At 47.1% G+C, this 65,363-nt stretch overlaps 1 protein-coding gene across 3 annotated transcripts; it reads right to left on the bottom strand.

The window, feature by feature from the left end:
* Window positions 1-13,215: 13,215 nt before the first annotated feature.
* Window positions 13,216-37,982, bottom strand: LOC149334028 (BPTI/Kunitz domain-containing protein-like). Of its 3 annotated transcripts, XM_089554997.1 has the most exons (5): window positions 37,867-37,982; window positions 33,363-33,551; window positions 23,104-23,193; window positions 20,502-20,553; window positions 13,216-13,928 (listed from the first exon to the last, which is right to left on the bottom strand). In XM_089554997.1, the coding sequence occupies exons 1-5, from the start codon at window positions 37,907-37,909 to the stop codon at window positions 13,649-13,651; spliced, it is 654 nt and encodes a 217-aa protein (XP_089411123.1). In that variant the 5' UTR covers window positions 37,910-37,982; the 3' UTR covers window positions 13,216-13,648. The 3 variants fall into 3 exon arrangements, with proteins under 3 accessions (XP_089411123.1, XP_089411124.1, XP_089411125.1); XM_089554998.1 differs by lacking the exon at window positions 20,502-20,553; XM_089554999.1 differs by lacking the exons at window positions 20,502-20,553; window positions 23,104-23,193.
* Window positions 37,983-65,363: the final 27,381 nt, after the last annotated feature.

The following is a 65,363-nucleotide window of genomic DNA, read 5'->3' as shown; positions in this document are numbered from 1 at the left end:
GCGTGCGACCCGCTCGAACGTCTCCAGCCAGTCCTCAGCGTCTTCGAACACGTCACCGTGAAAAGATGGCGGTGTTCGCGGTGGGTGGCAAAGGATCGGCGCCAGGGGCCTGGTGTCAGCGGCCATGGCAGTTGGACTCGACGGTAGAGGCTGGATCGGCGGCTGGGTCCTGGTGTCAGTGGCCATGTCAGTTGGACTCGGCGGTCGAGGCTGCGTCGTCCTTGTTGGCGGGGGAAGGGGCCCAAATTCAGGCGACTCTCCGCGGAGACGGCGGCTGGGTCGCTGGTGAACCGGTGTGAGGTCCGTAGTGACGCTGTACGGAGTTTGCAGGTCGGGAAGCGTACCCAGCACCTCCACCAAACTGTAGCGTGCAACGCCAAAAAGAACACCCGCGCAGAGACGAAAAACCTGCGGCAGTCCCCCAGTGGTTCGAGCGCGCGCGAGAGAGCCAACTAACTTCTTCCTCTTCTAGCGCATGCACTACTTCCGTCTCTTCTTCGAATGCATGTATCAATATGCACTGACATCGCTCAGTACACGGGTCTCTTGAATTTCGCCTCCATCGCAATTAGACCGCCGCGGCCGGGATCGCACCCGCCTCTTTCGGGCCAGTTGCCGGGAGCCGTGACCACTCAGCTACCGCAGCGGCTCTTACACTAACCTGGAACGAGGGTAGTAGTTCTTTAACGATGCAGTCGTGTTGCATGCTGCTGCCAAATGGCTGATTATCTGGTACAGGCGCTTGTACAGCGCCAAATGTCTAATGACGGAACTGGCGACGGTGGTCTCAGGGTAGACATAGTTCATGGCAGCAGGAATCTTTCACGGAAGCATACAGGTTTATGGCTGCACAGGTGGCTTTGTTTGGCCCCAGTCGCAGGTGCATTCAAGAATCTGCAACATGGCAATAGCTCTTTAGCGACGGAGTTGTGTTGCTGCAGCTGCTGCCAATCTCCTGTAACATGGTTTCCGCACTGGTTTGAATGCGAAACCATTTCATGTTTCATAGCACAAAATTCGGCCTCCATCGCCGTCCATGGCTCACAATTCACCAGTGGCGTCACCATCCTCTCGGATGACGTCCGTTAGTGACGTCTACAGCAAAGAAACAAAACTAAAATTTCTTCTGAAGGCGCGCGGAGTAGAACCAGGGACCTTCATATTGCGAGACAAGCGCGCAACCAATAGGAAATAAAATCTTTTGGTTCTTTATTCTCATACTTCGACAAAGGACTACAGAAGCTAGAGAGACTGTCAACAAATCTTGACACCAGCAAACTGCCATGTCTTCCAGGAAGACCTTGGCAAGTTTACAATTCTGGGTAGCCAGTCGGGTGCACATGACCGTGATTTCAGCTCTTCGAAAAATCTGTGTACATTCTCCTGAAAATACATGCTGCGCGACGCACATCATGGTTTCAGTAACAGCCCGCTACTCTGGAGCGCCATATAGTTTCGAGGCCCCAGATCATTATCTGGCCAAACGGGCCAGCATTCTCTCACCCATAGGAAACAAAATCAACTTACCTCTGGGCTAATAAAGTTAAACGAACTGTATGGGTTTCCTACCACTGCATGCTAATGAATAGGGGTGTCATTGGAGAGGAAGGAATCTTTAAAGAACTCGCCGCAGCGATCACGATGAGACAGTGGTTTCTCATTCAAAGCATGTAAGCAGTCTTAAGTGCCCTCCGTATCTTGTTCGTGTGTTACGCAGTTCGCCTATTTTGTATATGACCTGGCTGGTGCCCCAGAAAACGGATTAGCTACTGATTGCTTGCATTTGGATTTCAGAAAAGATTTGACTTCGTTCTTCCTTTACAGTGTGTTTACTTTGCACACGCTTAATACAATTTCGGAGCTACACGCCTTCTTGCCAGGATTTACCTACTATCTTACTAAACATGTCGATTGCCAAAATCATTTGCGTAATCATCGTACCGAATCCTATTCAAAAACCATGTTGATGAGGACTTATATCCCTCTAACACGGGTACCGAATAGGCCTTAGAGTCAGGTCCTTTGCAGGGCTTTTGCCGCTAAGGGTCTTGGAGGAGAAGGCAACCGTCGGAGATTTTTGGAACACAAAAGCCTTCGATAACCTGCGATCGCAATCCCGTCCAACGTGGAAAAGTAAAAGCAAGAAAAAATATATGGAGCTAACAATGTTCGAAAAACTATTTTAAAAATACGAAAAGTTTGTCTGGTTTTGCTTTCTTTTTTCTTTGGGGGGGGGGGGGCGTTTATATTTGATGCCCATATTTTAAAACAGTAAAATTGTTGCAGAAAACCGAGTGCCCCTGGTGGCCTAGGTTATGCACAAAACCTGTTGCTACTGACGAGAGCAGCTCTTAAAGTTGTTTTAAGGAAGCAGCAAGAATAACAAATTGTCTGAGCTAAAATAATTAACAGAATAGCCCACTTTGACTTTAAAACGCTCTCTTCCGCCACCTCAGGCACAGCGGTGGTTGCTAAGCCTCCACAACTGTTCCACCTTTAGGCTGCCCTGTGTAGCTGCCTCGCAGCTCCTTCGAGTTTTCGCTCCTCTGGTGAAAAGAGGCCCCTTTACTGGAAAGCCCTTCGAGGAATGCCCTATGACAGGGTATTAGAGAACTATTGAGGTTTAAGATTTGAAATGTAGAGTTAGCTAAGTGTTCGAGAATTTTACAACAGGAACTAGTGATGAAGATGGAAACGTAATTGCTTATGCTCGAACGGTAATCCTTTTAATGAACATAAGTCATCTTGGCGGTGAACCAGTCACAAGGGAAACATGCAAAAGCCAAAGATTGTCGAAACTTTTTGGCAAAATATGAACAAGACTCACCGTGCTGGGTTAAAAAAGCATTTCATATGCCATCAAGGTGTTTTCATTTTGAAACCAATCTCAAAAACATTTCCACTACAACCTCACAAGATACTGAATCAGCAATGCGAGAACTTTCAATTGTGAAGCCTGGGCTGTCATCTTGGGTAAATTCCGAGTGAAAATAGGAATTAAAATGCATAAAAATGCCTTTTGGAGAGGTGATCATTTTTTACCGACGAAGATGAGGTTTTACGCGCAATTCGATAGTGCTTCGAGAATTTTTTAGAATGAATTTGCATGCAATGAGCAAAGCTCTCATTAAAGCAGTGCTCCCTGCCTCACCTAACAGATGCGGTCAATTTAGTTGTTAGGGAATTTAGGCAACTGTGACCTCGTCAGGTCGAACCGCCTTTTGCCATGGGTCCTTCTGTCATGTGTGAACGAGAAACAACCTGAAACTCGAATTCAATGCAGTCAAAATATTGTTATCGACAATCTGTACCGTCTCTTTGAATGTATTATGTCGTCATCATCATCATCATCATCATCAGCCTCTCTACGCCCACTGCAGGGCAAATGCCTCTCCCATGTCTCACCAATTAACCCTCTCTTTCGCCATTTGCGGCCACCGTATTCCCGCAAATTTCTTAATCTCATCCGCCCATCTAACTTTCTGCCACCCCCTGCTACGCTTGCCTTCTCTTGGAATTCACTCCGTTACCCTTAAGGACCAGCGCTTATCTTGCCTTTGCACTACATGCCCTGCCCAAGCCCACTTCTTCCTTTTGATTTCAACTAGGATATCATTAACCCGCGTTTGTTCCCTCACCCACTCCGCCCTCTTCCGATCTCTTAACGTTACACCTATCATTTTTCTTTCCATAGCTCACTGCGTTGTCCTTAACTTAAGCTGAACTCGCTTTGTTAGCCTCCACGCTTATGCCCCATATTTGAGTACCGGTAAGATAGAGCCATTGTATACTTTTTTTTTAGGGATACTGGTAAACTGACATTCATGATCTGAGAGAACCTGCCATATGCGCTCCACCCCGCTCTTATTCTTCAAGTTGTTTCCCTCTCATGATCCGGATCAGCTGTCACTACTTGCCCAAAATAGACATATTCTCTTACTACTTCCAGCACCGCGCCATCAGTTGCGAACTGCTGCTCTCTTGCTTCACATATCTTCAGTCAAGGTTATCCTCATGTAAGCGTTTCGTCTGGTAGGGAATACGACTCGCGTCATATTGTCACGTGGTTGCGACGGCTGTCCAGCAGCAAGGAAAGCGCTGGAGCCTTTAGGGAAACTGTTTCTTGGGTGAACCTGCGCCCTGAAATGAATTGGTCTTGGAGCCGGTGTTTGCAGCAAGTGCGCTCGGTGGCCGTTGAAAAAAAGAAACATTCCGTCGCTCTCTGCCACGCTTAATTTAAAAGGTGACAACGAACATTTTGTATAAGGCGTGCTCAAAACCTACGGTAATCTCGAACACCATGGAAACAGTCGCACCATGTAACAATCATTTCACCATAGTCTGGTTTCCACTAGCGAGACAAAGAAAATTATAAGGCGCATATGTCTATTAGCACGGGTAATATGGTTTCAACCGCCCAATAAGCACCCCTAACGGACGCTGTCAGCGTCGCCAGGATGCTGTCACTCTGTCAGGAACAATTTCTTAGACAAGTTCGCCAGTCCACGACCGCCCATGCAGGCGGAAAAAAGGCGGCACAAACGTTTTGTAGCAGGGATGCATTTAAAGGCTACATTTTCAGCTTTCCTTCTTAAGAAATTTTTGACCGGTCGCTCGTTCATCCCTACACGCGACGAGAAAATGAATATTTCCAGCTACAGTGCAACACAATGTTCCAACGGTGCAACGCAATGGTGTACGGTGGAACGGAGTGCAGAGAGAAGAGACATCAAAGAAACCGATATGAAAGAAAACATTCTAATCACATGGGCGTCGCATCAACGACGTCCACCGAAGGGATTGCTGCTTCAAGAGGTGCACCCTATACCCCCTCCATTTCAACCTGTATGCAGGTCATAGCAGCGTATGCACAGGTTATTTGGTCATGTGATAGCTAGCTTATATTTAAGGTGACTAGAAATAGGTTGATAAATACTTGCTCTAATTTCATAACGAAGCAGCGAAGGACAAAAATGAAACCAAGGATTTATATGAAAAACATCATACGAGAGAAAACTTTAACCCCTTCCTAAGGCATAAATTAGCGACCATGGAGAGATTGCCTAAGAACGTTGCAGCTTTTCATCCTTGTGTAATTTACAGTGTGGTCCTTTGCGATCTGTTCTTCGCGTTCGAGCTGAAGTTCGTAGCCTCCCTACCACGTGGACTCCTCCGCGCTCGCATCTGCAGGAAGTGCCCGCCTTTCTCTCTTCGGATATGTGAATTTTTTATATCTGGCTGGCTCGTCGCGTGCACCAAGTAAAGCGGTATGAAAACAATTTATTGTAGCCGATAACAAGCTATGATTCTAAGCAGGCATTTCGTATCTTCTACCTAATCTATGGTCCTTAACAGTGAGGTAACCAGACAAGTGCGTCAGGGTTTCTTGAGCGACCAACTTCCTTATGCTGCTTCTTGTGTATTCGTGTCCTCAAAGCATTCAATAGCACGCATGCATTCCTGCAGCAGGGTAGTTTAGGCGTATTACTTGTTAGACCGCGAATTCTTCAATGCAGGAATGACTTTAACGGCTACATGTTTACCTCTCTTTGACCGAAAATTCTTGTCCGCGCATTCGGCGGCCCACACTACGATGAAAAATTAATCCACGCACAAAGGTACAGGCGGGAGTTTGATTTGAACCTACGGCTTTTAGTTACCAATGCAGACAGTAGCAACACTCCACATGAGGCTGTTTGTGAGGCTCTTTGCAGCGACACGAGCAGACGGCACGGCTGCGGCTTTCAGATGGCACACAGACGCCAGAAGCGTGTGCAAAGGGTACTTCCTTATCTAACAGCTCGCAATTCACTCGACGGAATTGCTAAAGTGTGACGCTCATTTGGTACGCAGCAGAACACAGGAAGGAGAACAAATATTTGCACAAAAAACAACGTACAATTCAGATTTCATCCGCTTACGAATGCACCATATCCTCACAAGATGGCGAGAGTGCACGTCCTCTTGTGCACGTTTGCCCCTGCTTGCGGTGTCGGCATTTGTTCTCTTCGTATGTGATGTTTTTATTTCTGGCTGGCGTGCGTAAGATGACTATAATTATGCCTGCACCAGCGCTAGCGCCACCGTTCCTTGCATCCGCCCTTACATCGAACACGTGGCACCGGTGGAAAGTAAATTTAGTCTACGCTTACGCCCAGACGCCAATAACAGGTGAATGTTGTCAGTAGACATGTTGTACACGCTACCTAATCAGTGCTGGCACCTAGGCGCGCACAAGTGACGTAACGAAAAGCGTCCAAAAAGGTTTCTTCTCTGACTGACTTTATGTTTTTATTCCTTGAGTATGCATGACAAACACCATGCATGCATTCCTACAGCGCTGTAATATAGGTGCAGCCTGAATTAGGCTGAAATTTTATACGCAAGATGGCGGCGGCGAAGCATTTCCCGCAGCCAGGCGCTGATCCCCGGTTTATGATCTGTTTCGCGTCGAGAAAATCACATCGTTGGGCATCAGTGCGTTACTGATCACTACTACGAACCGACCATGCTTGTTTTACGTGCTGAATGTGAATTAGGCCTCGGAATCTTTAAGTTCTCCCCACAGGGAAAGCTGCCGCCACCGTCTATGCGAGTTTCATCATCATCATCATGCCTGGGTGGTGGGGCATTACATAAGCAGGGGGGGGGGGGGGTTACATAACAAAAATACACCAGGTCCCGATCAGTGCCATATACATGTACTGGCAGGATATAAAGAAAAAAATGTACATGAACCCATCACAGAGAGTGGCCAAACATATATGAAACGGTAGTTAAACACAAAGAGAAGAATAATCAACATCAAGAGAATCAACATCAAGAATCAAAATCAAGAAACAACATCAGGTTTTTAAGTGCGACAGCAGCAATTGGCGGAACTTACATGGATCTCGTTCGATGACAATGCACTCTGGTAATGAATTCCATTCTTCGATGGCAACAAGGAGAAAAGACTTGCTAAATGTGTTAGTGGAGCCGTGAACGCGTAGAATGCTCATGGAGTTAAAGAGACGGCGCGAAGTTCTGAGGGGCGGAAGCAAAATGGAGTCCCGAAGTTATGGAAAACAATGGTAAAGCTTGTGGAACAATGACAAACGGGCAATTTTCCGCCTGTGCACCACAGGCGGAAAATCAACGGTCTATGTTGAGAGACAATTTCATATTTGTAACGCTAAAGTGGGTGTGATAGTCGGATGAAATAAAGCGGGCTGCACGGTTTTCAATAGCTTCTAGGGTGTCGGTTAAGTAAGCTTGGTGTGGGTTCCAAATAGGAGAGCCATATTCCAGTTTAGTGCGGACGAAAATATTGTAGCCTAGTATTCGGATAGAAGGTGGAGAAGAACCAATTGGCCGTCTGATAAACCCGCGTGATTTCGAAGCATCAGCTGCCAGTTTCGTAATGTGCTCGGACCACGTGAGGTTGTTGGTGATATGAATTCCTAGATACCGGTATGAGATGACTTTGGAAAGGGTGGTTGAGTTCAATGAATATGCGTAGTTGACATTAGTGCGCTTACGTGTTACCTGCATGTACTTACACTTGGAAACGTTGAGCTGCATTAGTCATGTGGAACACCAATCTTCAATTCTGCTTAAGACATTTTGAAGGATTCGCTGGTCTTTTTTAGTGGTTATGCGACGGTACAATACGCAGTCGTCTGCGAAAAGACGAATGGACGATGAGATGCCTGCAGGAAGGTCATTTATGAAAATTAAAAATAGAAGTGGGCCGAGCGCCGAGCCCTGGGGGACACGGGACAAAACCTCAGTTGCAGGCGACTGATCATCATCGATAATGGTGTATTGACAACGAGCAGTTAGAAAACAACGCAGCCATGTTAAAATCAGAGGATCGAGGCATAAGCATGAAAGTTTGGCTAGAAGGCGCTGATGGGGTACACGATCAAAAGCTTTCGAGAAGTCCAGGTATATAACATCAGTCTGAAATGACGAATCTAAATTTAGGCTGAGATCGGTAGTGAAAAGAAAAAGTTGGGTTTCGCATGAATAACCGCATCTAAAACCATGCTGATGGGGGGAAAAGAAGCAGTTTTAATATAGATGATTGGTTGGTTTATGAGGTTTAACGTCCCAAACGACTAAGGCTATGAGAGACGCCGTAGTGGAGGGCTCCAGAAATTTCGACCACCTGGGGTTCTTTAACGTGCACTGACATCGCACAGTACACGGGCCTCTAGAATTTCTCCTCCAAAGAAATTCCAGCCGCCACGGCCGGGATCGAACCCACGTCTTTTGGGTCAGCAGCCGAGCACCATAGCCACTGAGCCACCGCGGCGGCTTTAATATAGATGAGAGGCCACGTGCGAATATATAACGTGCTCTAGTAGCTTGCAGGCAATGCATGTTAGAGAAATCGGACGGTAGTTAGAAGGATCGGACCGCTTACCTGCTTTAAAAACCGGAACTACTCGATTCATCTTCCAGTCATCTGGAATTGAACCTGTAGCAATCGATTGCTCGAATATTATTTGTAAAAACTGGCTTGAGATATCCTTAGTGCATTTCAGTATCTTTGAAGGTATTGACAAAGCGCCTCAGGTCCTGGGGCGCTTGAAACTTTAAGCTTATCTATGAGATTTGCAATACCGTTGGCAGTGACAGTAACAGGCGGCATCTGAGAAAATGGAATCTTTTGTAAGGAGGGGATATTTAATGAAGGTTCATTGGTAAAAACAGAAGAAAAGTATGAGTTCATAACCGCCCTGCGTTGGTCTGCTGGAACCTCAGATCCATCATTATCAACTAATGAGATATTGCGTGATGACCTGTCACCTGGAGTTAAAAGTTTCCAGAATTTTTGGGGGCTGGAGTGAATGATGCTTACCAGATCCCGATGATAAAATTTCTTTTTTGATTGTCGCCTCATCTACCATGGGAATGCTGGCAAGACGAGCTATTTTACTTGGCTTGCCTAGCGTTAGCCCTGTAATATTACTGCGATTGGTGAAATACAAATGTTCTCAAAAAAGTGTTGCAACGAAACAGTATTTGCAGTCAAACTGTCCTGTAATAATGTCTGGTGGCTGTACATTCAATAAATGAGCAGAAAACCAGATAGGAGTGAACGAGCGCTGAATTCTCCCATCGGAAGAGAGGGCTTTCTCTTCATACAGCTAAGTGCAATGAGCTGTCGAAAACATTTTTTTCCGGTTATGAAACCCGCGCTCGAATCTAACCGCGGCTGCCGCGTCTAGATGGAGGCGAAGCGCATAAGGTGCCCATGTGCTGCGCATCGTCAGCGGAAGATAAAAACCTCCAGGTGGTCGAACTTTTTCCGGAGACCTCCACTACTGCACCTCTTCCTTTCTTACTTCTCTCACTCCCTCCTACGGTGCGGTTCGGGTGCACTCCGAAATATACAAGACAGTTACTGCGTCATTTCCTTTCCCCACAAGCCAATTTTCACACTTTAAGACGCATACCTTTCACAGCAAATGTCATTTTAAGAATGTTCCCCTTATAACGGCGCACTTTAAAAGCTTCCATCTTCGCAATATAAAAAATAGAAACGCTTCATTGCTGTCGCCTGCTATTGCGGGTTCGTGCCCCATGTTCATACATAGCCTATAGTTCAAGCGATGAGAAACTTGCTCGAACCTTCACCCTTCTACTAGAAATTTTTTTGTGTGCGTGCAAAGTGCCGGCTCTCACCATATCCTAACGCTTCGCTTGAAAACTTAATTAGGAAGCGAAAACCTCTCTACCTCAAGTAAGCAACGGCCATTTTTATGCTCACTCATGCGTTGTTGTTAGCCAGTTGGTAATCCATGTTGAAACAAGTAATTAGGCGCAGCAAAGAGGAACGAGATGCTGGAAGAAAGGGCGCTCTGTGATGTTTTTTTGTTCTTTCATCTCGCCCCTGTTTGGCGCGCCCAAGCCTTTTTTCAGCCTTTTCTTATCCAGGCTGATATTAGCTGCACCGACAGCAGTTGACAAATAAACTGCGTACTTGTGCTTATCATCCAAAGCAGCTCATAAATCACCTTTTCAGTAAACGAGCATCCGCAGGACGAAGAAGAGGATTGGAGAACAACTGAATTGTTTTCTAAACTGACACTTCCAGAAGTCTCTCCAGCAGCCATCATTATTTTCGGCGTTTATGGCGTAAGCAGTCTGAAGAATGGGCCCCGTCACTAGCCTCTCACCGAAGCGCGTACGAAAGGGAAGAAATAGTTTACATCCGTTTATCAACGGTAAAGCCAGAAACATACGCGACTTCACGTGAAACACTCGAAGCTCTTGACAACAAAAGCAGATTATTACTTCTTGAAATTTCAGCTTTTATACCTGCGGATTCTTTACGGTGACCACATTCGTTGTACAGTGGAGATATGTAGTCTTCGGATACTTTGGATGTCAAATGAACGGCGTGTAAAGCTGGGTAACCACACCACCACAGAGCGCACAAAACATCCATGAAAACCAAATCAACCACCAAGAAATGTAAACCAGAGGGTAGTAAACAAATCTCCATATGTCAGTCAGAAGCCTCCTCGCCCCGGCATGTTTCGGGCGTCTTTGGTGGATGGTGTTTAGGGCCACCGGCTCTCTCTGTAGTTAATGATAAGAAACTCTTAAGTTGGCACCCGGAAGCATTGCATCGAGCGTGGTCGCGGCCTCATTGGCAGATGCGAGTGATAAATGAGTTGGCTGGGTTGCTTTCGAGGCTGGCGAGCTATCGGCCGAGACCCAGTGGGGTGGCAAAGATTTATTTTGTTGATTTTTTTTTGTTCAGTTTTATGGCACATGGCAACTAAGGCCACCATGCGCCAAGCTCAAGTGGCGTAGCATCTAACGTCTTGTGTGCGGCGCTAATATACGGTCATGGCCCAAAGATTAGGGGACAACTGGAGTAGAAACTTAAGCCGCGCCTAAAGTTTATTACACGACAGCGTCAATTTATTAATATCCATTACATGCAGAACCCGTCATTCTCTACTTGACATTCACAGATCCGTGGGAGTCCTCATACTATTCGTGGCGCAGTGCTCAAGCGCCACTGCCCTGCGATGAGAGGCGCTGCCACCGGTAGGGCTTGTGCGACCCAGGTGGCTCTTCACGAGCAGCCTCTTGCGTCCAGTCATTAATTTAACTTTCACCTGTCAAGGTGCACAGTTTCCCGCAAATCCAGTGGGTAGGCTGTGATGACCCCACAAGGATGTGACCTATTTGGCCCACCTACCTCCTAGATTGCTTCTCGGGAATTATTTTTCACTCATGGTCAACGACGGCAGCAGCCCCACTGCGGTCTAGCAAAAGATAGGCTTCCGAGGATTTCCAGCAGCCGCGCTCCGGCCACGCTATGGTAAACCGTCTTAGGATATCGACCAGTACTTGACTGCGAGAGTACAACATGAGCCCTTACTTCGATGCCATGCCTGGTCACCGTCAGCAGCACTGTTCTCTGCTCCCAGTTGCCAGCTATACTTCAGGAAATCATCCATTCTGCGTCAAGAAACTGAGGTTTGCGAGCTCCGATAGTAGGACCATTGTCGCTCAACACCCTAAACATCCTACACTTTCCATTCGCCGTCTCGGTTGAATGACCATGCCTGAGACCCCCCGCTCCAACCAACTTTCGAACACCACAGCAGCGTCTACATGACGCCCCAATACGACGAACCAAACAACTGCTCAGGCTACCTCCCGCCATGATGCACTCCAAGCAAAGTAAACTAGTTTATGTCGAAATCAAGCTCCTCACTTACATCCACCACGCTTCTGTCCTCCCGGTAATGCCTGGTCATTTACGTTTTGCATCTTTTTGCAAGCGCTGCGAGAACCGCGCCGCTTTTTTTTCGAGCGCAGTTCTCAGGCGCAGGGTTCTGCATTCCGCGTCTTAGTAGTCGGTGTTGGCCGCATAACCGATTGTCCAAGTATGTGACCCAAACGCTACATAGCCACCCTGTCCTGAATATCCGCCTGCGCGAGCACCGCACTTCTTTAAAAGGCACCCTGTCCTCGAACTTTACCTTTCATTGCAAAGAATACCGTCGTACTCTCCTTATACCCCCCCCCCCTTCCCATCTAGAACTCCGCAACGAAGCTAAAGTCCTCTACAAACTTAACGACCAATTAACAACAGAAATTACTGAAGCCATTCGCATTCGCAAGAACCGGGACACGTGCGCGTTCACCTGTGCTTGATTTGTTTTAACACAAGATCTATTTGACGTGAAAAGATTCATTTTTTGGTTTTTCCAGAAATTCCCTCAGCTGTTTGCTCGCTCCGGTCCTGCATTCGTTGTCCCTGCGCTGTATTTTTTTTTTTTGATAAAGAATAATAGCCCGTTCGGCGAAATCATGTGTTGACAATGCCATCCGTCGGCGCTCTCCGTTCCCCCACTCCTTGCCTTCTTGGTCTACCTCTGCCCATGCCGCACCCGACGGCGGACATGTGCTCGAAAGTGCGTCGCGCACCTTCGCACACCTTGGTTGGCGTGTAGCTTGGACGTGCACTGACTGTTAATAAAAAATACCCGCGCAGTTAGCAGTAACTAGAGACGAAGTGTGGGTATCCTACACGTCAGCCCTACACCTTTGCTTATTCAGTGGGAGGTTGGAGTGTCTGACCTAAAGTCCAACATCCCCGTGAAGGAATAGAGATGTAGGGCTGGCGTGTAGGATAGGACTGGTTACGGCTAACAACGGTGTTTTTATTAACAGTCAGTGAAACTTCTGTTGGAGTGACATTGAATTTCTCTTTCGCAAATCACCGTGGTACTGAGCCTCGTACCATTGCGATGCACTATTTTCTGTGAACACGTTAACCGACTCGATATGTGACGCCCAATAAACGTAAGTTCCTGCATGCTCTCTGCTTTAAAAACTCCGAAGATTAAGCTGGACCGCCACCAGCTGCCGGCAACTGGAATCAATTAAAGCAGCAATTTTTCTCTTTTAGAATCATAGAGTGACTTCTTAATCTTAACGAAAAAAAATCCTTTGCTCACACAACAAACTCGCCTTCAAAAGCCTATCGCACACACTTATCGAACGTACTTCTCACAGACTCCCGCTCATGGGCTACATCGCAAATTGTTATTCTACATGAAGCGATGTGGTCCAGAGGAACCGGGGCACTGAGTACGATCTAGCTATTGATGTCACCTATTTCCTCCGGTGAAGAGGAAAAGTGTGGGAGGTTCTACTTGCAGTAAGAAATGTTCATGAAAAATTACCGTATGTCGGTTTTAGTGTAAGACCTCAACGGTTTATTCAATATAGCTAGTTCTCTCGAACGGCACTGGAAAGGGCTGTCTTTATTGCTGCAACATATTAAATATCGCCGGGCAAAGTATGCATACTGGTAATCTGGTGTTCGCATTACGAAATACATTCCTACTGCAGGCTGAAGGTCTCCTCAAGCCACAAATAACCTTCTGAGAGAACTTCTGTATTCTCACGTGTTTTTATGTTTGTCTACCCCTTTCTTTTTAGTGTGGCATTATTGTTAACAAAATGACAGAGCGACAGACCTTCAGTGACGTCAGCGAAAGGTGCCCGCAAAAGATTACCGAGAGGTCGCGTTGTGGAGCACTGAATGTTTTTCTAAGGGACACTCCAATGCATGCGACACTGCTTGATATGCAGTGCCGAAATATGCGGGCGCCTCTACACAGGTTCAACACTTTCGCTGGTAGATTAGTTCAAAAAAAAGTATTGCGCTTGTGGAATGCGCCCTAGAAGCGACCACTTGGATCAGGAGCGAGGCGTGATGTTCTGCCTCGGACTGCACGCTTGATAGCACTCGCCGAGGCTGACGAAGTTGTTGGCGTTTCCGCCACAGCCACCGTAGGCAAATCCTTGGCACATTCTTCTGCCGAAGTCGTAATAAAACCGCTGAATGTGGCCAGAACACATCCCACGGACCGGGGGCAGTAGGCAGGCCGGATTGGTCAGCACTGTCATGAAAGAGAAAAAGTAGGAAGTTATCAGAAAAGAGCAGCTTTTTTTCTTCCGAGAAGACAAGCTGACCACTGGTAACTACAGCTAAGTGTCGCACGAGTGAGGTTTCTCAGTTTTGCTGAAATTCAATGAGATGCCGCCGCAATTGATGGCATCACATCGGTCTTAGTTGGTATTAATCCTGTCAAACTCTCGCCAAGTACCACGAGAAGCCGTGCGTTTTTATGTGTGGTGTTTATTCGAAGCGAGAATTTCACCACTTGATACGAAGATGGGCAGACAAGTTTTGCACAGTGATATCAATTTTTATTTGAGGATGCAGACAGGGTTCGCATATCAAAGCTAAATGCAATTCAGCTGAAACCGGAGAGAATGCAATTCTCTCCGGTTTCAGCTCTAACCGCATATCAACGCTGATTGCATATCAAAGCTGAAGCCGGAGAGAATGCCATTTGCATTGCTTGCGAAGACGACTTGGTAAATAATCGGTAGCGTTAGATTTTTTATGCGCGCTGATCTTCTGTGGGAAAAAAGTAATAACCTATCATGACCTATTTTGATATTGATTCTCTCAATAAGTACATGCTGAATTCTGGAAAGTCTCTCAACAATTCTCTCAGTTTCTTTCATTTAAACGCACGAATCCTGCAAAACAAAATAGATGAAATGGTTGTGTTGCTGTCAACTCTGAGGTTAAAGTTGGATGTATTAGTATTTTCTGAAACCTGGTTTAGCAATGATAATGATGCTCCTAAAATTGATAATGATAAATGCGTATCTTTGGCGCGACAACAGAAAAGAGGAGGGGGCTTATCAATATATTTAAGAAATTAAATCGGCTATCACTGTTTACCTGAATGCTGTGAAATTAATGAAGATGTAGAAGCTTTGTCTTTGTGCTGCGGAAAAATTGTTGTCGTAGGTATACACGGACCGCCTTCAGGTTCGGTATCTGCGTTTTGTAACTGTGTTGAAAAAACTTTAGAATATGTCTCTCTCAATAATTATGAAGTGGTTTTTCTTGGTCATATAAATGTTGATATTCTGGGTCAAACCTCCGTTACAAGAAATTTGCTAGATTTGTACAACAGCTATGGATTTGTGAACTTAATTTCCTCACCAACAAGAGTTACTGACAACTCTGAAACACTTATTGATGTGTGTTTTACAAATATTTGCACTAGTGATGTCCCGGCTGGCGTTTTAACATTAAGCATTAGTGCCCATATGCCTATATTCTGTATAGTTCCGAGTCAACCAAAATAACACAGGAGTAAACTGGAAACTTCTACATTTAGAATAAATGATGAAAACAGCATATCAGAGTTTCGACGGCTTTGTGCTAGCACAGACTGAAGCAATATTTTAAGACAGGAGGATGTATGCCGATCGTACACAAATTTTATGTCTACTATTCAAGAACACTATAATACTGCATTTCCGCAAGCTACGTACAGAACTCATAGAAAATCAAGAAAGCCGTGGATTTCAAAACAACTATATGACCGCATACAGGAAAAGAACAGACTTTTTTCTCGTTTCGTGTGAACAAAAGACACAGGCATTCTCCGTCAATTCAAAACGTTTCGCAATAAGTTAGGCGCTGACATTAAAAAGCAAGAAGTGATTATTACGTGAGAAAGTTCTCCACGTCTTATGGCTCGAAGGGAACATGGAACACACTTAACGATCTTCTAGATAAAAGCAGAACCAACACACCAGTCTCACTCCACATTCATGGTGCGAACTATGATAGCGCTGACCTAGCGAATGAATTTAATAGGCATTTCTGATCTGTCTTTCCGCCAAAATCAACTGATGGCCCACATCAAGATGCCTCAGTGTATATAACCAGTAAACAAAGTAATTTCATGTTTTTGTTACCATGCACTGACTCAGAAATAACTACCATTATTCACTCCTTACGCAGTAGTAGTGCTCCAGGTGTCGATAGCATAGCTCCAGTCCCGATCAAGAAAGTAGCAGATGTCATTGCGATACCATTAGCACATATAGTCAACCTAATGTTCACGACAGGCACATTTCCACATGAGTTGAAAATAGCTCGTGTCACTGCCATTCATAAAGGGACTGCATTAATGATTTAAATAATTATCGGCCGATCTCCATTCTCCATTCCAACTTGCAATCAACACACGTCTTTCTCAATATCTCGACAAAAACCATGTCATCTCCAAGCAACAGTACGGATTTCAAAAAAACAAAACAACTGAGGCAGCCTTACCGGAAATCAAAGAAAAGCTAATAGAAAACAAAGAAAATAAACTGTCAACAGTTGGCATATTCCTTGATATGAGGAAAGCGTTTGACTCGGTCAACCATAAGATATTGCTTGAAAAGATGCAGTGTTATGGAATATGCGGCGTTCCTTTAACCTTATTTGCTAGCTACCTTGGCAAACGATCTCAAACAACTATCATTAACGGTATTTCATCTGGGATCGGTCAGATTGTGTCTGGTGTGCCACAGGGCTCCGTTCTAGGACCAACGTTGTTCTTATTATATATTAATGATATCGTCAACCTTCGTCCAGCAGACAACATCATAATCTATGCAGACGATACTAACCTATTTTTTTTCAGGGCAAGATAGTAATATTTTGCAAGCAGCCTCCAATAGTTGGTTATCCCAATTGTCTGTTTGGTTAAAATCAAATAGGTTAGAACTCAATGTCAGGAAAACAAAGTACATACTGTTCGGAGCCAAAAATAAGGAAGTTCCGAACAACTTCCAAATTCACTTCAAACTAGCTCCGATAACTCGTGTCAGCTCTACAATGTTCCTTGGAGTCATTTTTGAAGAACATTTACTCTGGACAGAACATGTAAACTACGTCTGCACTAAAATGACTCGCTCTGTTGGTATCTTAAATAAATTCCGCCCAATACTGCTTCGAAAATTCAAAGTACATATTTATTTCTCTCTAGTGTTTTCGCATGTACAATATTGTTTGTTGATCTGGGGAACGACTACCTCAACCAATCTTGTGAAAGTACTGACTTTACAGAAAAGAGCTGTACGAGCGATTGATAATTTACATTACAGTGAGAACACGGGTCCTTTCTTTCTCAACCATAGACTGCTTACCATCACGGCTGCTTACTACAAGAAGCTTACTGTTCATGTCAGAAACCTTATGAAAGGAAACTGGCAGACTTTTGAGAGCACATATTTAATTGCCCAAACAGCATACAGTCTTAGGCACCCTCAATACCATGCATCCAAATCCCGTACAAACTATGGGTTCCACAAACTAACTCACATAATTCCTTATACATTAAACACCTATCCATACTTAACAGAATTGTCACTACAAAAAATGCCCGAGCTCAGATTTAGGAAAACTGTTCATGAATATTTTTGTTACAGCTAGTTGTGGTGTGTTTTTACCTAATCAGTTTTGTCTTTGTTATGTTTTGCTCTTAGTTTTGTTGTGCTTAGCACTATGCATGAGTGATCTTTGTGCCGTTGTCAATATATCCGCTGCTTTTCTAGTTTCTGTTACTTATGGATATTTTGTACCATTGCCAAGTGCCACTTTTTCTTTTTTTTTTTTTTGGGGGGGGGGGGGCAGGCCTCTATCAGGCGCTACTAGGCCCCTTTAGCTTGCTCTCCCTTGTTTGCAGTCTTTGTACTGGCCAAACGAAACCAATAAATGAAATGAAATGAAATGAATTCAATGACGTTCATTAAGCCTATGCGAATGCTTTGCAAATTGCTAGTTTTTAGCTGAGGAAACTAAAGTGGCAGCGGCGTATGTACTTCAAGCATAAGCTGGAGAAAAAGTCTTCACCGTCTTCAGGAAGGAGCCCTCAAAACACTTCAGGTGAAATGGCAGATGACCCACCAAAACATTTATCAAAAAATTTTTTTACATGACCGGGGCTCCAATCCTCTACTGCCGTTCAAATCATCCGTTCCGGAATATCTTTATGAACTGTTTTTTAATTGCTTCAACTTCTTTTTATGACTGCTTATAATGATCAGTGTGTGCATGCGTGAAACACTGCCCACCACTGCAGCCATAGAAAGAGAATTGTTTGGGCAGAAAAAAATAAATAAAAATAAAGTGCCCTGCCCGAACCATAGGCAAAAACAGCCCATAGAGAGAAGCGGCCTTCAAGTGATGCACGCCGTTTGGTTAGAATGCCTTAAAGAAAGGTCAGATAATTTTCCTGGCTGCGTGGGTGCGGAGACTGTTCCAGCAGTCGTGCTTATCCGTTATAACAACATCAGGAGCAATTATCCTGTACCGAATAACCATGCAGTCACATGTACAGAAAAAACGGTTCTACTAAATTTTTCGTCCTATAATTGATTGTCATTACGCTAAAATTTCTAGAATTTGACTTGGAATTATTTTCTAAAGCGTTCAATTCTTTACAGTTGCCCTTATTTCCTTGTGTTCGAAAAGTTGACACTTTTCGTTGGCGTGAACGCCTTCTTGTCAGTATTAGCAATATCGCATTATTGCAGAATATTTCCCTTCTTTCACAGTGTCTCTCTGTGAAAGGAGATGAAAACTTAGCCTCTCATTAGACTTGTATCGTCGTCATTTTGGACTGTGAGTTACCAGAAAAAGGTGTTTAACTTGCATTTTGTTGCGAAAGCAGCACTACGCGAGTCGCCGAGCCATTTCGCGGAGCTGACGAGAGGCCACACTGCGCATGCGCGAGGAGCAGTGACGTCCCACTTCGCACAACTGGCGCGCCGCCGCCGTCGCTGCGCGGGTGACTCAGAGGTGCCGCCGCCGCGCTCGCCAGTTGCGCATGCGCAGTAGCGGCGCATAGCTAGCATGCCAGGGCCGCCGCCGCCGCTGCAGCGTGCTCTCCATCGCCTCTCTCTTTCTCTCCTCGTTGCTTTCGCAATCAGCCAAGTTTAACCGCAGCTGAACCACTGCAACTTTTTTACTCTCCTTCTCAATTAACCTTCAGACCCAAAGTTCCTCAAGCAGGTTTTTGTTTTATTGCTATCAGGTTTGGTAATAAAAATCATTTGTTCTATATATTGTACATGCTACCTTGCCACCGCCGCATATGTGCTTCCTTTTTCAGAATTTGTATGTGGTATGCGCTAAAACACCCGTCAGCCAATTTCAAGCGTTATATGCACGTCACAAAAAGGCCCAGCGATTCGTTACTACAAGCGTCGTTTTCACAGAAACAGCAACTAAGGCTGGGTTATGCCTCAGTACACGATAGTCGGGGCAATTACCTCAGCCTCACACCGCCTCGTCGTCGAAGCGCTGGCCCACTCAGCAGTCAAAGCGTCTCTCTTTTCCCCTTTCAGATAGTTCACTCCCCCCTCCTTCAAGCATGCATCAGAACGAAGAAGTTTCTTTACCGTTATAGGTGCCGCTGAAAAAGAAGAAAAAATTATGGTCGATTTGAGCAGGTAGGTAAACTGCGAACTAGGTGTGCTAGCAGTTCGGTTCTCACTTCGGTCGCGTTGTTGGGATCCAGTATTCACTGATGCCAGTTGTTCGGACAGCAATAATGAGTTACTGTCCGTATATGCGGAGTTGGTCATTTTCTACAATCATAGGTTCCTGGGTGTCTTCCTACCACTCCTGGTACAGTGATACGGTGGTCAAATGATGCGCCACTGCCCTCATATGGCAGGCGCTTCACTTCAGACAAACACACAACGGCTAAATTCGGGTAATGGCCACTATAGGTGCTGGCGCACTAAATAGAGAAGTGCGACATAGATGAGAAGAGAGAATTTACAGAACGCAGCACTGAAACTATATAAGCGACCAAGATCAGGTTAAAAAAAGGACATTAGCTGTGAATCTACGGAGTCAAGATAGTGTGGGCAGAACAGGCTGGAATAAAAAGCACAGCGCACAAAAACACACCTCTATATGGAGATGTGCTCGAGTTGCCTTCTTAATGGCAGATTGTAATATGCGCAGCCCTCCGAATGGCCAATTCTCCACTAGATAGACAGAGAAATTTCAAGTTGGGCACACAAATGAAGATTTTTTCCTCCAACCGAGTGCCTCACCAAGTTCTTCCCCATTTAACCCACCTTTTTCAAAGTATTAGGACGAAACCGATTAGTATAGGAGACCATGCGCTTTTATGCTGTCAAACACATTGCAGGCCTGCATATATCTACATAAATGCGATATGTCGGCTAAAACGCTAGCTCAGAGACTACTGCTCAAACACTAACTTAAACAAAGGCCTTTTTTCGCGACTCGAATTCCGCAAACCAATGTTAGCGAAACATTTGTAAGCACCTGTGGGTATCCTTACCAAGCTTCATGGTTGAGTGGCCAGAAAAAAAATTTTGCGCAGAGATCGTTATGTGTCTGGCGCCAGTAGATACTGTTCCTGCATTTGGAGCGCCTACCTAACATTTAGAACAATATAGGTCACATTCGCACAAAGACTAGTGCAATCCGCTCAAATGGCGGAAAGCTCACAGATCTCATATTTATGTCTTTTTCCCACAATACAACTGAAATGATACACAACAGAGTAATAAATGAAGGATAATGTCATGCAAAAGTAGTTTGATTTGCTGACAGTGACATTCACCTTGAGAGGTTTGTTGCAGCCTGGCGTGTGCAAGCAGGTGATTTCAGCCGACCTTTGAAAAACGAACGCCAATCCGACGAATTAAGTGAAGCGATAGAAGTAAATGGCTCTTCCGCGGCCAATGCTATAAGAATTGGGATGAGCCGGCGTTCTCTGATAAAGAACGACAGATAAATTCGTGATGAAAGCCTTGTTCTGGAAATTGTGCCATCTATATTACGTCCCCTAGGTTAGGTAAAGTGTCGTGGCGCTGACGCTCTTATTATACCCAAGTGTGGGTAAGCAAATCAAACTTCGTGATAATGCGCCGATTCTACTGGCATAAAAAAGGCTGTCTGAAAGTATGTGTAAATATAGGAACCCTGTAACAGCTTTTAAAACTGAACATAACAAAAAAACTTGCTCTTATTAGGCCTTACCGATACTTTTCAGAGCTCTCATGAACAGAAACTATTCAAACGAACGTCGGTTTGTTTAATAAAATTTAAGGTCCAGAGTAGCGGCACGAGAGCTGTAAGTTGCGAGCAGTCTTTGTGTTCCAGCACACGAGCTCATTACCTGATTTGTACACAGCACTTCATCAAGGGCCTGAAGAAAGAGATGAATGAAACTATATGCAGACTCAAAACATCTTGAAAAGCAAAGCACCTAAGGGCAAGAAGCACATATCACCATTGAAGCCTTCATGGGATTCTCAAACTACCAACGTATAAGTGAAATACGTGGAATAGGAATACTGTAGGACAAAGCGACGCACTGCTCAGATGATACGAATCACGTCGAAAGCATTTTTTATATATAGTAAGCGCATTTGTGTCCTTTTCTGTTCACTCACCAAACTGGGATGCTTCCTGAGCTTGTGGAGGCGGTTCTTTGTGCAAGTGGTGCTTTCAGGTTGGATAATAATAAAATAGCGGAAACGTATTCGCACAGACGTACACCCTCCCACTTTTTTAACCTGAACGCACGAGCGTCGACTGTCCAGTGCAGCGGTGCCGAGGCGAAGCAGAGCGGAAATCGGGAGAGGGGACGAGCATGCGCGCTGATCATGTCGCTGCAGCTAGCGTCGCCTGCTTGGCTGTTCTGTTTCGTGCGAAGCAACCCCTGCGAAGCAACTTTTGAGGCCGAGTTCTGAGGGCGTTTGTTTCGTGTTCTGTCTGATGTGTACATATGTCTCTGGGATGGTGCAAATACGTAGCGTTCCAGGCACGACTCTAGACCCCTGTTGCATTTGCGGGTAGCGTCTCGACAGCATTTGCTTAAAATAGCGAAATTAAAGCGTCAATAGCGAGGGTCCTCTTCAGTTAGTTTTTTTTAAGCAGCGATTGCAACTTGTTTCTTGGGCATCCTAGGCTGTTCCCAAATATATGCTCTTTTCAGAATCACCCACGCTACATGCAGCGCATAAATCAATCGCTCGCAGCTTCTTGGGGCTCCGATGCATAACAGCCGATGATGGGCAGGGGTTGCTTCGCACTAATCAGAACAGCCTAGCAGACGAACCTTACTCCAGCAGCATGAATTGTAGGCGTGCCATTGCCCTCGCAGGCGTTCTCCTCTCCTTCTTCTTCCGGCGCCGCAGCGCCGGGCAGTCGACGCTCGCGCGTTCAGGTTAAAAAAGTGGGAGGGTGTACACCGAGCGGCAGCGGAGGGCTATCGGACTGGGCGGTCACTGACAATTCTTACTGATTCACAAGCAGCCTGCCGCAACTATCTTTGCGGCAGAGTAGGTCACAGAGCGCTCCGCATACTCCGCTCTGTAGACTGCAAGACGCAACAAACACATGCAAAACCACACAAGCCGATCAAACATAAGATCATCTGGGTACCGGGGCACACGGGGGTGGCAGGAAACCAAGAGGCAGACAGGATAGCTCGAGGATATACTAACTACCGAGCATCCAACGTCAACGACCTTGAGGAATCCCTGCCAGTACCTCAGGAATACTCGGCCATACTCAACAACTACAAAGGCAGCAGGATGCGATACCCACCACCGCACAAATCTTTAAACAAAGAAGAGGCTGTCACATGGAGACAACTGCAAACGGGGTCATATCCAAATCTAAACACACTAAGTAAAATTCACCCCACACTTTACGCACACAATTGTCCGTGGTGCCATGAAAAACCTACACTGTATCACATCACATGGGCATGTCAGAAAGTCGACATCGTCCCAGTTATACAAAACCCCAGTGTGGAGCAATGGGAGGGTCTGCTCTCCAGCGACTGCCGCGATGACCAGATCGGTTTGATACGGCGAGCTCAGCTGACGGCAGCATCCAGCGGAGCCCTGGAATAGGGGCAACCGACCGTTGCGGATGGACTCATCTGACCACATAAAAAAAAAGCACTTGTGCTAGAGCCAAATAAAGTTATCCTATCTATGACTGTTGTGCTTCCAATCTGGAAGATGCGAGCCCCATCTTGCTCCGCGCCGTGCATTTGCGTATGCGCAGCACGCGTACGTTAATGCAGTGTGAGTTTAAGATACGTCCCTGCTTTTTTAAATTCTTCCCTTATTCAAGTAGGAAGTGCCGCACCAGCGCAAATTCCACAGCTATGACGCACGTCCGAGTAGAGGAAGGAAACTGCGTACCAGACCACATCAGGGAAGGAACCTGCGGCCGGGACAGAACTTCCATGGGACTCTCTCGCAGCTCCTGGGGCCTCCCTGGGTCATGTGGATCTGCAGAGAATGTTTAGGTACGTGAATGCAGATGACGAATCTTGATTCTGAGAGCAGTTTCTTTGTATATATTGTCACATAGTGGTTACTGCAGTCCGGCGAAGAGTAAAACAACGAGACTGGCTTCTAAGCGATACGCATTATTCGAGCTGACTTGTGCCCACAAAGAACTGAATCACTCGGCGGCGGCCTAGCAACAAGCGTGCTCGGCGGTCGTCGAACAGAATGCCCGCCGTTCGCTGCATCGCTCAATTTAAAGACGGCAAGGAAACTTCGAGATAACTGGTCAAGATCATCTACAGTAATCTTGAAGAACGTAGATGCAGCTCTTCATGGCTGTGATCAATCGAGATTAGTCCAGTAGCTTCTTGCGTCCCGAACAAAAATGATAAACCCCTTTACTGCTGCCTTGAGCGCGAACGAACGGACACTACAATGATAGATGGCAGTATATGGTATATAATTGATACACCAGTAAGCTGAATGTCCGTTTTTCTCGCCTGCTTCGTGCTCTGGCCTGAAAGATATTTTGTCTATTTGGTGGCATAAAGTCAGGCATCATCACGCTTAAAGGGACTAGGAGACGCCATTTCCAGAGGTTAAGCGAAGCAAGCGTGCGATAAATATTCCGTGACTCGTTACCCTACCGAAAGAATTTCTGAACCAGCATCATTTGCAGAGAAGACACCTCCCCATTAAACTAAGACGAGCTGAGACAGCAGATGAACACGAAGAAAACTGCTTGGAGAGTGTGCCCGCCCATAAATACGTAATCAACTGATTCTTGGTTTTCCGACATCCGGTAGCCTCAGCTGCTTTCTCGCGCATGGGTGTTCGCCTTCCCGCGTTTACTTTGGTCATTTCCTTTCTCCGGTTCCTCCATGGACGTTACAAACAACAATAAACCCCGAAAAACAGCGGCAGCGGCAAATCGCCGCCATGTACCTAGCAAACGCTCATGGGCCTAGCCGGTGCACGCCTGCGGAGTTCGCGTAGCAAACACGGCCTATTTCGCGGCTACCGGAAGTTTGGAAGTCCCTTCGGGGCTGTAGCGTATGGCAGCGTCTGGTGGCCTGTAGCTAACAATGTCGGCAACATAGTCGCCTCGTATATAGTCAGAAAAAGAGTTCATAAAACCTTACTACGCAGTGATCATTACCCAGTGCAAGTGAAAACAACACGTTTTCTTAATTATTAAAAAATAGCCGGCTCCATTCCAATGACTCATACTTAGTGCAGATGCTCAAAAGCATTCTTTGTACATATTGAACGCATTTAGGAAGCAATCTTCGAACCCATTTCTTGGTGCCTTTACGTTGCGTGCTCTTGCACAACAAGTGCAGTATCGTCATCCAGCAAGTAGTGTCATCCGTGTGTCTTGGAAGGTTTTCTTTCTCTTCTTAGTTTTTCTCAGGGAGAGACAGAAAAGAAATTTAATGAGATGAAAGGAGGAAAGGTCGGCCGGTGGTAACATGGCCCTGGCCTGCTGCTCCCAGAAACCAAACTTGTATATACATGCTCTGGAGCAAGTAAAAATAAAAGCATGGATTCAAATAGACCGCTTGTTGGCTTTAACGTCTCTCATCACGTTTTATTTGAGAGTTTTCTTTTTTTCTGAAGTAACAATCAGCAGTTTTACGAAATGTATTTCCTTCCGGGTCTATTCGATTCATACGATCCATTTATGTCGTTAACTGATCCATATGATACCGAAGGCATGGGAGAATGCAGTATGAGGATGGATAGTAATTAGGATTCAATGGAACGCGAAATAAACCGTTATATCATCCTCTATACGCTCCCCCCCCCCCCTATATATGGATGGCAATGAACCGCTTTACAACATGTACGCATAATAAGGGCCGTGACTAGTGAGATCATCTTGAAAAACTATTTTCCCTTCAATTTAAGCCAGTTAGCTGTCTGTACATGGCGGTGTTAGGAAGCAGCACCTCCTATTTGCATTGCCCCTCTAGCCCAGACGAATCGCCATATTGAAGACAGGTGTGCTGGCTCTGAAGAACAGCGCTGTCGTGGTGCTGGCCAGCACAAAATTTGCTTTCATTTTCCAAAGGTATAAGGCGGAGCAGAAAGATTGGCTGTTCCTTAGCTAAGGTTAAGCCTGGATATACGTAGCGAAAAGTGCCATAGTCTGTCACACATATCACAAACATGGCTAAACGGGTTGGTCGCAAAGTCCGACGCAAACACTCTGGACGCACTCGCGCTTTCACTCAGTCTTAACACGTGTTCAGTGTAGCAGTGAGTCTTTGAATCTTCTCCCATGTTTTCCTCACTTTGTTGACTACCAGTGGCCACAGCGGTGGCCATAGCGCGTCGTTCGGCTTTTTGGCGACGTTTTTTCGCGAGGCGTTCCTCGCGTTGTTCCGGCATTTCAGGTGCACGTTTCGCCGTGGCTCGGTCTTTCCTCCGTTGTTCGGCGGCCAGCTCCCAGGCGACTACCTCTGCATCGGAAGAACTCAATTTCTCCGCTCCTCTGCCGTCGTTTAGCAGCAGCCGCACTCTCCTTTGCTTCCATGTCGAACGCACCCGCCAGTTCTCCATGCGCAGTAGCGCGCGGCGCATCTGTCGTAAACACGCGGCCCGGCTAAGGTCAGGTGGCGGCGGCGGCCGTTGCGAGGAGGCGACGCACATGTGCAGTAGCGCGCGGCGCATCTGTGCGTCAGGCGGTGTAGCCGGCGAGGCGGCGGCGCACGAGCGTCTCTCATGACGTCACTTGGTTTTAGCACATGCGCAGAACTGGCGGCTCCCGCAGCACAGAAGTAGCGCACAGGTTTTTAGCGCAGAAATAGTGAGCAGTGATACCTGCATTTTTCACTGTTTTACTATTGTTACTTCTTAAGGAATGTGTTCATGAAGTAAAAAAACAAGAAAAACTTCTATCGACTGCCTACTCAACTTCCTTTAGACTGGATAGTGGAAATACCCTGGCACTACGGTTATCAGCGTTTTCTTGAATATCAGGACTGTGCGTTACCATTCGGCGCTCTGGTGATCGCTCACATGTGGGAATCATTTTTATTCGGCACAGTAAACATAAGCTTTCAGGCCGCTGCAGTGAGAGGCTGTCGAGAAAATTTCAAGCCCCTAGGACTTTATCTATGCAATGAACTATCTGTACACGATAGTTTTGTATGTCTCAAATACGGATTCCTGAAGCCTTTCCGCTTGAAGTTTGACCCGCTACCTCGTGCTCTATAAGAAGGCTCGTAGATACTGAGCCACCTGAGTGCAAGACAACGGCGCGGGAACTCTGCTTGACTGCACCCAGCATATGTAGACGAACAAGGTGCTGGGATTACTTGCCCACCGGCAGCGCACCGATCTGCAGAAGTCAGGATGCAAGGTCAGGATGCAAATTACTGCTCTCTTTTTATCAATATTTATTGTTCCTCTAGGTCTCAGTACAGTATGCTATTGCTGTCAGAACTGGTCGAAAATTGCCTGTCAGCTGAGATGGCGTTGGAAAAGCGAAGACACAGTTCAGGGTGGAACTGTTAATGAAGCTAATTGTTAGGAGATAATTTCCTTTCTGGCAAAGAAATCTGCCGGTGAAAATTCTGCGAGGGTCCCAGGAAACTTAATTTCCCGAACTCTCCCTCTCTATATGGCATCACCCAGACAACTCACGCGGTACGACTTGGCAAACAGCGGCATATAAATGCAGCCAGGAACGACTCATGGGGCCTAGCAAGCACTAGGTCGCGGCGCTGCCATATTGGGAATTCTATTTCATTAACGTCGCCAGAAGCGCTCCCATTATTGCTGTATGTGCTTTTGAGTCTATCGAAGCTTCAAAATTTTGAAGGAGTTGCATATTCCGGCATAGTGATATGTTTAGTTAGGTTTTCTGGTAGTCGCCACAACGAGGTATCCATCGATTTCTTGTCCGCTCATCAAAAACTTTTCCTAACGTCTTGATGTCACCTTGAATCGTTCTTCAGTTGAAATCCTATTCGCTAGCAGGGTGCACCTGACACGTTTTTCCAGCGTAGTTTTCCGCGCAAAATAGTTTCCTTCGCGTAAAATTATAAAACTGCCTTTCTTTCCGGCCGTTTGTTTTAGTGCACAACTTTTCAATGTATTTTGCACAAGCAGAATTTCTTCACAATTCTTGTTTTTATTAATCATTTTTCCTTACTGCCATTATTTTCTACTACCTATAACGTCTTGGCTTATATGCAACAATCAATCGTTCTCGTCCACTCTGATTTTAAAATCGCTCTAGACTGATCGGCAAACACTGAAAGACGATGGAGTAGAATGTGCTTTTCAATATTTCGCCACGCTAAGAGTGAGAGCGTGTGCATAAATAGGGTGAGGAAGGAAAGTAATGTACAGAATTTTCAGTGCATCTTACCATAGCGCAGCGAAAAATTACTGGGTTGCTTTTGTTTGTTTGTTTGTTTACGAGCATTTACTTTAAAGTAGCTTTTATGCCATATTCGGCGTATCACGACGTCAGTGATAAATTACCTCCGCCTTCATCAGTACGGCCGGCACGCCTCATTATCCTTGCAGCCATCGGCAGTATGGTTGCACCCATCTGTAGACAAAGGCCTATTCCATCTACCAGTCGTTAGCCAGCTGCAGCTACCCAATTCTAACAGATTTCCTTGCCTCATTTCTTTCCCCTTAATCTCGACCCCTACACCCTTTTACCTTGTTCCGTCATCCACTGTTTCCCCCAAAACGTCCAGTTATCTTTATTCGGTGTTGTACGCCCCACCTATGTGCATATGTTCTCTCGATTTCCACTACGACATCGCTAAATTGTTATAGGACTGATTTTTTGGATGAAAGGAGAATAATGCCATGCTTGCATGAAGCGAATGTTGAGGCATACCATGTTAACATACCCGATGGCCTTAGCTCACACATCTCAGAAAATAGAAACGGTGATATTGGATACGATCTTACCATATGGGGAGATATGAAACGTTAACCTAGACATAGCAATAGATCTGCAGTTCTTTCCGACTGATAAGAACGGTAAACTGGGCTAGTTGGTAGGAATTCATACTGAAAACTGCGCAAAAAACGAAGACACAGAACGAGAAGGCACGACACGGGCGCAGACTATCAACTATCTGCGCCCGTGTCGTGCCTTCTCGTTCTGTGTCTTCGTTTTTTGCGCAGTTTTCAGTATCTTTCCGACTGACGGATTTAAAATCGCTTTGGGAAGTTGATCAGCTTTAAAATGTAATAAAATTCACCTGCTCGCCTACTGTCTTCGCTCCTTCAAGTGCGAACTTCGCTCTAGGCTACCAGTTCAATGGGATACGTCGCGATACACCTATGGGACGTCCAACCATGTCCGGCAATTCTTGTTTCCTGCTGTACGTATTCTGCTGCAAAATAAAATAATGTAAATTGGGAAGAACTCGGGGCATTGATCTCCAGTTCTTCACCCAAAAATGGAGTTACCACTTCGCTAGAAATAAAAGCACTGGTCACGTTCCCGAATGATAGTCCAGTGACTCTATCATAGCTGTTTAGTTTCTCTCTGGAAGTTCCTGATAGTGACAACAATCGTCTCCTAAAGCGCTGATCCTCATCTACATATTGCCGCGTCTACACGACTCTCTGCCCACAGTGACGGGATTTGAAGGCGCAGGCTCCTTTCCCAAGCAATGTAGCCCTAGTAAGCCGAGCACCAGGCCGGGCCATAGCTTGTACCCATTTTGAGAAAACCGGTGGGTACCCGGCCGGTGGCGGGAGTCGAACCCACCACCTCCCGAAGCCGAGGCGGGCGCTCTGCCACGAGGCCACGGCTGAGGCCACGGCCAACTTGCTCAAACGGGAGTCTGGGCACCCAGTGACTGCTTTAGTCGATACAGGCGCGGACTTTTCGATCATAAGCAAACACCTCGCGGATCGCCTCAGCAAGGTAAAGACAGCCTGGGATGGACCCCAAATTCGTACTGCTGGCGGTCACCTCATGACGCCTGTCGGAAGATGCACTGCTCGAGTCACCATTGCCAATTCTGCTTTTGTTGGCATTTTTGTTGTTCTGCCGCACTGCTGCAAAGACCTGATCCTCGGAATGGACTTCTTGCGTGAGCATGGTACTATCATAAACCTTCCTGATCGTCTGGTAACATTTTCGACCCCTGGAACGATTCCAGCCGACACCGAACCACGCAGAGTGGCCCTGCGCATAATCGACGCCGGTGTGACCGTCCCTCCGCGATCCTGTGTCCTCGTTACCGTCATTTGTGACGACCTGTGCAGTGCTGACGGCGTAGCAGAACAGAACACTGCGCTTGTGCTCTCCCATGGGGTCTGCATCGCCAGAGGTATCGTCACGCTACGGAACGGCCTAGCAGATGTCCTTCTAACGAATTTCGGGACCGAACGGCAACACATCGCCAAGGGCACTGCGGTCGCATACTTCGAGGGCATCGCCGAAATTAACGACTGCCTTGCCCTCCAGAGCGAAACGTCCAATTCTTGCACACCTCAGCTGATCCTCGACGTGAACCCAGGCTTACCCCCAGCCGATAGGGAGAGCCTAGTCGGCCTACTGCATCAGTTCCAAGACTGTTTCTCGTCTACGTCGGCAGTCAAACAGACTCCTCTCGCTAAGCACCGCATCATTACGGACTCCAGTACCCGACCAATTCGGCAAAACCCATACCGTGTCTCACTGCGGGAGCGTGAAGCCATAGCTGAACAAGTCAAAGAGATGCTGCAGGATGGTGTTATTCAGCCGTCGAGGAGCCCGTGGGCTTCGCCTGTGGTTTTGGTTAAGAAGAAGGATGGTAGTCTGCGATTTTGCGTTGACTACCGGAAGCTTAACCAGGTTACCAAGAAAGACGTCTACCCGTTACCACGCATTGACGACTCTCTTGACCGGTTGCGGCACGCGCGCTACTTTTCTTCGCTGGACTTAAAAAGCGGTTACTGGCAGATCGAAGTTGACGAGCGGGATCGCGAGAAGACAGCGTTCGTGACGCCGGATGGCCTTTATGAGTTCAAGGTCCTTCCTTTCGGTTTGTGTTCAGCTCCAGCAATATTTCAGAGAATGATGGACGCTGTTTTGTCGGGCCTGAAATGGCAGACGTGCTTGGTATACCTGGACGACGTTGTTGTATTTTCGCCAACGTTCGAAGAACACCTCCAGCGCCTCTTGACCGTGCTACAGGCTATACGATCTGCCGGCCGGACGTTGAAGCCCGAGAAATGCCACTTTGGTTATGAGGAGCTCCTTTTCCTGGGCCATGTCGTCAGCCATCGTGGAGTCCGGCCGGATCCTGCTAAAACAGCTGCCGTCGCCAACTTTCCCACTCCTTCGGACAAGAAAACGGTCCGGCGTTTTTTGGGCCTTTGCGCGTATTACCGGCGGTTCATTGCCAACTTTTCCCGACTTGCTGCACCGTTGACGCATCTTACAAGAGAGGACGTCCCATTCACGTGGACAGAACAGCAGCAGCAGGCATTTGATGAATTACGGCGACGCTTGCAAACCACGCCTGTCCTTGGTCATTTCGATTCTCGTGCGGAGACTCTCGTCCACACAGATGCCAGCAACGTGGGTCTCGGTGCTGTACTCGTCCAGTGGCAGGACGGCGCTGAGCGCGTAATAGCATACGCCAGCCGCACTCTGTCTCGTGCCGAATCTAATTATTCCACGACCGAAAAAGAATGCCTTGCCGTGGTATGGGCTGTGACAAAATTTCGACCTTACCTGTACGGCCGACATTTTCAAGTTGTAACCGACCACCACTCTCTCTGCTGGTTGACGAACTTACGGGATCCCTCTGGCCGCCTCGCGCGTTGGAGCTTACGCCTTCAGGAGTTTGACATGTCCATCGTCTATAAATCAGGGCGCCAGCACAACGATGCCGACTGCTTGTCCAGATATCCAGTCGAGGCTGCGCGCGACGACGACGAACCGGACTTTCCTCTCATCGCAGCCGTAGACGCAGCGACTATTTCCAGTCAGCAACGTGAGGACCCGGCGCTGAAACCTCTCATCGACTTCCTGGAAGCCCCTACCGAGGAGGTTCCCCAGCCCTTCGCAAGAACCCAGTCCTCCTTTTGTCTGCGCAACAACGTGCTGTACAAAGCCAACTTTTCTCCAACCGGAAGCGACTACCTCCTCGTCGTTCCAGCGAATCTCCGTGAAGAAATCTTGCAGGCGTGTCACGACGAGCCCACCGCAGGTCACCTCGGCTACGCCCGCACTCTGGCTCGGATCAAAAAGAGCTATTACTGGCCTAAGCTTGCGGCGACTGTACGACACTATGTACGCACGTGCCGTAATTGTCAACGACGAAAAATACCCCCTGTCAAGCCAGCTGGACTTTTACATCCCGTTCAAGTGCCCAGACTCCCGTTTGAGCAAGTTGGCATGGACCTTCTCGGCCCTTTTCCAACTTCATCTTCGGGAAACCGGTGGATTATCGTCGCTACTGATTACCTTACGCGCTACGCTGAAACCAAGGCCCTCCAGCGCGGCACAGCAGCCGAGGCTGCGAAATTTTTCGTGGAACGCATCGTCCTCCGGCATGGCGCTCCAGCACTAATTATCACGGATAGAGGCACCGCTTTCACTGCCAAACTCTTGGAATCCCTCATGCGGCTGAGTGGCACTACTCACAGGAAAACAACCGCCTACCATCCCCAGACGAATGGCCTGACCGAGCGCCTCAACAAAACTCTCGTCGACATGCTGTCCATGTATGTTGACGTTGAGCATCGATCCTGGGACAATATCCTGCCATATATTACTTTCGCGTATAACACGGCTCAACAGGAAACCACGCGGAGGACGCCCTTCTGTCTGTTGTACGGCCGCGAAGTGTCGACAATGTTGGAAGCAATGCTGCCCCATGATGGCCGCGACCCCGACGTTGGCGCCGAGGAGTTCACGCTTCGCGCAGAAGAAGCTCGACAACTTGCAAGAGTGCGCATCCTGAACCAACAAGACCGTGACGCCCGACGTTACAACCGCCGCCACAGACTGATGACGTTCGCCCCGGACGACAAAGTGTGGGTATGGACCCCCATTCGACGCCGTGGCCTTTCCGAAAAACTGCTCAAGCAGTATTTCGGCCCCTACCGAGTTCTCCGTCAGCTAAGCGACGTAACCTATGAAGTCCTCCCTGATGGGGCTTCCCGGACTACTCGCCGTCAGCAGAGACCAGAGATTGTTCATGTAGTGCGGATGAAGCCCTATTTTTCGCGAGACATTCAGTGACTAAGTGCTGTGCGTTACTCTGTTGTTTTTTTGTTTCTTTCTCCCTATTTTCTTGTTAAAGCATCGGGCCGATGCTCTTTCCGAGAGGGAGGGTAATGCCGCGTCTACAACAATAGCCGCTCGGCGGCTGTTCGGCACGCAGCTCGTGCGCCACGCGGTTCGCTGCTGAAGAAGACGAAGCTCGACGTTCCATCCTGGCCGTCTCGGTGTGCGCTGGCATCATCTCGGTGTTGGCGTTCCTCTGCCGTCTGGACGCGGCGCTACCTGTACCAACTGCTACGTGACAATATTAATAAAAAAATATAGCGCTTGCAGCACTTCTTCCGTCGTCGTGTGGCCACGTGTTCACTGTGTTCATGAACACCTTTTCTTGTGTACTCCTGCAGTAAGCGGCACACCACATATATCGTAAGGTTGTTTTAGCAACTAAATCGGAAAGATGTTCTAGGTCTTAGACGAAAAATGTTCGCACACCTAATTTTTTATCAGCAGTCCATGTGTTCTCTAGATAGGAATATTCAGCACCAAAGTCTTTATAAGCCTACACTGATACACAGTTACGCTTAGTGTACACTGCACACATAGTCAGGAATGAACCGCAAGGAGATAGCCGCATTGTCGAGGTGAGCTTGAAAAAAAAAGCGATGGGGAAGGGTTGGGATGGATACGAAGAACTAGAAAACCTTGATATAAAACTTGTGTTGCCTTCGGTTCTCCCGCAAAAAGGCGCAAAGCACCGTCATCCGTCACTAATGACAAGCGTAGTTAGTGGGAATCTATTTCTGCAGGAATTGCGCCCAGATTTCTGCTGGATGCATCTGAAAGTTTATTGTTCTTCTGGACAAACCCTTACGCACCATTGTAGGTAGGTGTCTGTTTTTAACACTCCAGCCTTAACAAAGCCCTAGGATGGAAGAAATGAATCAAGGCAACAACACTATACCTTTTGGGCGAAGACAGATCAGTTCGCAGTCTGTCTTAGTGTGGTATTTGTTCTCGTTCCCGTCGCAGCCACCGTAGGTGAACCGCTGGCAGCGCCCCTTTGTTGCGTTGTAGGCCCACATGGGGATGCGTGCGCGGCATGGTCCTCGATCAGCTGCTGGAGCGCATTTGCTGTCGTAGTCTGCGAGCACTGGGAATCCCAGTGGATAAGAAGCAAGATTCACAAAACGAGCCCGCGCCATTAGAAGGTAAACTTGGCTTGTATCCTTGCGCAAAAAACTACAAGTGCAAGGCGAAGCTAGCGGCACTCATGAAGCGGACAGCGCTTCATTTTTATTTCGAGTTTCTTTATTTGTTTTAAACGCATCGATACACTGATCATTCCTACAGAAAGAGATACCAGAGCAATATGCTGCATTGGGACCTTCCAAATAAAATAATTATCTAACGACGGTGGTTAGCAATAGCAACCGCGAAAATAATGAGTTTAGGTACATGAGGAAAATATCATGACATAAATGGTAAAAGTACATATTCTAACATAATATAATAGGGTGAATTCCGAACACTGATGAACGAAAATTGAACTGTTTACATTGAAATGCTGGTGCGAACTTTTAACAGCAAAAAAAAATATTATGGCGTTAAAATCACGCAACATTTGGGTTACTAATCTATTTCAGAGTATGAAGTGCTAAAGATTATGATCACCACCTAGCCGCCGCAGTGGCTCTGTGGTTATGGCACTGGGCTGCTGAACAGAAAAACGCGGGTTTGATCCCGGTCGCAGGGGTAGACCATCGATAAAGGCTGAATTCTAGAAGTCCGTATACTGTGCGTTGTAAGTGTACGTTGACGAACCACAGGTGATAAAAATTTCTGGAGCTCTTCACTGTGACATCGCTCATAAACATGAGTCGGTTTTGGACGTTAAACCCTCTAAACAATAAACTATGTGATCGTCACCTGCCCAATAACCAAATAAGCTAACACTAAATGTAATCACGTTACTAACATGGAGTTTCCTAAGCCAGTGATATAGAGGCGATATATAAAAGTGCCGATTATTCTATGCGAGAATTTTGAGAGCTTGATCGTGAAGTAATGCTTCCAACAAGCAGTTGCAAGTGGTAAGGGAGTACACCTACTTAGGGCTGGTAGTAGCCGCTGATCCGCATCATGAGAGGGCAATAACTAGAAGAATAAGGATGGGGTGGAGCACATATGGCAGGTTCTCTCGGATCATGAATAACAGTTTACTGATGTCCCTCAAGGGAAAAGTATAAAACAGCTGCATCTTACCGGTAGTCACCTATGGGGCAGAAACGTGGCGGCTAACGAAAAGGGTGCTGCTTAAGAGCAACGCCGCGAGCTATGGAAATAAGAACGATGGGTGTAACGTTAAGAGACCGGAAGCGGGCGGAGTGGGTGAGGAAACGAACGTGGGTTAATGACATCCTAGTCGAAATCAACAGAAAAAAATGGGCTTGGGCAGGCCATTTAATGTGAAGGCAGGATAAACACTGGTCCTTAAAGGTAACGAGCGGATTCCAAGTAACGGATTGGGTTCCAAGAGAAGGCAAGTGCAGCAGGGGGCGGCAGAAAGTTAGTGGACGGATGAGATTAAGAAATTTGCTGGAATACGATGGCAGCAGTTGATAAAAAACAGGGTTAATTGAATATTCATGGGAGAGATCCTTGCCCTGCAGTGGCCGTAGTCAGGCTGATGATGGTGATGAATGAACCTAATTCATATCTGCTCTGGATAGGGGGGATGATGAGGGCAATTAAGTGTGGCTCTGATTTGTTTACTCACCGCCCAAGTCTGTACATCCCAATGTTTTTTGTTTTAGTCTCGGATAGTTGTGCCTACAGCTGATGTACATGTTTTCTCTAGCATTATCATAACATGATAATAGAAAGCAAAGTGATCGAGGGAGGGGGACGCCTCATCCTGCAACAAAACCTAACTTTCTCCATCAGAACACTCTCAGCTTCATCGCAGTCATGAATCCGTCCTGCATGAGCATAATACTTCAGTGTTGAAAGCTTTTGCATTTCATTGTCATCGCCACCACCTCTGCGCTTATGGAGTACGTGTATCTGTAAGTCACAGTTCTTCACCTCGGCCCACGCTGCAAAACACTTGCAAGGAATATCTATATGCCCTGACAACAAGCGCTCCTCGTGTCCGCGACCTCTGATAATACTTGCACCTCTCAAAGAATGAAGTTGTAGAGTATTGTACTTATAATCTGCATAGCTAGGCATACCGCAGGACAAACGCCACTCCCGATGGCCTCGAAATAATTATTTCTTGCGCTTGCTGCAAAGTGTAAACAATATGAATTTCATTTACATTCTTTGTCGCGCTCTTTCTGACCTAAGAAAACACCCTTTTCCTGCAAGAAGCAGGCCTGCTCAGCAGGCCTCTGCCTAACAAAGCGCGGACAAGTATGACCACAGATCACGTGGTCTAACGTCTGACGGAATACCGTCTGGTCAGGATGAAGCATTATAACAAAATAACGATCAAGTCACTGACCAAGTCAAAAACAAACGAAAATGACGTTTGGGGTTCCCTATGGGAAAGGGTCAGTTCTTTACTTAGTCACTGGCTTAGTCTTCGCCTTGTATTAATTACGACCACAGATCGCCATGTTATGCCAACCATGATCGCCATGATCGCCAACCTTCAGCTCATTTCGTAAAACGCAGGGAAAGGTAGTTTTGAGGGAGCGTAATCATCAATATAGGGAGTTTTTTCTGTGTTTCAGCCTCTCGTAATGAATTAATTTCTGTTACTATGGAAGAAAAAAATGGGACGCTAAATGACGCCTGCTCTGAACCACTCAATTGTAATGCCATGTGTAATGAGACCTGTGTTAGCTTATGTTTATAGTGGCTAACGTCACATATCACCGCAGGCTGGGAGGGGTGCTGTAGCATAGAACTGGGATAATATTTGCCACCTGGGGTTGTTTAAGGTGTACTGACATTGCACACAACATGGTTCTCTGGCAATTCGCCTCCATCGATATGCTCTCACCACGGTCAGGAACGAACTTGCGCCATTCCGCTCAGCAGCCGAGCACCATAACCCCTGAGCCCCCGCGGCTGTTCCCTACTGAGAACTAAACAAACGAAAAAACGTACGCTACCAGGCCAACTACGAAATTACGTTATTATCCACCTAAATATTACCCTCATTGTCTGAAGGTGGATGCAGCTACAGCTATGTGTTTTTAAATGATATGCTCCGAAATTATTCCTCCTCCCGCATCGTCACTGCGCCAACCTGATAAACAGGCAAGGGTATTTAGGCGAGAGTGTTTGAATTTTAAGATTATCAGATTACACTCAGGCCCGACTTCCTGCCGTTAAGGGTGTCCTGGCACACATAATGACAAACAGGATCTGTAACAGTGGTAAACGTGATTGGTCGCGGGTGTTGCGTTCAGTCATTTTGTTTTTACAGTTGCTGTAGTGTGGATCCAACCAAATACTGTTTGCTTCTGTGCATAGCGTTGCCCTTAGTGACGATGAAAGGGCGATATATTTTTACCAGTTCACTGCACCATAAAAGCGGAGAAAACCCTTCACAACAAGTATTCCTAGCGGGTGCGTGTATGATTTCAGGGCGGATGCACTGCCATGACAACTGCAGAGGTAACGCGATAGAAAGTATAGGCACTGCTCTGTTACGGTTGCTCCATTACCGACACACGCACGTGCTTGCTCTCACGTTTCCGCGATTACACTCTCCCACGACCGCGCCGACACAGTGGCCTTCTTCCGCTCGTTTATGGCCAACCAGCTATTTCTGATTGCCGGGTTCAAGTATCTCGAAGAATTCTCATCAGCTGCCAGCTGCTCTGCCTTCGAATTGTTAGTGAATGACAGCCTACCCTAAGAACGACATGACTACTCGGATTTCTCTTGAATGGGCATCTTCCGCACTATTCCGCGGAATTCTTCCTCGAGCAGGTTCTTCTGAAAAGCTATCGGGCCAAGCAGCCACAATATTTAAAATGTGGCTAAACTATCACAGTTGAAGTCATCGGTTCTACAGGTTAGCAACCAAGCGCAGATTCCCTCTGTCTGAATACTTTGCTACTGTTGTAAAGTAGCCTACGCTGATACTTCAGAGAACACTGTCACATTCACTTTTACAATTTGCAAGGAGCGTTGTTTTTCATTCAACGAGTACTACACTCGAGATGGAACTTGGAGTCTGAATTGAGGGTGTTACATTTAAAAAGGTCCATGTAGTGAGCAAGCTTTTGTGCGTCGGTTAAGTTGCGCAAAAATACTAGTTCTCTGCCTGTGCATAAGGTAATAAAAATATCCGCAAATATACTTTTGGCAAATCCTAAAAGACACGCGTTCTCTATCTTCTAGTAATGTGCCGTGCACCATACATCAGTGTTGTGTGTACTTCAAACCTATTAACTTTTATTCCACACTCAGAATCATTATGAAGATATTCTGAAAAGGATACTCACCAGCCACAGCGAAGAGAAGCGTCAACGAGACAGTGACCCCCATAGCGTCTGCAGGTGAGATGCGAAGAACTGGCAGAGAGCCTCGACCCAGACTCTGATATCACTCTGAGAGCAAGGTGAGGGGCAGATAGCAAATCTTGCTCCCCCCAGCCCTCCTCAACTTCTTGAGAGGCTCGGAGGATGACGGGCTTATCGCTCGGATGCCGCAACGACTACGCACGCGGATGTTTATCGGGTGTTTACGTCACATCTATGCAGAAAAGGACGTTTAACTTTGCCAAGCTTGTTTCCTCGTCCAAAGTTGCATCTTAGAAGCTCATTGGACAAGCCTTCAGTGAGTGTGCAGTGAGCATACCTCGAGGGTACTGTGGATCTCTGCCTGAAAACCATGTTGACGCGCGAAGCAACGCTCTGTAAAGTTTGGCCCTCTATTCGGATAACGCCGAAGACCTACCTGCTTTTACATGATATAATAGCGATGTCTCTACGTGTGTCTGAAATTAAGGTTTTGTTTCAATCCTGCGTATTCCGAAAGCTGTGAAAAATGTACAGCAATTATTTGTTCAATAATTCCAGCAAAGAAAGATTACGAAATGCATCAAAGCATTGGCAGCACTATGGTGCTGCCTCCACTGCACGAAATGTGTGACGGACGATGCCGAGACTGCTTGATCTGTATATATGCATTGAAGTTAGCGCTCCCACGGGATACGGGTCAGATCCGTCTGTAAATTGTGTTGCAGAAAGGAGGAGAGAATTTTGGAGTTGCTTCCGTGGTTTCCACCTGCTGCGCGTTTATTAGACATTATCACGCTTTGAATCAATCAGTCAAAGCACCTTTCTCTCAAATTTTCAAGAAATTCGTTAATGAGAATAGAGGGCACACAGGACTAGAAAATTCGGCAGGGTGGCTTGTTCACCCTAGTTTATTTCGTTACCGAATGCAGATTTCTTGCTTACAGCCAGTTTATACTTCTCACCGTAAAATTTCAGCAAAAACAATATTAAAATGCATATGATAAATGATGAAAGCAGTAGGTATACCGAGAGTTGGGTTTATATTGCCGCACTTAGTTTAGACATCACTCTACCGGCGCCCCCGTGCGGTCTGTCTTCGACCTTTGTCGCGCGCCGGACTTCGTCCTCTTCTGCTCGGTGCTAGGGCCTGCCGGCTGCGCTCTGCCCAGTGTGCTCGCCAGGTACTGTTCTGCCAGGGATAGAACGTCCTACCGGCGTCCGTGACATTTTTGGTGCAGCTGTTGGGTACGATCTATGTACGAAGAGGTCCCAGGAACCTCCAGCGCTCAGCCACACCCCCTGGACACGAAACCTGTCCACAGGTCAAGCCGCCGCTTGAAAGGCTTAGCCTCCGAGTACAATACCCTCACCGCGCCATCCCGCAAGATGACCTCTACGGTGGCCAGCCAGACCTTGCAGCAATCTGTGAGTTCGCCACCGCTGCTTCTTCATTCGCCTCGTACGCCCGCGTCGTTTCATGGTGACAAGTTCGAGGATGTGGAGGACAGGTTGGACGGGTATGACAGGGTCGCTGAATTTAATCTGTGGGACGAGGACCGCAAGCTTCGGAACGTCTACTTTGCCCTCCAGGACGCCGCCAAGACGTGGTTCGAAAACCACGAGTCCGCCATCCACACCTGGCAAGACTTCCGGCGGCAGTTGCTGGATACCTTCAGCAGCAACGAACGGAGGGAGCGTGCTGAATTGGCCCTGCAATCGAGAGCGCAGCAGCCAAACGAGAGCGTGGCGATGTTCGTGGAGGATATGACCCGGCTTTTTAACCGCGCTGATCCTTCGATGTCGGAAGCCAAGAAGGTGCGCCATTTGATGCGGGGAGTGAAGGAGCAATTGTTCGCTGGGCTCGTGCGCGATCCTCCGGCCACAGTCGCCGATTTTGCAAAGGAAGCGGCAGGCATGGAGCGCGCCCTGCAGCAGCGGTTTGCGCACTACGGCCGTCCGTCAAACATCACTGCTGTGGAGTGCCACATGCCGAGGTCCGGGGATGAGAACACCTGCCTCCGAGAGCTCATCAGGAGCATCGTTCGCGAAGTGCTGCAGAAGCTTCGCTCTGTGGAGCAGCCTCCTAGTGTCACCGCCATCTCGGAGGCTGTCCGTGACGAGATACGCCGCACGGTGCAGCCCACTCCACCTCCGCAACCTCCAGCGCCCTATGTGATGACATACAGCGAGGCATTGCGACGTCCTCCGCCACCACCGCCAGCGTTCTACTCTCCTGCCCCTACCGCGCCGTCCCACCGATTCCCGCATACGACAGCGCTGCCAGACGACCGTCCACTCGTCACGAAGGCAAACATGTGGCGAACGCCGAACAACAGGCCCCTGTGCTTCCACTGCGGCGAAGCAGCCCACATCCGCCGTCACTGCCCGTACCGCCGGATTGGCCTGCGCGGCTTTTCGCCAGACGCACCCCTGCCACGCTATGGTGAACGACCCTGCGAGATCGATCAGTACCTAGCGGCCAACGTCCCACCTGCACCCACTGCCCAACGTCAGTCCAGGTCACCGTCGCCTCGACGGTTTTCTTCACCAGCCCGCCAGTCCTACGTCCGGCAGTCCTCCAGCCCGCGCCGGGAAAACTGAGGACGGCGACCCCCGGAGGTAGGGCCGCCGTCACCGGACATAATGACGAACATCCTCCGCTCACCGACGTTAGCATGCGACCCGACCTCCGACCCCACGCCGCGACGACCTTTCGACGTCCAGAGACGCCTTCGCTTGACGCCCCAATTGGACAATCTGAACGACCCTTAAGTCCGACGACTTTTCGACGAACGGAGACGCCTCCGCTTGACGCCCCAACCCGACCGCGAGAACGATCCACTAGTCCGACCTCCCTCACACAGCGTTTTTCTGAAGGTGACCAAGCTTCGGCTGAAATCCCGGTCATCGTTGGTGGCCGCCGCGTGACTGCTCTCGTAGATACCGGCGCCGATTTCTCCGTCATGAGTCGTGGTCTGACGCTTGTCCTGAGGAAAGTACTGACACCTTGGCCTGGAACGCACATCCGGACAGCTGGAGGCCATCTGGAGACACCGCTTGGCGTCTGCACCGCCAGAATGGAGATTCGTGGTGTCACCTTCACCGCCTGCTTCGCTGTGTTGGCTCATTGCTCGAAGGACCTCATCCTCGGGTTAGATTTTCTTCGGGAACACGGTGCGATAATCAACCTCCGCGAACTTGTCGTGACGTTCTCACCTCAGTGTGCCATAGCCGACAGCAGCGAGCCCGACAGGCCTGTTTTTCGCGTGTGTGATGACAATGTCACGCTGCCACCACGCTCCAGTTTGTTTATTACGGTGGAATGCTCTAACCCACGCACTCCTCACGGGGTTGCGGAAGGTAACCTGTCGTTACTGCTGAGTCAACAAGTCTGCGTTGCGCGGGATGTTACTTCCCTCCGCGGACTGCGAACGCAGCTTTTTATTACAAACTTTAGCGCCTAATACCGCCACTTGCCGCAAGCAACCGCCATAGCCTATTTCGATGAAATTAGTGACTCAGTCTCCCACTGCGCCTTGTCCCTCAACGATACCCATGCATCGACGTCTGACGCCCCCGTTATGACTGACGTGAACCCCGACCTAACCGCCGATCAGAAACACCGCTTCCACATGATCCTCGACTCTTTTCGTGACTGCTTTGCGACCACTTCTAAAGTTCGGCAAACATCGGTCGCTAAACACCGCATTGTAGTGGATGAAGGCGAGAGGCCTATACAACACCACCCCTATCGAGTGTCTGCGAAAGAACGGGAGGTGATTCGGAAACAGGTTGAGGAAATGCTCCGCGACGAGGTTATCCAGCTGTCAACAAGCCCGTGGGCTTCGCCCGTTGTGCAGGTCGCCAAGAAGGATGGCCCTTCCCGATTCTGCGTCGATTATCGTCGCCTCAACAAGATTACTAAAAAGGACGTTTATCCGTTGCCCCGAATTGATGACTCGTTCGATCGCCTGCGTCATGCCCGATACTTTTCCTCTCTTGATCTACGCAGTGGGTACTGGCAGATCGAAGTCGATGAGCGTGACCGTGAAAAGACCGCGTTCATAACCCCCGACGGTTTGTACGAGTTCAAGGTGCTCCCCTTTGGCCTGTGTACCGCTCCTGCCACCTTTCAAAGAATGATGGACACTGTCCTGGTTGGCCTCAAATGGCAGTCGTGTCTCGTCTATCTTGATGATGTGGTTATTTTCGCTGCGACCTACGAAGAACATCTCAAACGCTTGAGTGCAGTATTGACGGCAATCCGATCAGCCGGTCTATCTCTAAAACCCGAAAAATGCCACTTCGCGTACCAACGGCTGAAGTTTTTGGGCCATGTTGTGACACCTGAGGGTGTCAGCCCCGACCCCGACAAGACGGCCGCTGTAGCTGCGTTTCCGACTCCCACTGATAAGCGAGCTGTGCGCCGGTTTTTTGGCCTCTGCGCATATTACAGACGCTTCGTGCAAGACTTCTCTAGGCTGGCTGAGCTTCTCACACGGCTGACAAAAGACGATTAAGTGTGGCGATCAAGTGTGGGTTTGGAGCCCTATCCGTCTGCGCGGTCGCTCCGAGAAGCTTTTGCGCCGTTACTTCGGCCCCTACGAGGTACTCCGCAAACTCAGCGACGTTACGTATGAAGTGCGCCCGCAAGGGAGTGTTCGTTCTTCCAGACGCCCGCCGACATCCGAAATTGTGCACGTCGCTAGACTCAAGCCATACCATGCCCGCTAGGACAACTCTCACCACGTTCAGTGCCTGGGATTCTGTTAACACCCAAACGTGGCTCCCCCTCACTTTCAGGCATCGAGTCGATGCCTTTCCAGAGGGGAGGGGCAATGCCGCACTTAGTTTAGACATCACTCTACCGGCGCCCCCGTGCGGTCTGTCTTCGACCTTTGTCGCGCGCCGGACTTCGTCCTCTTATGCTCGGTGCTAGGGCCTGCCGGCTGCGCTCTGCCCAGTGTGCTCGCCAGGTACTGTTCTGCCAGGGATAGAACGTCCTACCGGCGTCCGTGACAATATATTAGTTAGCTGGTTCAAACCAGTAGTGGCCGTGCAACAAAGCCGTCCCCAGAATCGTCCTCTTTAGGCAAGCAGGTACTTGTCCCGCTCGTAGTCAAGGCTGAACTTTAAGTCTTAGTGTTCACCTCATCCGGCATTGCACAAGCCAGTTAACCCGTTTGCTACGATTCACACGACCGCCCTTTTGCTCAACCGATCGCATTTGCGTAGGGGCCAACTACGCCGCCTCTTGAGCACTCGGTCACTGGTCGCTCTATCAGCCCAGTTCAGATCGGCTAAACAGCCGTACGTCAGCTATAAAGCTGAAAAAAACTCACGCTGCGACCTCACTGATCAGGCGACAAAGAAGATCTCAGGCTGAGTAACTAGGAGAAGTTCCGTTTTAGAGCGCAGCTCTTTGGCGTCCGTTCCTGGGTTTCGCGTCGTCGTCAGCGTCGGCGTTGTCGTCGGCCTCGTAACCAGCTCCGCCCCCCTTTCATCCCCCCAGCGCTATCGGCGTCAGCGGCATTAGTCAGTCGCTGCTACCTCTTCCCTCCTCCCTTTATCGTGTTGTCCGCTTGCTGCGCGCGCTTCTGCCCCCATGGTTTGCCGCTGGGTGTACACGCCGCCCCCCTCCCCCCTCTTCCTGCGAGTCTCCGGTTGTCAAAGCGCCGGCTCGAACTTAATTCCTTTCTTCGCTCCTCCTCCAATGCAACCCCTGTGCGGTGGCAATCAGAGAGCCAGATCGGTGGCGGCGGATCTGTATATGTGCACCGCCCGAGCCGAAATTGCGAATACGTGTGAAAAATAAAAAAAAAATTCTGTGATAGCGCATACATGTGTTGCTTGATTTCTTTGCCTCAATCTATCGAAAAGGTGAAACAGCTTATTTGCTGCGCTCAAATTTCGCATTAGGAAGTAACGTAACCGTCGGTAATTTTTTTGGTAGTCCACCGCGAATGGCGCGTCGACGGCTGGATGGGGCTGGGCACTTATCTTCGCCTCGACCTTATCTGGGAATCTCTTCAGCTAAAGTAGGGGGGGTGAAACCATTGAGCAGTAGCGGTGGCGAAATTTAAAGGGGCCTCAGTAGGAGCCTTAACGCATTACCATCGTTAGGTACTTACCACCCCTCCCCCTCCATCCTTGACTGCGTTTCTAACCGGATTTCAGCTTTCCCTGCACATGAGGGGTCTAATATTCGACCGCTGAGTTTCGAGAGCGCGATTTTAAAGCAACACATAAACCTATACGGTATTAAATACTGTAGCGGCGATCTTTTGCAGCTGCCTGCGGCTGTAGTCTTAATATTCGCCGTTTTAATACTTTCTAGGGATTCGGTCCTTGCTTTTTCATTGTCGGAATGCATTTTAGGTCTGCACCTTAACTTCATATTGTCCGCACATTTTCTTCTTTCCATCCGTCGGCAACTTTACAAAATTGCCGTTGACTATCCGCCTCGTAGTTTGATCATCCAGATCGCTTGCAGGGCATGCAGGGTTGTATCCGTACAGTCACCTTGCACTCGCCGATTTTCCAGTGTACCTGATGCTAGTCTTTTTTGACGTGGAATGTTTGGGACGCACTTTTTGACCCCACCTTGGGCAGATCAAAACATCTTGTGTCATTTCGCTTTCTGGCCAAGCTGCCATTGTACCACTCAAAATTGAAAATTAATAAACATGCCGCAGGAAGATAATCTTACAACTTGAACCCGCTTCTTTTTCTTCGTAAACCGGAACCGAGCGGGTTTGACGGCACAAACCACTCGGTTGTCTACGCAAAGCTACCGGTGGCCTTTCAGTGTTTCCACTCATCTAATCTACTGGTGGCTGAGCGGACGTTCTGCAGAAAGCAACACTATGTCGGTTGCATTTTCGTACGGTTTACGCTCTCTCCAACGCATCTTTCGACGTGAGACTAAGTCTAATTTACAATGCGATGCTTTCTGCACATCCGACTTAAAGTAGGTAGAGGTTTTCTTACTAATGTTAACAAGAATGAACTAGCATGGCGTAGTTCACTCACTGCAGGGCGATTTCATAGAAAAGAATGTCGCAAAAGTAAAGAACGCGGCAGGTGACAACTTGCCGTTTAACGGCAGCAGCACAAGATGTCGCCACAATAGACATCATATTAGCTTTCGCTTCCACGATATGTTCATTGTAAGCTATCTATGATCATCTCAGCATTAGCGTACGGTCTCTTTGATTCATTTAGCCCTTGTTCTCTAGGGCGGTGACACTGTTCTACTCTTGAGGGGTCCGCCAAAGTGGTATAGCACAGCATACCACAATTTTCTTTAATAAACCATCTTTGTCTGCAGCAGCTGGGGCAGTTAGCAATTCAGTTTTTTGAGCATGTGTTTTGCAAATGTGTCACCTTGATTTTTTTCGCACACGACGCGGTAGTGCCATCAGGGGCATGCCGCAAAACTTACCCCTTTGCGGACGAGCGTCGCGCAAAGAAACGATCCCTAAACAACGACAGCGTGTACGATAGACTTTGAATACGGAGTCAAGAGAGAAAGCCGGAAAGGGTGGCTGTTAGTTCACGCACTGGCAGGGCTGGATTCAAAAGATAGTGTCTGATACAAGTGCATGGTCGTAATGACAACCATCATGCAGAAAAAAGCGACTGCTGATTGTATGCTGTACGCTGTGTATGCTGTATGCTGTACACTTGGGTGAGTTGTCAAGACGAAATGCGAAATGTACATAGGCCTACTTGGGATCGAATCTTGACGCAGCGAATTTTATCTTTCTAGGCTTAGCGAATATTACCCTTGTGGCTGCTGTTGTATCCTAGAGCTCATCTTTAAAACGTTTCATGCAGTTCTAAAAAAGTCCTCCATAAAAGCCCCCTTAATGGGTGAAAGGTGGTCATAGGAACTCCTAAGGTAGGTAAGCAGCTTCGACGTTCGGCTGCCCCTCCCAAAGTAGCGGGGTTAAATCCCGACTGCGGTGGTCGCATTTCGATGGAGAAATAACAGGGAAACTTGCGTGTTCTTTGTGACGTAAGCGCTTTAGTGAACCCCACTTGGTTTTAAATTGATCAGCAGCACTCCCCTGTGCTTGCTCTAACAGCCCATGTTTCGCTTAGAGACGCTAAACCTAAGACAACATATCATACCTCAGCGAGAGGCAGGCTGCACAACGAAGTTAGTTTGCAGGTTCATTGTTTATGCGATTGCACTGATATAATCACGGTTTACCTTATAGAAAGGCGTTCTCTTCACGTAAAAGGAGTGAACAGAAACAACACGGAAAAATGCAAACCTTGCAGCTGCTGTTAAACTTCTCCTGGTGTAATACAAAGCAGTGCTCACAAGTGCAGCAGTGAAGTGAACGCAGTAACTCAGATAAAATAAGAGATCGTAAGTGTTGGCGCCCCGAAATGGTGGAAATAACCGAGGGTCTCAGTAATAGATAGGCGTTAATTTCATGATGGCTCTGTAATACAAATTGATTGCATGTCCCGATCGCTTTGTCGAACACAGGTGCGAATAACACCCCCACGGTTGGCGTTCCCAAAGTGGTTTTGTAACGCAGCTGGTATTCATTACATTGCAAAAAGATTTTGATCGCTCTCGGGAGAGTAGGTAACGCAGAGGGAAATAAGCTGCACACACGAGTTCATAATTGAAAAGTAATAGTGTACAGTACGGTCCATTGTTAAAGGGAACATGCGATCGCGTGGCGTCCGCGCTTCACGAAGCTCCGCTGCCTAGATGCGGCGAGCATATGCGGCATGAGGCGCATGCGTGGAAAGACCAGCAACAGTTCTTACTGCGCATGCGTCTTGTGCCAACAATGCCCACATGTTCTCGGCGGCAGCGCGCTACAAAGCGCGGAGGCCACGCGATCGCATGTTCCCTTTAGCAGTGGACCGTACTGTACGTAACGGCCGCGAAGGCATCAAATCACTATGCGCTGTCGAAACAGAAAGCCGATCCCGGCTCTCTCGCACTGAGCTCTCAAGTGACTCGTAGCTGGCACACGGGCCCTGACTGGACTCCGTCCCTCGTAAGGGCTTGCACTTTTAACAATAATTTCAGTGTGCAAGCCTTTAAATTATTTATATGATTCGGTCGAGCACAAACACCCGCAATAAAATACCAGTCCACTGCCACTTCGCAATTTTGCTAGAACAAGATAAGACATCGCAACGATATTTACGTGTCATTGGGTGAGCACCGGTAAGATACAGCTCCTGTATGCCACAAGGAAAAGCATACAGCAGTTGTATGTTCCCGATACTCACCTATACGTCAGAAAAGTGGTGACTAACAAAATGGTTCAGCTTATGTTAAGGGCAACGCGGCGAGCTCTGGAAAGAAAATGATAGGTGTAATGTTAAGAGACCGGAAGTGGGCACAAACGCCTGTTAATTACATCCTAGTTAAAATCAAAAGAAAAGAATGGGCTAGGGCAGGACATGTAATGCGAAGCGAAGATCACTCCGAGAGAAGGCAAGCGTAGCAGGGAGCGGCAAAAACTAGATGGGTGGATGAGATCAAGAAGATTGCGGAGATGCGGCGGCCGAAGCTGGCAAAGGACAAGGTGAATTGGAGAGACATGGCAGAGGAGTATGCCCTGCAGTAGACGTTGAGGATGGGAGCAGCATGTCAAAGGCCTAAATCAGCATCCTACTTATTTCCGCAATGAGATGCATGCAGAACCCCTATGCTTACCCGCCCATTTCGACAGCCGGCATCTCGTGAGCAGAGACTGTGAGCATGCTACCAGATGTTTTAGCTCACTTTACTCTCGGCCAGCTACCGCGAGCGGTGGGTCTTACTGCACTCTCCAGGTATTTAGCGCACTAACACGCTACTAACTGCTGTAGCTACGTTCACGCCTTTTTTAGGGCAACATGCTTTGGTGTTATGTGCCCTAGAGCACGGATTGCCACTGAAATATCAGAGAATGCTTCGTGTTTTCGGGTAAGCTGTGACTACTCTGGATAGTAAAATTAAGACAAGAGGCAGGTAACGGCGATTCGAGTGTGTACCGTGCGAGTACAATTACACATATATAGACGTGTCAATTTGAACGCAGTGTACACACTTTGATCTCCTGATATATGAATGCATAGTGCTTTAAATTACGAGCTAACCCTACTGTGCAGCTCAATCGCTCTTTAATGTCCAAAGTGAACGCAGTAAATTACAAAATACACCGTATTGGCATGCCGTGAACTGGGACTTATACACGGTGTTTCACCTAAGACTTCAACTTTTATAAAATAGTCTTTCTCGGCATAGCATTGTCAGTGTTGTAGTACATCATAATACAGCTAAGAGTTGCGAACAGACTGGTTACCTAATATTCAATAGTTAACTTTTTCACCATTACTTTTAGAATCTTTAAGCATCGAGAGGCATGTAGCCTATTGTAAGTAATATCCACATCAGTATTTGGAATTTTAAAAACGCGGTTACCTTGAGCGCTGTGGCCCAACAAATTTTTGCTACATTACGACAAAATATATGTGCATTCGAGAAGCTTGCAGGCGAAGCAACCTTTCCAGTGTACTTAAATCTCCGAAAAGCTAAAATTTGTTGGGTCACAGCGCCGAGGGTAACCGCGTTTTCGAAATGCTAAAAAATGCGATGGATGTTACTTGCGGTAGGCTACACACCTTTCAAATAATTAATTAGCCTAGCAATAATAATTAAAAAGTTAACAATTCAATCTTTGTTAACCAGCCGGCTAGTTAGCGCGCCTTGTCCGGTTTCTGTTGTACCACGCCGCTGACAATGCCATGCAGATAAAACCACTGCTCAACTCCAAGGGCCTATTTGTGAAAACTGTGCACAACCTTAGGTGAAACACCCTGTATAGTGCACCTCCATTCTCGTTCTATGCCCTTGTTCACTTCCCTGCACACGTAGTAGACATTATGAGTAGCAGTGCAGGCAACCACAGCGCCTCACCTAGCTGCTAACTTCTTCATATCGTGTGATAGCACGTGGATGTGCAGGATAATATCCACACGTTTCCGGGGCTTGCATAAGTGGCGATATCGGGTACTCCTCCGTTCATTGAAGTTGTTATCAGCTCGCGCACGCGGCTTTGGCAGATTACGTGAGAAGCGTCTTCGGATAAGCGGCGTACTTAAGCTTGCCTGTCTGACCTTTCTGTATTCCCACTGAGTCGTCATGAGCGTTCGTTTACCTTCCAACTGCACCAGCAGAAGGCATAAGGTCCATGACCTCCTGCTGACTTTAAGATATCGGGCAGAATAAGCGCTTTGTTTTACAATACTCTGGGCACTCAAATGATGTGAAAAGCGGGCTAGCATCTTCCACCATCAGGAATGCCGTTTTAAAATTAAGCCTTGCGTCATCAGACAGCAGATCTTCCAAAAGTTTGTTCACAACCTAAAAGAACGCCAAACGTGTGCAACAGACCAGTATCCAAGACCACAAGAGATCCCAACCCATTTATGGGCATAAACCCTGTACTAATTGCACGCCCATTTCACTAGTAAGCAGTCGTTGCAAGTTATTAGTATATAATCAGCAAACATAAAGTCCCTCACTGAATAAAAGCGCTCCTTGCTCAACCAGCCCATTTTTCAGAGCGGTTGCTCTCTTGACACATAACTGTTAGAACTTGCATCCGGCCTCAATTTTGCAGCCTATGCATCATTGAACAAAGTCTAGTAGCTTTTAATAAACTAGTGCGCAAATGTTTATTAGTAATACATAACAGGCTAAATTTCAACAATAACTGTCAGCGCTGTCCGACACTGTTTCAGACCTTTCTAATAGGATGACTGCTGTGGAAGCCGCGGTTGAGTGTCTCGAAAACATGCCTTCTAGTAGCGATGTTACTGCAGCAGTCCAAGAGGCTGTTTCAAATGAGAGCGTTGCGCTCGCGTCCAGACTGGACGAGCTGAAGGACCAGTCAAGACGCGACAACTTAATATCCTATGGCATCTCTGACAATTCGTCAGAAACGTGGGCACAGTCGGAAGCCCAGATCCAACGTTTTCTTTCGAAGTGTCTCAATCTGAATTCCTCGGAAGTCGCGATTCACAGGGCTCATAGGTTAGGCAGCTTTGGAAATGGCAAAACACGACCTGTTATTGCTAAGTTTGCGTCCTATAAAACTCGAGAATATATACTTTCACAAAAATCAAAGTTTAAAGAAGAAGGCTTTTCTATCGGCGAAGATTTTTGTAAAGCAACCCGTAAATCGCGGAAAGCCCTTAGTGATTTCGGCAAGGCTAGCGGCCAATTCTATTCTTTACGCCACAACAAATTGATCATAGGTAAAAAATGCTACGCTTATTGTGCAGCTACTGACGAAGTATGCGAAATCGGACCAGCCAGGAGTGCAATTACCCCAAAAAGAGACATCACACCACCAGGTTCACCCACCGCACATTCAAGCTCAGCATAGCTATCTCATGATCGAACGCAAACAGACTACATATCGCTTCTTTTCACTAATGTCCGAAGTGTCATCAACAAACGTACATCACTATCGTCACATATCGATGCATGCTCGGCTGATATTGTTGTGCTCACCGAAACTTGGCTCTCAGCAAAAATAAAGAATAGCGAAATACTAGACTGCGAAAAAACATACAAGATTTACAGATACGACCGCGATTTCCGAACAGGCGGAGGTGTACTGATTGCCGTGAGCTCTGCTATCAATTCCGTTGCTATCTCTATCGATTCACCACTAGAAATCGTTTGCATCCATGTTAGCTTTCCAACGGGTGACCTTATCTTTTGCGCTTGTTATAGATCCCCATCCTCACCTACTACTTTTTGCGCCGACCTTCATGATGCCCTGAATAAATTAATTATTCGACACCGGAAATCACACTTATTCCTACTGGGTGATTTTAACTTCCCAAACATAATGTGGCGAAACTGTATTCCCTCCCTTAAGCAGCCATCCTCCGAGTGCACTAATTTTTTAGACACCTGCGCCGATTTTAATCTAACCCAGCTAATTAACAAACCCACGCGTACCACCAGCACATCGTCTAATATTTTAGACCTCTGTTTTACTACAGCTCCAGATTTGGTCTCTCCGCCAACGTACCTAGAAGGACTGAGTGACCACTGACTGCTTCACTTCACAATTAGGAAGAACGTTCGTCCTAAGAAAATAGTTAAGACCATATGTGATTACAATGCCTTCGATACCACGTCCATCACAGCTGAACTAGAATCATCCATTGCCGACTACACTGAGAACTTTTCCGAACTTACTATTGAAGAAAACTGGTCCTTGTACAAAAATAAACTGATAGAATTAATAGATAGATACGTACCTAAAATTAGGATTGTCTCAAATACTACCTCTCCGTGATTTACCAAAACCCTACGCCGCTTATGCAACAGAAAGAAGCGTATTTTTCGTCGCGCTAAAGCATCTAACCTTCCTGAACGCTGGGCAGCATATCATCGCATTCATGCTGAATATTTAATGGCTGTTAAAGATGCTAAACAGAACTTTTTTGACAACACCCTCCCATCAATTCTGCAATCTAATCCGCGTAAATTCTGGAATATTGTTGGGGGCAAAGAAGATAAGGTAATTCAACTAACCCGTTCTGACAATATTTCCATTCCTCCGAACCAGTGTTGTTCCGTTTTAAATGATGTGTTTGCTTCCGTTTTCCAGAAAAGTGCTAATATTTTACCGTCTGTAACTACTTTCTCTTATTTGCCAATGGACCCTATCAGTATTGACTGGGTCGGTGTGCAAAAGTTGGTTGAAAATTTGAAAATGTCTTCTTCGCCCGGTGACGATGCAATCAGCTCTAAAATGCTGAAACTCTCTGAACCCTACTGTTCTATTATGCTTTCAATGCTTTTTTCCCAGTCACTCTGTTCCTCAGTACTTCCAGGCGATTGGAGGGTTGGCAAGGTTGTTCCAGTACCAAAATCAGGTAACACTCATTCTCCCGATAACTATCGTCCTATATCACTCACAAGTACACCATGTAAAATTTTGGAGCATATCATATACTCTCATCTGATTGATTTCCTTGAGTCTAATTCCTTCTTTTCAGCAGAACAACACGGTTTCAGGAAGACATTTTCATGTGAAACACAGCTTGTATGTTTTACTAATGACCTTTTTGCTTACACTGACTTGAACATTGATGTAGACTGTGTGTTTTTGGACTTCGCGAAAGCTTTTGATACTGTTTCCCACGATCTCCTAATTCTTAAGCTTAGCATGCTTAACATTGACCCTAACGTACTGAACTGGATTAAAAGCTTCTTATCGAATCGAACTCAATATGTCTCTGCTAACGGCTGTTCCTCCTCTCACACCTCTGTGACATCCGGTGTACCACAAGGGTCGGTACTGGGACTTCTTCTCTTCCTAATTTACATTAACGATATTCCTGAATGCATTTCTCATTCTTCTATCAGGCTTTTCGCAGACGACTGCGTCATCTATCACAAAATATCTAACCAAACTGATTCCATTTATTTTCAGGATGATCTCACAAGCATATCTAACTGGTGTGATAAGTGGTGCATGCGACTAAACGTTAATAAATGTAAAACGATGCATGTGTCACGTCGCACCTACATCACTGATAACAAGCGTACTTATGTTCTTCACGACATTCCACTTGAATCAGTTAACTCCTACAAATACCTAGGTGTTCATATCTCACGTAACTTATCATGGCATAGACACGTCGAACATGTCGCAAATAACGCCAACAGGACTCTTGGATACTTGCGCCGAAATTTCTCTACCGCGCCTCTGCCGATAAAACTAACCCTTTATAAAACATTAGTACGACCAAAGTTAGAATATGCATCTGCAGTTTGGGATCCTAATATAATCACACTTATAAACACACTAGAATCCATTCAAAATCGTGCAGCACGTTTCATCTTAACTAACTATTCCCGTTACGCCAGCATTACTTCTATGAAAAACACACTTGCCTTACCAGACCTTTCTTCGCGCCGGAAGTGTTTTCGACTATGTCTTTTCCACAGACTGTATCACCATAACCCCCTGTTAAAGGATCATCTTTTTTCGAGCCCTTCATACATTTCATCCCGTTCCGATCATATATTTAAAGTCGGTGTTCCATTTTCGAGAACCAAATTGTGTCATGATTCTTTTATTCCTAAAACCAGCGTTGACTGGAACGACCTTCCTGCCTCCATCGCTGCCATTACCGATGTTGAGAACTTCAAGAAAACTGTGTTTTCTGCCATCATATAACTTGTTTTGTATAACTATGCACTGTATTTTTTTTGTTTTACCACTCCTTTCTGTAATGCCTTCGGGCCCTGAAAGTATGTGAAATAAATAAATAAATAAATAAATAAAACTGCATTAGCTGGTTTACACATCTTTTAACCGACTGTTACCAATGAGTTCTCAAAAATTAAATTAGTTCCCGCTTGGCTTATGTCACACCTAGGCTGCTGCAAGGGACAGTACTTGGCCCTAATCAGTTTATAATATGCATTACAATAATAGTAAGAGCTATTCTGGCACTATGAAACTATATTCACATTACTTACCTGATGCAAGTCCATGGTAGAGAGAGGGTGCGGTAGATGGTCCTTGGCGATCACAAAATGAACAAGGGAGGGGAAAACCTCAGGTTGCTAGAGCCAACGTTTCGACAAGGGGACTTGTCTTCGTCTGGGCGTCATCAGATGAAGACAAGTCCCCTTGTCGAAACGTTGGCTCTAGCAACCTGAGGTTTTCCCCTCCCTTGTTCATTACCTGATGCAAGAGAAACAGGCGTTCGATTTAAGTTTCTTCGTCGTCAGACTTTCATGCATCATTTACATGCCCTTAATGAAAGACAGACATTTACATCGCAAAGCAAAACATATAAGGTTTACTGCACGAGAGAGAGTGATTGCGGTAGCCAAGCGTTCTTTATTGAACGCTTGAGCCTTGCATCATCCAATGCACTTATTGGAACCGTAAGGAGTCATAAATAGACGTCAGTTCATGAACTAACACCGCACGGTAAGGCCATATTTGCGCAGCCACCAGAAAATTGAATCGATCCTTCCCTTTCGTTAATTGTAGAGAGAGAGACAGAAACAGAGGGACGGAAAGGCTGGGAGGTTAACAAGGCGATGCCCAGCAGGCTACCATGCGTGTGGGAGGCAACGAAATCAGTTTTTCAAGAGTGCACGACCACTATGGCAAGGTACAGATGTTAGAGCGGTTGCTTGGGCGAGTTGTTACATTTTCCTGAAGAACAGCGCGAACTTGGACGAGGACTGAAGGAACACACACAGACGCGCGCTGACTTGCAACTGAAATGTTTCAAAGAACACAACAACAATCTGCATAACACCGTGATAGGGCACCTAGGCATTGATTGCCGAGATTCTGAGAGCGCAAATTGACAGTCAGACTTCAAGAAAACGAAGGTGACAAATAAGCACAAAAATCAGCTAACGCGTGAAATAATTGGAGGCGAGCAAATCCCCTGGTCAGCAGAAACTTGAGTAAGCAACCGCTCTTCGGAAATTTCATCTAAAGAATTGCTCTTTTTAACCACATACAAGTGACACCGATTGGCTCCTTCACTGTAATGATTGAATGTGCATGTTGTTTCTTTTTGTTGTTTGGTGGCCAGCTGTGTTTTGGTCCAACAATAAAAATAAAAATTTCAATCGCAAGTCAACGCCCGTATGTGTGTCTTCCTTCAGTTCTCGTTCAAGTTCACGCGGGTCTTCAGGAAAAAGGGGACAGAGGGCGCACACTTAAAGCTTGAAGCTTATAGACGGAACACAACAATGATTCTTTTAGGAACCTCAGGAGCGCTTTCACCGGTGAGAAAAGTGTTATCCAAGGCCCTAAAATATTGGATTCTGTTAGAGGACGAGAGCCCAAGCGGCGGAGAGTAGGAGCCAGGAAGGCGCGCACTCGCGCCTCGACACCGCGCTCCGTGGCGGCAGATGGCAAAAAAGAAGTTTTGCTTCGCTCCACCATGCATCGCAGACCCCGAAAACTTTAGCATGCGACAGTACGTGGAACTAAAACTCTCTATTGATCTTCCGGGGGAAAACGCGAGTTTTGAGACTTAAGTCTTCGGGACAACATTCACTACTTTGCACGCACAGACCTGATGCAGAGAGAAGCTTCACAACCCCACTTTTTTAGCGAGACTGAACATAGGTTTGCGCACAAAATCATCGAAGTATGCGCCGTGCATGAAGATGACAAACTGCGTCTGTGAGCCATGTATCAGCCATAGCGATAAAGAGAAGCGGTATCTGCGTACTACCTAGCCTCATACGTTTTTGCTGCCATGTGGCGTTGTTCCACAGTCACTTATGTTTCTTTTATTATTTAGATTTTTCTCTTCACTGTTGGATACAGGAGCCAAAATTTTAAAGAAACTTGCACAAGTGACCACTTTTCTAATCTTTAGCGCCATATCACACAACCGAATTGCAAACATGTTGATTTGATTAGTTTATGGGGTTTAACGCCCCAAAGCGACTCCGTCTATGAGGGACGCAGTAGTGGAGGGCTCCGGAAATTTCGATCACCCGGAGTCCTTAACGTGCACTGCCATCACACAGAGCATGGGCCTATAGAATTTCAGCTCCATTGAAATTCGACCGTCAGCAGCCAAGCACCATAACCACTGAGCCACTGCGGCGGCTGCAGAGAGGTTGAGGCTAAGCAAAGGCCCACAAAGCGCGCACAATTAGGCCCATCGTCTACCAGGCTGTTCGTTCTTCAGCACATTACCCCATATTAGCGCGCCGCCGCGGTGTCTCAGTGGTTACGGCACTCGGCTGCTTGTCCGATAAACGCGGGTTCGATCCAGCCACGTCGGTCGGATTTTGATGGAGCTGAAATTCTAGAGGGCCGCGCACTGTGCGAATGGCAGTTCACGTTAAAGAACTCCTACACTTTCATCTTAAAGCAGCGCTAAACACAGGACGTAGTGGAAGAAACAAGAGACGACATGAGCGCTCGTGTCGTCTCTTGTTTCTTCCACTACGTCCTGTGTTTCGCGCTGCTTTAAGATGAATCTGTTCCAACTTGCTCAGTTTTTTGTTCTCGTTAACTCCTGCACTATGGCGTCCCTCATAGCCTGAACAGTTTTGGGACGTTAAACGCCAAAAAATCATATGAAACCAACCATATTAGCGTACTTCAGACACGCTGGCAGCGTGAGTAGGCGGAATGTTTTGCTCGGATTTTGTGCTTCTTAGATCAATGTGCTTGATCAAATGTGCAAACTTGCAAAAGAGCAAACGTGCTTCATATTGATCATGTATTTGTTACTTCCTGTCGTAAATGCTTTTTTTAACCTGTAGAAAGCGGAGATATCAACACTGACCGCGCTTTTGTGATCGTGTTTCCCCTTTTGAGTCCTGTTTTCGATTCCTGCTTCCATTAGCCTTGCCTAATCCGTTCATACGGCACGCTGCTGCCGAGGCGAGCCCTTATCTCATCCTCTGTCATCAATTGGCTATCGCTAACATGGGCAACAACTGAGGTGCCTTCTTGTTTCTGTTGAAGCGCAGCTTGAAGCGTCTTCGCTACGGCCTTCATCCTGGTAGGCTCGTATGATACTGCCCAATACAGTCTGAGCTACTACAATTTTTTAGTTTTTTAATAACTCGAAGAATTTCACTTCGGATCAGCGGCTCTGTCATCATGCAGCTATGCTGCCCCTGTTTCATGGCCTTGAATTCCCTTCCCTAGAAAGTGGGGCAAACCAGCACCCCGGAATGTACCATCACGTCAAATGAAACGAAACGCAAACAAAACAACTGAAATGCTCGCTCAAACAATCAAAAATATTAGCGGCTGCATTGTAAATACAGTCGTGGCCTATTAAAGCTTCCAAAGTGTTGTGTTTATGCCTTTGATGCGAAAATTGGTTGGTCAAGTTTTCTGCCTCCCAAGTGTAAAATCTTCTAGTATTACATTTTGCGTTGCAGTTCTTTTGGTCGAGTTTCATTTCATGCTGATAGTACATTTAGAGACATTCTATTCATTGCGACAGGGCACTCGGTAATTTACGACTTTCCAACACGCTCCTTATAAAAACTTGTTTTATTTTCACTACTGACTTCACGTAAAATTCGTTTTTTTTACACATGCTTAGATGGCCTTGGAAGCCCCAGTAATGAAAAGACGTTATTCCTGTCTCTCAACAAATGTCACTATCACGACGCGAAACCAAACTTTCTTCGGCATACTTTATTTATCATCTACTAATTGACAGTGCTAGTACTTTTTTTAGTAACTTTTTCTCTCATGTAACTGGGTCATAAATCCCATTCACCTTTGACACGATTACTAAAAAAGTAAGGTTAAGGCGCGGTGCATTTAAGGCTAAGGCTGCTGACCAGCCTTGGAAGCATTAGAAGCAATGTGGGGATAGCCATCTCGCCTCAGTCCCGGTTTTGTGTCCGAAGAGGCCTTCCCTGTATCTCCGGAATACTGTATACGTAGTCGCTGCTGCATGGCGACAGGTGTCTTCGGTGTTTTCGCTTCCACCGTGCTTCTCATATTTTCTGGCGATGAAGTACCTGCCATTCACTACTTGGTCAACTTTTATGCCAGTGTTGCTATCATCGTGTTCACTCCAGCCCACCGAGAACCCAAGGACATCCAGGGAATCCGCACACACAATCAACTGCGACGGTGTAGTTCCTGTAGATGTTGACGCCGTGGCCTAAGTCGTACTTGACCGCGTACGTCTTCAACAGTTCGATGCACACGGAAAGTGAAGTAGGGACGTCGTCAGTGGGCACTGGCATTGCACTGTGGATATGAGGGGTGGAGTGCGCGTCGGATCGTAGTCGAACATGAACTCGTAAGGTCAGAAGGTTCTCGATCCAGGTTGCTTTGAGTACTTATCTGGGTGCAAACAAAGCTCACCCACTGCGGGCCTAACCACGGCAGTAGCGCAGTGAGCGTGGCGAGCACCGCAAACATCATGAATGAGCTTGGGAACTTGCAGCACTGACAATAGTATCATCAAGTTACAATATTCAGCAGTAAAGTGTATTTTATCCCTTTCAAATGAGGGTGCAGAGCTTTGCAGCAGCTACTTCTCTAAGAAGCCGTAGCTTCAACGCAAAGCACATAAACGACCTCTTTTTCTTGTTTCCTTGCCAGCTGCACAAACACAGCTGATGACAACAGTCCTGAAATTGCATTTCCATAGCGACAAAGACAAGAGTTTCCTCCTAGTTCAGAGACTAAGTTGATGAGCGAGCAAAGTTAAGAGCCACAGTGAAGCCGGCAGTTGCCTGCCTCTTTGCGAAGTTCAAGGCGTGTGTTTCGCCGACTGCCATAGACGCTGGACCAAAGGTGCTGTTGAAACGCAACTAATTCCAGGTCGCTCTTGCTGGTTTTAATCCTTTTGTATGGAATGTTTTTTTTTTGACAGTTTGTATTGTGCGTTTTTTTTTCGTATGTCTGATTTTTCTCAGAAGTGCAGAAACCAGCCCCTGTCCCCATGTGCCGTTCCCTGTTAATACGGTTGAAGCCACAGTCGAGTCATTTGTGAGCCACATTAGTGTTCATTCAGATTGCCTATAGCCTAACGGACATCAAAAGCTCTAATACGGGATCGCATTTCTTTTTAATCCTCGAATATAGGCAAAACAAGAAATTAAAGGTGCTCTCAACTGACTTGTCTAGTGTCTTCACGTGCAAGGACAATAGATAGAGCCAAACAGCGACCCCATATCACCGCTTCTACTACAAAATTTCGCGAATTCGACTTCTAAGGGAACTTACTAATAGCCGTATTTTTAGATACGCTGGTGTGAAAGGTCTGGTTTTGGCGCAAATCAAAATTCATTTATTAAAACTAATTCTGAATTTTCAATGAAACTTGAATTTCTAAATATACATTTAGTGTTTCTCGTTTTACTTATCATGAGACCTTTTCTTTTAAACCACGCAAATATTGGGTCAGAAAAAATTTCAACCGCTGAAACCTTGTAACCATGTGCTTGCTGTCTTCATTTTCAGGAGTGGAACATCTTGCAGCAGGGGTGAGTCGTGAACACCAGGCGCATCACAGCTGCGATGCAAGAATTACGCCTGTAGATTGTAGACGAAAATCTCGGTGCATCAGACATTGCTGCGTATGTTGTAAAACAAATAGACTTATAGCGCCCGCTATCCACATCAGTTTTGTACGTTTGAATCTCAAACCGCCGTGTCAAGATGGGTATTTTACTGCCCCGTAAATCCGCGACATTTCGAGCGGCACAAATAATAACAATAATATCTGCATAAATCATGCCAAATAAAATACTTTCCGATGAGCTTTTTGCTCCAACTCTGCACTTTGTCTATCAGAACTTTATACCCGCCCAAAGTCCTTAATTTCAATAAACTTTAGTCCTCAATTGTCTTGGGTTCCCAATGATGAACAAATACGCCTCTGAAACAAGTGGTTCACTCAGGATATCATGGTTTTGCCAACAGAAGTTTTCTTCATTTCACTAAGCCACGCTATACACCAGAGTACCTCACCAGATCTACATCCACGTCAGCTAAAAACTATCAGTCCCCTGCTCGAACATGTGTCATCCGTTTCGCCTTTTTCAACAAAGCACCAATGCATAATATTAAAAGTGCGCTTCGTTTAAAGCAGTGAAATCTATTTTACTTAACTTCAAGCATGCAGAGACCAAACGTTCAATTACCGGATCAAAACGAAGCGTCAAACCCTCAGGCCATCGATAGTGGTAAGCATGTTGCGTTTCTACCCATGCACCACACTGCAACGCGAAGGTTCAAGCATTTTTGTTTTATTCGCTTCGCAGCGTTTGCCCTACTAAAATCAGAGCACTAGCATACGAGCCGTTGTAGGCGAAAGTTTTGTGATCCCTACCTTTTTTTTATAACATAATATTTTTATTTCATGTCTCTTCTCTTTCTCAACCGCCTTTCTCGCTAAGCTTAACGAAGTGAAGTAACACGGCTCCTTCTTCCATGCCACAGAAATTGGGCTCTGTAGTATACAGCTTTGTGCTTTCCGCTCGCCATATTTGGGGTGAGGCTTATGCACGCAGTATTGCCTTATACCTAATATAAGCTCCCTCTGTAAGGCTACGAGGCAGCTCCCCACTCATTCAGACCCGTCGTGATCCTGTGCTGCAGATTACTTGCTTTCGTTTCAACTAAAACTTTGCTTTCTTCACAGCGCTGTCATTTGGGTTACCCTACGACACGTACCATATTTCTTGCTGACAACTTGACTAAGTGCCTAAAAGAGAATCTAAGGCTTACTGACAATAAACCTCAGTGCTGTAGAACATCGCCCGCCTAACACCCGATTACAGTATATGCCTCAGCAAGGCAGAACACAGTATAGTACATAAATCGTCTAAGCAATGTTGCCAAACACAATGCTTTATTGGTAGTATCTCTGAAGCCAAACTATTCCCTAGATGGTCAAAAGCGTAATAAGCCTGCAAATTGTCCATGTAGCTTCGAATTTGAAACTTCCTGCTTACAGCATGTGAGGTATCCGAGAAGCTCGTTTTCACCAGAATTCAGTCTTCTAACATTCGGCGCGCGTGAATGGCGGCCGGCGACTGGGAAGTATGGGAAGATGGTTTTCTAAAAGCCTCTTGGTCTTTCAGCATCGTAGTCAGTGACACTATTGAAGCTATGAAAAACATCTGTCCCGCTCCGACGTTCGCTCCAGGAGTTGGCCGGGTAGCCGCACTCACAGTCCGAGGTGGTCGTGATGTTCTCGTACGCCCTCACTCCGTGGCCCACGTCGTAGTTGACAGTGTGCGTCTTAGACAGCTCGATGCACACCGACAGCGTAGTGCGGCAGCACTCCATCAAAGGACATACGCAGCTGATTACAGTTATCAGTGACGGTGTCCTCTAGGGATCGAAGTCGTAACGAAGCTTGAACGGACACGCCGCCCTTTCTTCAGCCTTTCTAGAGCTTTTGACAGGGCTGCATACATCAGAAGAGCAAGGTTCCGGGCTACTTGGTAATGCATTTAAACGAAGAAACAGCGCGACGAAACACGGACACAAGAAGAAACGACACACACACGAGCGCTGACTCACAACTCAAAGTTTATTCTGGTGGAAAGACCCTTAAATAGAAAACATGAGGGGGTGGGCAACAGGGCTGCTACAGTGATAACCGGCAATCAGTGCGGTCGCGTCACAAGATGACACAAAAACACAACAGGGAACTAAAGAACCTGTTACCCACCCCCTCATGTTTGCTATTTAAGGGTCTTTCCTCCAGAATAAACTTTCAGTTGTGAGTCAGCGCTCGTGTGTGGGTCATTTCTTCTTGTGTCCGTGTTTCGTCGCGCTGTTTCTTCGTTTAACTGCATACATCGTTTGAAGCCTGCGAACCGCCCAGTCCGGTGAGTATACCGAATGTCGTAAACAGGAAGCAGGTTGTCAGAATACTAAGCGTAGCCTTTGTGTTTTGCATGCCTACCTCCTTTCAAAAATCCTCTCCAGCCACCTCTGTTCGCTTGTGAGCCTGTAAATGATACAACTCACTGGTTATCGATGTCGTCTCATACCAACAGCGCACAGGGCTCATACCGCATAGCAGAAAGGCACACAATATGCATACGACAATCTGCAGGATAGATCCTGAAGCGGTGTCCAGCCTCCGTAAAATTTTCTTGTTTAGGGATCTTTTCCGCTAGTGAGTTTTCAACGCGCAGTACAATGGAAATAAAACTCGGTCGCAACAGTTTTTCCTGCTCGGGTTATTAAGATGCTTCATCGCAGAAATTTCTGAGCTTCAAAGATATCTCAGGATAAACGTCTGTTCTGATACTATAATGCCCTTTGTTCACTCACTAAATGCGTGCCTGCGTACTTCACAAATAAAGTTAAGAACCACTTTCAATATGGCACCGCGAAGGTATGAGCTAGTAAGCGGAACTCAAATGAAAACTTCAATATTAATATTCCGCTTAAATGCTCTGAACCATACAGTGAAATATGTGAAATAAAATAGAAGATAAATTGGAAAGTTAAGGTGGAACATAAGCATATCACAACCACCAGTTCGGATTTTTTGTAGATGTTATAATACTAGACAGCTTCAGGCTATGCCTTGCTTTCAGTCGTTTAGCAGCATACAGCTATGTAAAATTTTTGTAGTATCACAGTACGATATTTCGTGTACATAACGCTGTTTCTATAGTTTAAAAAATCTGAGGTATGATATTTTGCTTTCACCTATCCACGTGACGAATTCCTCGCGGAAAGCACTGAAACTGCTCGTAACATGCAACCGTCGCAGGAATGACTCTATTTTGTCATCTGGCAATTGAATATTTATACTGGCATGAACTACGACGTGAATACGGAGCTGCCTCACCACCGTCAAAAACAACTTCGGACTCTGCTCACCGGTTACCGTAGCTCCTTTGCGTCGTCGGCAAGCGTCGGGCGCACACATCTTGCAAAGCACTGCAATATTACAGACGACACTGTCCGGCCCCTTCCTCAGTCACCCGATCGCGTTTCCCCTAGGGAACGTACCGCTATCAGGGCTTAAGTTCAGTAAATGCTTAATACCGACGTCATCCGCCCATCTGGAACCCCAGGGGCAGCCCCTGTGGTCCTTTTAAAAATTGGGTAACTGCTTTATTATGGTTTACCGTCCCAAAGCGACTCCGACTATGAGGGACGCGTAGTGGAGGTCTCCGGGATAATTTCATTCACCTGGGGTTCTTTAACGTGCACTGACATCGCACAGTACACGGGCCTCTAGAATTTCGCCTCCATCGAAATTCGGCCGCCGAGGTGGGGCTCGAACCCGCGTATTTCGGGTGTTTCGGAGCCACCGCGGCGGGTGGTCCTTTTAAAGAAAAAAGATGAAACATTCCTGTTTTGCGTCCACTACCACCACCTGAGCAACGTCAGAAAAAAAAAATGATGCTTATCCTCTGCCAACAATCGACGATGCCTTGGATCGCCTTTGCGACGCCAGATATTTTTCTTCCATGAACATGAAGTCGGGGTACTGGCAAATCGAGGTCGACGAGAAGGACCGCGAGAAGACGGCTTTTGCAACATCAGATAGATTATACGACTTCCAGGCCATGCCTTTCGGTCTTTGCTCCGCATCCGTCCCTATTCAGACTCATGGACACTGTTCTTGTCGATCTGAAGTAGCTCACCTGTCTTGTATACATGGACGACGTGATTGTCATCGTCCCAAATTTCATGGAGCACCTTGATCGCCTCGACGCGGTCCTGCAGGCTATAAAGCCATCTGGCCTTACACTTTAAGCCGAAAAGTGTTTTTCTTACGAGGAGCTGAACTTCTTAGGCGACGTAGTCAACCGTGACGCCGTCCTTCTGGATGCAGAGAAAACCATTGTCATTGCGAATTTCCTGGTGCCGCGTAACTGAAAGAAGTTTCGGCTTCCTCTGCTTATGTGCACATTACCGCCGGTTCGTCAAAAACTTTTCGAAAACCACCGCACCCGTTACCAGCTCGACCAAGGCTCATGTCCCGTTCACCTGGGAAATCCTGTAGGAGCCAGCATTTTAGGAAGTTCAACGGCGCCTTCAGACGCCACCTGTTCTGGCGCATTTCGACGAAAATACCAACACAGAGATCTACACCGATCCGAGAAATGTTGGTTTGGGTGCTATTCTGGTTCAGGTGCAGAAGGAACAACGAAGTGTGATCTCCTACGCATGTTGGGCTTTGTACCCAGGACGGAGGCCAACTAATCTGCCAAAGAAAGATAATGCCTCGCCATCAAATGGGCAAACTCGAAGTTTCGTTCGTACCTCTACGGGAGACCTTTTAAAGTCGTGACCAACCAACACGCGCTTTGTTGGTTAGCCAGCCTCATCGATCCCTCAATGCGCTTCAAAAGATGGAGCCTATTCGCCTTCAGGAATATGATATTATCGTGACGTACAAGTCCGGCCATAAACATTTAGACGCCGGCTGTCCTTCCCGTGCATCCAGCTCCGGTAGCCCCTGCTGACGACGACGCCTTTGTGAACGCCCGGAGCACCACGGACTTCGCCAACCAACAGTGCACAGACATGGATATCCAAGCTGTACTTGACTTCCTTCAAGGTGCCTGTGCCACGCTCCCTAAAGTTTGAGACGCGCTTTGTCTTCTCTCTGCACGGAGTTCTTGTCGAGAAGCAGTTTGCCCCACACAGTCGCTAGTACTTGTCGTGCCAGTGAGCCTACGGGAGAACATTTTGCAAGCCTGCCAGGACGAACCCTTTTCTGGCCACCTCAGAGTCATTCGAACACTCACCTGAATTCAGGAAACGTCCTACTGGCCTGGTCTCTCCGCCACCATGACGCATTATGTGCCAACTTGCCAGGACTGCCAGCGACGCAAGCATGGGCGTACGCAAGGAAGTTCTGCGGACGCCCTTGGACGCAAGGTTCCGCCTGTCAAGCCTGTCGGTATTCTCCAGCCCATTTCACCACCGTCCAGTTCATTCCAACAAGCTGGTACAGACTTACTTTGACCGTTCCCTACATAAAGCTCTGCAAAGAGGGTAATCATAGTAGCTACTGACTGCCTGACGCGCTACGCTGAAATGGCAGATCCGCCAAGTGGCACGGCACTGCCATCGAGACCGCTAAATTCTTCGTTCATCAAATTGCCTTGCGACACAGCGCACAGAGGTTCTGCTTACAGACCGAAAGCCGGCCTTTTCCGCTGAGCTCATGCAGAAGATTCTTCTTCCGAATCACACAGAGCGCCGCAGGATGACCGCCTACCACCCACAGACAAACAGACTAACGGAACGTCTCAACAAGACAATTGCAGACATGCTGTCGATGTACGTACGTGGGTGCAGAGGATAGAACGTGGGACGATGTCTTACCTTATGTCACGCTCGCGTACAATGCCACCGTCCAAGAAAGTACCAACATGAAACCGTTCTCTCTAGTTTACGGACGCACGGTGACGACAACGCTCGACGCCAGGCTACCCCATGTAGATGAGCACATAAGTGACGTCGTCTCCAACGCACCGTAGATGCCCGCCAGCTAGCAAGGGTGCGAAGCAGCGAGACCGGGATGCGTGCCGCAATGACCTGCGCCGAGGAGATACCGAACTTCTGGCAGGCGACCTTGTCTGGAATTGATACCCACACCGACGCTAAGGGCTGAGCGAAAAGCTCCTGCGCCGTTATTTCGGCCCCTGTAGAGTGCTTCATAGTGTCGGTGAGTTCATGAGGTTTGCCTCTCGAGACAACCGAGCCCCGACGACGCAAGCGGTCCGAGGTGAAGCACGTGGTCGGCTTGAAATCTTACCACGCTAGGACGCACTTAACTCGTGCCGCTGCAAATCTTCTTTAGTATCGGGTCGATGCTTCCCGAAAGGGGGTGCTAATGCCACCAGCTCTGTAGAGGGCAACGAAGATTTCCGAGGAAGAAATGCGCGGCTCGTGTTTTCTCTCGGCCGTTCTTGCTGAAAGCTCCGGTGCCTAGTTCTTCGTGTT

This window comes from Amblyomma mixtum, chromosome 8 (assembly GCF_055824585.1).
Source record: "Amblyomma mixtum isolate Tamu chromosome 8, ASM5582458v1, whole genome shotgun sequence".
NCBI lineage: Eukaryota > Metazoa > Arthropoda > Arachnida > Ixodida > Ixodidae > Amblyomma > Amblyomma mixtum.
The sequence above is the reverse complement of the archived record's forward strand: the minus strand, read 5'-3'. Positions and strand labels throughout refer to the sequence as shown.

Coding starts and splice junctions, on each gene's coding strand:
- LOC149334028 (XM_089554997.1), bottom strand. CDS start 37,909: ATGGGGGTCACTGTCTCGTTGACGCTTCTCTTCGCTGTGGCTG. Junction 33,552..37,866: donor GCTTCTCTTCGCTGTGGCTG/GTGAGTATCCTT, acceptor TGGGATTCCCAG/TGCTCGCAGACTACGACAGC. Junction 20,554..23,103: donor TCCTTCCCTGATGTGGTCTG/GTACGCAGTTTC, acceptor CGTTTTTCAAAG/GTCGGCTGAAATCACCTGCT.